General features: G+C 32.2%; 5 protein-coding genes and 1 long non-coding RNA gene across 9 annotated transcripts in view; 3 read left to right on the forward strand and 3 right to left on the reverse strand.

The window, feature by feature from the left end:
* The first annotated feature begins 12,076 nt into the window (after positions 1–12,076).
* On the forward strand, positions 12,077–14,320 carry LOC134715686 (uncharacterized). The gene is made up of 3 exons (XR_010106793.1): positions 12,077–12,194; positions 13,232–13,429; positions 14,018–14,320. It is a non-coding gene; the product is annotated as an uncharacterized LOC134715686 (long non-coding RNA).
* An 8,258-nt stretch (positions 14,321–22,578) lies between these two features.
* LOC134716716 (uncharacterized) lies at positions 22,579–23,772 on the forward strand. The gene has a single exon (XM_063579719.1). The coding sequence runs from the start codon at positions 22,579–22,581 to the stop codon at positions 23,770–23,772; it is 1,194 nt and encodes a 397-aa protein (XP_063435789.1).
* A 1,803-nt stretch (positions 23,773–25,575) lies between these two features.
* LOC134716717 (uncharacterized) lies at positions 25,576–27,198 on the forward strand. The gene has a single exon (XM_063579720.1). The coding sequence runs from the start codon at positions 25,576–25,578 to the stop codon at positions 27,196–27,198; it is 1,623 nt and encodes a 540-aa protein (XP_063435790.1).
* Positions 27,199–37,216: 10,018 nt separating this feature from the next.
* Positions 37,217–46,696, reverse strand: LOC134715687 (protein C1orf43 homolog). 4 transcript variants are annotated; one of them, XM_063578032.1, is made up of 6 exons: positions 46,631–46,696; positions 44,728–44,840; positions 44,082–44,183; positions 43,369–43,468; positions 39,349–39,402; positions 37,217–38,639 (listed from the first exon to the last, which is right to left on the reverse strand). In XM_063578032.1, exons 2-6 carry the CDS (start codon positions 44,791–44,793, stop codon positions 38,083–38,085), a joined length of 879 nt encoding a protein of 292 aa, XP_063434102.1. In that variant the 5' UTR covers positions 44,794–44,840; positions 46,631–46,696; the 3' UTR covers positions 37,217–38,082. The 4 variants fall into 4 exon arrangements, with proteins under 4 accessions (XP_063434102.1, XP_063434103.1, XP_063434101.1 ...); XM_063578033.1 differs by having other exon boundaries at positions 46,526–46,695; XM_063578031.1 differs by having other exon boundaries at positions 46,522–46,695.
* A 7,135-nt stretch (positions 46,697–53,831) lies between these two features.
* On the reverse strand, positions 53,832–55,741 carry LOC134714052 (keratin-associated protein 19-2-like). The gene is made up of 3 exons (XM_063575298.1): positions 55,699–55,741; positions 54,549–55,212; positions 53,832–53,945 (listed from the first exon to the last, which is right to left on the reverse strand). Exons 2-3 carry the CDS (start codon positions 55,198–55,200, stop codon positions 53,926–53,928), a joined length of 672 nt encoding a protein of 223 aa, XP_063431368.1. The 5' UTR covers positions 55,201–55,212; positions 55,699–55,741; the 3' UTR covers positions 53,832–53,925.
* A 10,341-nt stretch (positions 55,742–66,082) lies between these two features.
* Positions 66,083–72,089, reverse strand: part of LOC134714054 (keratin-associated protein 19-2-like) — a 6,194-nt gene continuing 187 nt past the window's right edge. Inside the window, exons 2-3 of the mRNA XM_063575299.1 lie at positions 71,232–71,916; positions 66,083–66,135 (exon numbers count right to left, since the gene is read on the reverse strand). Coding sequence (XP_063431369.1) covers positions 66,116–66,135; positions 71,232–71,904 — 693 coding nt within the window. The 5' untranslated portion in view covers positions 71,905–71,916 and the 3' untranslated portion in view covers positions 66,083–66,115. The remainder of the gene's footprint in view (positions 66,136–71,231; positions 71,917–72,089) is intronic.

The following is a 72,089-nucleotide window of genomic DNA, read 5'->3' on the forward strand; positions in this document are numbered from 1 at the left end:
AGCTGTAACTCAAATATAAAGCTGTCTTATATAATTAACACAGCAATCAAGGCGTGATATGTAAATAAAGAAATAATTTCGTAAGGTATCAAGACCTCCTTTTCTTCTTTTCTAGGTTTTCAGTAGTCTTTCATTGATCTGAAGATTATTTACTGTTTGAGCAGCTTGGCCTGTATGTATATTATGTATTTACAAAAACAAAAAAGAACAAATAAATGTTTAGGTGCGTAATTTTCAAAGGAGTAGAGGCAATAAGACCCTAATTAGGTCCAAAAATTAATGCAAATTTTATCATAAAGTTATCATACAGTCATATTCTTAAATTACTGAAAATTTGTCTAAGGTATAAGGTACAAAAAAAAAATGGCATCGAACAAGTTACCATGGCCACAAACCATAACCTTATTTGCATATTTTGTTACATTTCGTGATTTTTCTTCTTCTTTCATCAAATTTGAAGTATATTTTAGACTGAAAATGTATTTGCGCACCCAAGAAACAACTTTATATTTGGTGAGATAATGCCAATAGTTTATAATTAAGCTTTTGCTAAGCTATGTTGTTGTTTCTCGGCTGCGCAGGATGTTTCTACAACGGAAATAAAGTCAGAAAACTGCATAAATTCTGGGTTATTTTCATCGTTTTTGTAAAAACAGTACATATTATGACGTAATTGGGACGTCATCAGATAAATATCTTAATGTTTTTCTTTAATATTTCTTGACCCTATGCATTTCTAAACGTTATGTGCCAATTTGAAATAGTTATCAAACTTTTCATTTTCTTGGGCCAAAACTAGGGCTTGATTAGCTATATACATAGGCTAATAACAAGTAAAAAAATTTGTGAAGAACTGCTGATGTCAGCTGTTCTCTGAAAGTGTCAACTGTGGCTACTGCGACTTAATGCATTGGTAAGAAATTCCACCGAATTATAGTATATGGAAAAAATGAATATTTATATGTATTATTTTTGGTTGCAATGTGTCTAAAAGTGTAGTTATGGTTTTTGCAGGTTCTACTGTAAGAATTTATGAGAATGGCAGCTGGTGTAGCCACAATTGGATGTACTATTTTGTAGAACATTATTAATCTTGTGAGTAGTCTTATTTCTTGTAGAATGGGCCAGTTTAGTGAGTTTATCATATCTGTCGGACTACTGATGTTATGGTACCTAGGCCTGTTACAGACATATCTGGCAGCTCGCCTTTGGACCACCTTTTATAGGGGTTTGTTCAACAGTGTGAGGGTCCCATACGGAACATGAATATTCCAGTAAAGGACGGACTAGCGCCAGATATGCCCGAGTTTTGATGTTCTGACATGATATTTTTATGTTTCTTTTTAAAAAGGCAAAAGATGTTTTGCCATTAGATATGATGTTGTCTGTATGTTTTGACCACTTTAGCTTTGCTTGTATTGTATTACGCCCAGATATTTAGCTAAAAGGACCAGTACAAGTTTGTGATTGTGTGGAATCTAGTCATGTTTAAACGTTGTTTTTTTTTCTTTTGTGAGACTGTAAGGACAAATGTACAACAGAAAGACAGTGCATTTGTCTGGATGGAAAGCAATCAACCAGTTTTGCTAACACCTAGCAGCTGCATCTTAATCTAACTGTAATGCGTCACAGTCACTATGAGATCTGACGGTTTCGTGGATGATACTGTCATCGGCAAACAGTCAGAGATTCCTGGATGATAGGTATTCAGGTAGGTCATTAATGTATACCAAGAATAATACTGGGCTCAGAACTGTGCCTTGAGGGACACGTGAGGTGACTGGAGCCAGGTCAGATGAGTCTCCATCCAGGACATCTGTTTGTGTTTTGTCATTTAAGAAGGCTGAGACCCAGTTTAAAGTTTTATTTTGGATATCGTAATATTTAAATTTGTAGAGTAATCTTTTATGAGGGACTTTGTCAAAGGTTTGGCAAAGTTCATTATAATTAAGTCTGTTTGAGTGTTGTTGTTATTATTTGCCGCAAGTTTTCGGATGAACAATAATATGGAAAAAAAACTTTTGTACAAACTACTCCATTTTAAGGGTGCACTTTTGTCCTAATCCGGATATTTCATTTCCTTGAAGAACACCATTCGACAATTGAGTCGGATATCGTTAGTAACTTGAAACAAATATATTACTAAAAATTGATAAAATACTAAAAACAATTGAGTTTATGATGCAATCTAATAGTTTCGCGACCGTTAAATTACATAATATTACTTGAACAATTTAATGCATTGTAATTATTTATTCGATACTGTTAACTCCCAAAGACCATTATTAGTAAAATTAACGATAACTTTACACACGAAAAAAAATAAACTGTCTTGTGGCATTTGATCCAAATAATGGACACGATCTGCAGCACCTTAAAGACTTTGTCCGAATTCTGAAGTCAATAAACCCACGTCGTATCTAATACACATTTTTTCTTGTAAAGTATAATCCAGTTGCTGTCTGTTCATAGCCTTATGATAAAATGATAATTAAGTCTAGTCAGCAGAAACTGAATTACGTAAACCACCTAAGAGTTATCAGCTTAATATTATCCGTAGTAGAAAAAGTCTGGCGACGACAGCATCCATACATAACATACTTCCTTAAGAACAAGGTTGTCAAAACTGCAAAAGGGCTATGATGAAAAGTGACGACTTCTGTCAATGAACAGTCAGAAACCTAAATGCCACGAGGCAAATATTACAGAAACAGATAACTGTACATGGGCTATTGTGTCATATTTATCAGTAAAGTACGATATATATATAAAAAAAATCATAATTGATCCATTTAGTTAAAAGGTTTTTGACTTTAATTCAGTTTTATAACTTAAAAATTAGTTAGTAGTATGCCACTGCTGAATTCATATGACTTGTTTTATGACAAGAACCTGTTTTAATGCTGAACATTTCTCAATCGATTAAGTTTCATGATCAGAAAATGTACATGCTTGGGTAAGACACTGTTAATGCGTAAGATAAGACACAGATACCAATCAGCTTTTGAATGACGCCTTCAAACCAGGATTATAATTTAGAACGTCAGACGCGCGTTTCGTCTAAATAAGACTCATCAGTCACGCTCCTATCAAAATATGTATAAAGCCAAACAAGTATAAAGTTGAAGAGCATTGAGGATTCAAAATTCCAAAAAATTATGCCAAATACGGCTAAGGTAATCTATGTCTGAGATAAGAAAATTCTTAGTTTTTCGTAAAATTCAAAGTTCATAATATACGAGTTCACATCTGCAGCATAATCTGCAAACCTCCCCAGCACCTCATTTATATCCCGGTTTTTGATGAGGCTCGTCTTGCTCAGTTTTATTTTGCAATCTCGTTACGAATGTACTTTTGCTTTCTTCTAAAAAAAAAAAAAGCTGATGGTGTTATTCCCATAAATAGTGTATTCATATTACAACATAATTTATCAACGTCTTTGTCAGAAATATCTGCAATCCTATCTATTTCCTGATTAAAATTACTTTCGTGTTACGAGACACCTATTATTTTTGTTATATATGATATAGTATTAGTTCCAATGTATATCTCCATTCCTGAACTACATTATAGTACAAAAAGTACAAGGAAGTGGTCTTAACCAATTGTATTAACTTGACGTTAGTTTTATCAAACTCAAAACGGAAGTTGAGTTTATCAATGTCACTAACTCGAAATTGGCATTTATAAAAGGATTAAGTCTCAATTAAAAAATAGTGAAAAATGTTGATACCGTACGCGTTTGTTGAATTATCCAATCAAGTAATGGCCTAGAAGTAATCAAACATAAACTTAGCACATTTAAAATATACGATCAAGCCTGGAAACCTGCTCAACGAAGTTTTTTTATTTGAAATTTTACTGAGTATATAGAGTAGGATAACAAGGGTCATTCAAAAACTGTTAGAAGATGGAAGCAACGAATATGTGAGAGTAAACAAAGTATAATAGCTTGTTATCACCATTGACTGCTCCTTCGTATAGTCATTTAAAGAAGCATTAATTTTTCATTTTTTTTATTGCTCGACCAGTCAAAACTAAAGTACTTCCATATTTTAATTACACAACACCACCAATTATTCTTATACTTAAAAAAATAGCAGAAAATACTAGTAACTTTCATTTTTACAATAGTTAAATAAGACGTCAGTTTACAAACCGCTGCTACTTCAACATTAAATGTTGGACTCAAGTTAAGATATGATCCTTATGTGCATGTAATTACAGGGAACTCTAATAACATGCAAGTCCACTAATATCTTTGTGCAAAAGGACCAACATATCGGTATTAGTAGAAAGCAAATTGGAGGAAATACTGTCGGATTATTTAAGATGCTCCTTTATCCCATAGTACATGTACAAATTAGTGTAAATGCGAAATATCTGACAGACAGTCACTTGATACATGTTTGAAATACATGTCTGTGGTTGATGCTTGCATATCACATCTCGAAAATAGAAGGTTGTTACAATAATGTGTCAAGATCTAGAATTAAAATTTAAATTTAAGTACTCGTTTTTGTTCGTACTGAACGAACAGTGTGGTGTTGCCATGACATAAATACTACTCGGAGGTTCTTAAAACAAAATTATACATTCATCTGCATACAATGCAGCAGAGCGCTCAACAGATGGTCAAATAGTAAATAGTTATGTCACAAAAACAGCTCAGTTAACGGCACTACTGATTTTTCAGTATATTAGAAAAACTCTGTCCTTTAAATTCAATTCAGTTGACATTTATGATTTGTTTTATTCTTTACATTATTAATTCTTAGAATAGAGCCTCGTGTGATTAACCACGTACATATTTAAGTCTTGTTGTGTTGGTTTTGTTCTGAATTTGCAAAATCATTTAGTTTTTTCTAAACAACTTTAAATCAACTATTTAATTCCTTAAACAGATGGTCATCATGTTAAGGCAACCATATTCTACATAAAAAAAACTACGTAAGGATTACGACAGTTGTTTTCCGTTCGTTTGATGTGTTTGAGCTATTGATTCAGCCATTCAATAAGGGACTTTTCTGTTTGAATTTTTTTCTAGTGTTCGTTTTTTTTTGTTATTCAATTTTTGAACGATTTTCAATTCCAGTATTAATAAAATACAAATTCATGTACAGTAAAAACCTTAATATATCTACAGGTAAAAAACTTTGCAAAATGCTTTCTTTGAAACGTTTCTGTTTGTTAAATTCTTCTTATGAGTACCAAAAGAAAAATAATAATACTTCAAATTCTCTATGATTCGCCATATGTTACATATAAAAGTTATGACCATTTAGATTGAAATGAGGTTGAACATTTTATCCCCTTATACATTGATATTATTCTAACGAGTATACAACACGTATTGAGTATCACATAATAATTGTCATTATATCAACAGTAATTGAGGATGATGTTTTATGATCATATATATATAAGGAAATGAACGAAAATTAAAAGAGACAAACTATATGTAGGAAGATATTTTTTGAGTTAACGATAGTTAAACAACCGCCTGTCAGCAAAACGAGCGTCTATAACTTATAACACGGTCTTCAATAATTAGTCGTTACTGTAGCAGATGTCAAATAACAGAGTTAAAATCAGTCAGATGTGTTTCTTATTCTTTTTACAATTAACATAGACTGAACTATCAATTAATTTCGAAAATCAATAGATATGGTTATGGGCCAAAAGGAAGCTTGTAAGACGTGGTTACTTTTTTATAAATATGTTAGTTTTTATCTAGCGTTGTAACACAGTAAATGCTATATAAGGTATGAAGATGGAATACTACAGTTAAATTGCATTATCCATTGTAGAGGATCGATAAAAGAGGGATGCAGTAACATACATATTTATATAAGTACGACAGAACCAGTGATACCTATACGTCACTAATTCATCGGATCACCAGTGATAGAGATACAAGGCTGAAACATATTATTATTATATAATTCGTTTAAAAAACAGCCAACAATGTTACATCTGTAAATGTGCTTAAGCAAGTTTCTGTTTCCTTTAGCAGGGGTACTAGAATATATATGTTTATACTTGAAGATCTTCCTAGGTGTCAACTGGTCCTCGAAGAGAATCGCAACTGCTGTATGTGACTTAAATTAAAATTCAAGAAGGCATCTAGACATATTTATACAATAATGATATCTTCAATTCAATTCAATTAAACGCTCGTTTAGTTCTCATTCAAATTTGCATATTGTTTTGGAATATGTGGTGCTTGAACTGAATATTCTCTTTCGAGTCTATATAAATAGAAACGACATATACTGTTAATTGTGATATTTGGTCGGGTTTTCGTTTGGTATGAAATGTTTGTCCTTTTGATTTTACATTGATGGTATTGATTGTTTAAGTTGTTTCATTTTCATTGAGTGTATATGATAAATATTGTTTTGAAAGCTACAAATAGAGAAGAACATAATAGTAACCTCTATATTAGTTTCGATTACCTCGCTTTATATTATTTCTATTGCATGGTAACGTAACTATCGTTTCTTTTTCTATTGTTTCAACATAAGTTAATCACTCTTAAAAGCTGCTAGCTTCTGCTATATTCATTTCTAAGGAGGATTTTGTGAATACACAAACGTTAAGATCCTTTTTGGTCGGTAGAATTAATTGTAATAGTTCAAACAAAGATGAATTGAAATCCCGAAATTTTAAATGAGATAGAACATGTTGAAAACATACAATTGATGATGAAAACTTTTCCCTGTAAGAGAGTAGACATATTTGGAAAATTATAATCGTCGGTAATGTGTTATTAGTATATTACTACTAAAAAATATACGTTCTAATAATGCTTCTACAAACGGGTTAAGGTAACTAAAGAACTAAATTTCAGGTATCCATTTGAAAATATAAGTCTTGCGACACCAACAGAGAAATTTGCATCATTCAAAACAGGCGCGATATCAGCTGATGCGAAAGGTATGCTGTTCCAATAAGGTAGTTGCGCCAACGTGAAGCTCACTTTATTGAACAAGTTTGGATCAGTGGTAATGGATGTTGTTATCAATTAAGTTTGTTACTATGACATTTAAATAACATCCATGACACAGATATTTGATCTAGGTCATGACATGACGTCCTTAAAACTTTTGATATCAAAAACTAGGACTAGATCACTTGTTTAAAACTCTCCTTCCCTCAAAACTTAATTAGTAGGCAAATGATGATGGTAAACTTAAACCCTACATTATCGTATTAATTGTCATCTGACAAGTGGGGGTCATGATATAAAATATGTATAACCTTAAACAAAATCTTAGTAGTTAACAATGATAATACCTGAAGTAAAAATTGAATGTGTATCTACAGGCTAATCTATATATAGTATGAAGACATTGATCGTTAATCTTAAATAAAAAAAAAAAGGATGTATTATACAAACCGTCACGTTGATTTGAAAGTTTATTTACAACTCAAATACCATAGAAGAGAGGCGAAAGATACCAAAGGAATACTCAAACTCTTACGTAAAAATAATAAACTGACACAACAACATGTCTTCTAAGAAAGTAAAGACCAACAGATAAACAACAGTACACAAAACACAAAACACAACATAGAAAACTACAGACTGAGCAACAAATTCCAATTTCCAATCTACAAAGGGTGTGCTCTCAGATGCCCCGAAAGCGTAAGCAGAACATTCTCAACATGTGACACCGTCGTAAAATAATTTGGTTTTAAATTCTATACGGTTCCGTAAGTTTCATATCTTTAGTTATACTTAATTTACATTTTACAATGTTTTTTAACAGTTGAAAATCGATACTCAGGTGACATATTTTCTGACGCAATCAACAGAAAAAGTTAAGTCACAAAAATACCAAACTTCAAAATAAATTCACATCGGAAAATCCGAAACTAATAGAAAAATCAACAGTTCAAACACATCAAACGAATGAATATCGCCTGTCATATTCTTGACTTGGAATAGAAATGTTCCTACGTAGAAATAGTATTTTACCTTTTTTTATAGCTTGCTTAATCTCTCATTTGTATGAAATTACCCGGATAATGATCAGCAATTTGCTAGTCCGACTCAAAACTGATATCATGTATTGTTTACCAATTCCTAGTGAAATTTGAATAAAAATCTACTTGAGATGTTGTTGATGTTATTTAAACACGCACACATACGATTGTATCAAAAAGTTGAATTCGCAATTATGGGTCTTATGCAAACTAATTCAGTGGTGACCTTTTTATATTAATTTTATAATCAGAATCAATTATCTGACTTTAAGTACTGGTTCCATTTCTTTCTATTTTCCATTTATTGTATTGAAGCTTTTATAGCTCTTTCGTTTAATGTTAAAAAAAAAAAGTTACACCCATTCTATGTGGAAACACTTCTTTCTGATTACACTTGCTGGAAAAATAATCATACATGTAATTGCATAAACGTGTAAGACCGCTCTGATTTCAGGAAGTTCGAAAGTACAAAAACGGTTTCTTCAGATCTAAGAATCAGGCAAAAAATGCCTTCTGGTTCAATTTCTTCTTATAGTTGATGTGTTTTCAATGGTTTTAATTTGTTACCAGAATTTGCTTCCGATTTATGAACTTTCAACACCGGTACGCTACTGTTCCCTTTAAGCACACAACGTTCTAAATATTTAAAATACGTAATTTTCAGAGGTACAGCTATGCGTAAGATTTTTTTTGTTTGAAGTTTGTACTACATTCTTGTATGCTTTTTCAGACCGAGCCTTAGTACATAGAAATTGATTCAATATCCACCCATTTAGATGCATAGCGTATGTCTGATTCAAATGTCATAGTCTTTAGTCTAATATCCCACCATTTAGGTGCGAATCATATATCTGGCATTTCATTGATACTGTGCTAATGTTTCGGGTATTTTCGGAACTGTTAATTCCAGGAAAAACCTTCATAACAGACTACCTAATTTAATTTCCTTTTCATTCATTTAATTTAATTACTTATTTTTTTATTATATCATTATTCTTTTTTTTTAAATATTAATAACAGTTTTAATTTTTAATTCTTTAAATATTTTTTTTTTTTTTTAATCTTAATTATTTAATTTGTTAATTTCAATTCGCGTTATAATTTTTTACGATAACTTATGTCTTGTTTCATTTTCGTGGTATTACAAGTGAAATCAGAAAAGAATGTAATCTTTTGTAATTTTGGATAAACAAAATGCCACATTTCTTAATATTAATATCATCTGTTTCTTCGAGAAATGACTGCACGCAGTAAACTGCAAATATGTTGACTTTAACCTAAGGGTGTTATGAGCCGACTAATTTTCATTTAATGTATCGAAGAAATTCCGTCACCTCCCATAATTGCATCAGATACTTCTCTTCATTTAATCAAATTACATCTAAACGGCAGACTATACTAAATGATATATTTTCCACAAAAAAAGAGGTTTACGAAGGCCATTCGGAACAAATTAATCAAAACACAAGTTGAACGAGTCGTCCGAGCTGGCCATGGTGAATGACAGTTAATTAACTAGCATATTCTTTAATCTTGGTATCACCAACAACAATATTAAAAGAGGATATGAACTATTTTAATGGTTTTAAATTAGTTGATGTTATATTTTACACGACAATATCATTTGAAGGTTGCTGAATTTTCCAAAACACATATATAATACAACAAACAGAGTAAAATGTGATTTCAAACTGTTTCTATCTCTAAGTTAATCAAATTATTATAGAACATAATTAAGACAAAAAAGGTTTATTTTGAATTTATTTTATTTACTCATTACTATAAAATTTACTCGGACCGTCTATATTGCCAAATCTTATGTATTTCGTGTGAATGATGTAGTTGTTTTGATTTAGGGAACGTCAGGTGTTTTACTTATTGCTTAATCTTTTAATTCTAAGGTAAATGAGATACTTGCTGCTTGACTTGATTTTAAATGTCATCCATATCCTCAAAATTGTCGTCAAAACTTTAAAAGACTCTATTTTTCATTCAATCATTTTGTTCCTCAAAACCCTAATTTTATACTTATTCTGAGTAATCATTATAGAGTTGACTTTTTAGATTGTCCGAGGTCACTTTTTATATGGTGAGAGTTGACTTTGTGACCTTCCAAGTTGTTTTAAGGATGTAATCTATTGAGATTTTAGTCTTTTTCAGTCTCATTGAAATCTCGTTCTGGAATTATTTCCAAAACATGTGATATAAGTGGAAAAAAGCAATGAATTTGATAATAATCATAATCAAACTTAACTCTGTGAAAGCATTGTGTATTTCCAATAAGTAATTTTGAGAGGTGAAATATTCAAACTTTATTTACTAATCAAGTCAGTCTTAAAACTCGTTTTTAGTGAAATTATGAGAAAAATGGGCGAGGAATACACATTTTACCATAAACATCTCATATAAAAAAAAATTAAATTTCATACATATGTATTTTTTCGATCATTTATATCAAGGAAAATGAAAAAAAATGCACTTTGTACTTTAAACAGAGAAACACTTACCTATAGTTTTTTATTTGAATTTTATTCAGATTGGTCCCCTTCATATTTATTGAGAGTATGAAAAAAAGTTTTATTGTGGAACTTTTAAAAAAAAATTCACGATAATAGCCCAAAAATGGATGAAAAATGGAAAATCTTCAAAATTGGGTATTTTCAGAAGGCCGTATTAAAAAAAGAAGCGCAACACCATATGAATTTTTCTTCATCAATTATTTTTTACATACATATAAACCCAAAAATTAGGTTTAGAAAAAAGTTTAATTCTAGAAATATTTGGCACATCAGAGGTGTTCATACTTTTTAAAATAGACGGTTCGAGTTACTAGTATCTTTTTTTGTAGATGGTCCGAACAGTTTAAGTGCTTACTTGCTTAAAATTGTAGTACAAACTTCAGATATGCTTTCATCGCAATGTTTATATATTAACAGACACTGTATAATCTAAAAGAAAATATAAGAAAACAGTTGTGTTATATTACATTCAACATCATATAGGTGTTATAAATAAAAACAATTTGTCATAATTAATTTCATTTTGAACCAGTAGTCTACAGCTTCCACAATTAAGTATTTATATTTTAATGTAGTTATAACCGTGTCCTAAACTATAACCTGCAAATACAGTTTTTATTTGAAATAGTTTATTTTGAATGATGTCAAAAACGTTTGTTATATGCCCGACAGAAAATTACACTTTGAATTGCGCCTCGTAACTGTTCTAGATTTTTATTTAGGAATCGAATAGCAAATAAACTCATCAGAGATACCAGGACTAAATTTTATATCTACGCCAAACGCGCGTTTCGTCTACAAAAGACTCATCAGTGACGCTCGAATCCAAAAAAGTTTGAAAAGTCAAATAAAGTACGACGTTGAAGAGCATTGAAACCAAAATTCCTAAAAGTTTTGCCAAATACAGCTAAGGTTATCTATTCCTGAGGTAGAACAGCCTTGGTATTTCAAAGTTTAAAAATTTATTTTTAAATGAAAACAGTACTTTATTTAGTCAATCCAAATATACAATGATAGATATTTTTTAATAAAATTATATTAATTACATACCAGAAGCTATGCCTTTCTAGAAAGAGTATAACTAGCAAAAGTACAAGAACGTTTTATTTGTTAATTAATGTAAGTTTTTAAGGGTCTAACTTTGTTCTACGATACAATAACAAAATATAGATTGTACATACAATTGTAAATGTGATACGGTCACTTCGTGTGTATCAGTAGGACAACCGGATGCGCCTGAGTAAGGATTTCGGCGCTCAGTGATACGGTTCACTAGTCGACGTTGTCAACACGTAATGGCGGCCATTATTTGACGTTGGGTTTGGCATTCCACGCTGGAAAGTTGCATTTAAGACATTCTTGGATGCTTAAACTTTATGCCACACAACAGCAAAGGTAAAGGTTTATTATGAGATATATCAGTCATTTTTTTCTTTCAAAGAGGTCGTATCCCATCAAATGATTTAAACGGCAAAAAAGTGTAAAATCATATATGAACACATGAAAATTGAAATCCCACTTTTCATCATTTCCTTTTCATATATTTAATCCAATATAGGTGTATTACATTCGGATTTCGGTCATGGGTATCCGCCCTTGTCTCCGGAAATATTATACCAACAAAATTAGTCAACATCCGTTTTCAAAATGGTAAAGTGTTCTTCACGATCTCCCTAGAAATAGGTAACCTATCACTTTGTGCGAAGATAATAGAACATTGTTAACCCGTAACTGCAAATCAGGAACAAAATGGTTCAAATTTTAAAGCACGGATGAGCATGTTTTATGCCAAATGTATGTTCTCTGAAAAGGGGGGTGTTTGATACTGAGGCTACATGTATCTTGCTGAACGTCTCAAATTCAACCCAAATTCCTTGTTCTAAGACAAATTTACTTTAACTGTTGGCTATTTTATACCTGGTCTAAGTATTAAGTATGAAATCTTTTATGAACATAAATACAAACTAAAAGCCCACTTGTTTCTGACAATGCCAATGGGGTAGTTCAAATAATTATGACGTCTGACAAGGCTGTTTTTATTTTGTTCTGGAACACCTTCCTACTGCAAGGTGTCATAATTATTTGTACTAACAATGGGGGTTCTCTATCCAAGCTCTTCTTTCCCATGATATAAAATATATCTCTGAAATTTTAAAAGAAATTTACACATTGAAATTAACCAATCACCCATTTAAGAGGTTACACATGCATTCACATAACTGACCTAAAGGGGGCAGGGGACTCAAGTCATGCTTCTGAGATTCCCTATATCTGAACCATTTTTTTCAAATAAAACATGTCGATACAGTCATGACAATGGTGGTCCCAGGATTTAAATTGAGAAAAACTGGGTTGTGAATGCCCCCAAAATGTACATGTATAAAATTTTAGCTGGCATTGTAAATATTATGAAATTTATTTACACTATTATTATAATCAGATAATATAATTGAATATAAAAATGATAACCAAAAGTTAATTTAAAAATAAATTTGCTCCATGTTAAGATGTTTAACCTAAAAAAAAAAATCAAGACTTTGAAATATTTTCTTTACACTTTTATATGTATTGAGCAAAAATGCTGGAGGCATACATTTATTATCATTTGGTATATGTGCTGATAATAACAAAGCAAAGTTTAATAATTTTGCTTTGAATAATTTAATATTTAATTGATTTTACTAATAGTAATTGCATGTTCATTTGCTCTATATTTACAGGATGGAGAAAAATATTCACCATGCATCAAAAATTTAAAACAGACTGAGGACATTTTTCATGTAAATGTATGATATAAATACAAGAAGAAAACAGTAAACAAATGGAATGTCAACGACCAGTAATGTTGAAAGCAGAATGATTTTGAAAATAGAAAAAAATAAATAGGACTAGATTACATTAAAATGCCTTAACAAATTGTAAGTAATTCAAAAGTGTCTGTTTAGGGAAAAACAGTAGGTTATTTACAATGCACTATGATTTCAATCTCACAAATATGAAACAAAAACATAATAGACATGGTATGCAAACTATTACAGTCAAACATGAAAGTTGTATAAAGATATATAGGTCAAAGAATCACACACAGACTTTAAAGCCAAGTACTTTTAATACTTTAAAGATTTTTCATTCTGTTATCCAAGCTGTATAAATGTCAAGAATCTAAGATACATTTGTAGTTTCATTTTGATTTAAAACCTAATTTCAAGAATGAAGGGAACAGTCATTTAAATTTAATTTATGATAAAAGAACAATATAAGGGAATTAACTCTTACATGATGTGCATCATATCCATGCAAATTAAGTGTTTTAATAAATCCAAACATTGTTTTTAGATAAGAGAATGACTTGTCACATTGAATGTGCAGATGGTATTGGGGTCATAGATGGAAATAACACAATGAAATACAAATACACATGTATTATTATTATAATTACCATTCTTCATTAAGTTTTAACTGAATTAACAAACTTAATTTAATAACAAAATGTTTTCTCATTTCAGTACACAACACATCCTGTTAGAAGAATAATTTCTCTGGAGATAGAAATATTGATAACTAGAATCCGCAATTTATATGAAATTTGTTATGAGACATAGATTCATGACCAAAATGGTAATCCAGGTGGTTCAAGTGATTATTAGCAGACATTTTGAACTATTGCAGGATTGAATAAATGAAACTTAAAACAGATTATGGGCTCAAAGTGTAGTAACAAGAGGATTTTTAAATATTTGAAACTCATCAACATTAAAATTTGCATAAGTGAGATGTAACAATATTTATTAAAAAATTCAGATATTTGACTCATTGTTTCCATGAAATTTTTTTTACAAATCAAAACCACAGTTACATAATTGATATTTTATACTTCTTTAAGTTCTGACAACCAAATATATCTTCCCCATATGATCTGACCCCAAGCGTTTCCCACTTACAGACCTTATTTTGCATGAGTGTAATTTAAAGAAAGCCCACTTACATTTTAGCGAATTCAAGTTTTGCCATTCCAGAATAATTGGACATTTTCCCTGGTATATTCGATATTGACCCATATGTTGTAGAACTCAATTTTGCTGCTTTGATACTTTTTCAAGAAATTGTATTACAAGGCTAAATTATATAAAATTAGCTCACTTTTGGATATTTATCACAAATTAAATAATCTATAAAATTGAGAATGGAAATGGGGAAAATGTCAAAGAGACAACCCAACAGAAAACATAAGCAGAACCACTATTATGCTTATAAAATATTGATTTAACTCACTTTTGCCATGTTGTTCAGTTTCAGAGAAAGAATTTAATTAGTTAATTCCTTTCAATTTTGGGGTGGGGTCCAGTATAAACACTGTATACATTGTACCTACATGTATATCCTATCACCAGTTATGAAAAAGACAACCGTACAAAATAGCCTTGGTCACTGAAAGGAAAAAATACATGTATAACGTACGAAAAAAATATCCTTTATTGCTAGCTACATTGAAATTTGGAAATATTTCCTGGATTTTTTTTATATGGAATTGTTTTATTTTAAGTACATGTAGTTGTTTATTAGAGGTACTACAGTGTAGTGCAGTAGTGTTCCTTTTCAGTTTGCCTGCTTAAGGCTTGATTACAGTTCTATTATGAAAATAAGACGTTGGGATATCATTGCCATTGAATGACACAACTTTCCCCCAGATATCAAATGTCGAAAAAGGTTAATAAAGATCTCTGACAGCCTCCAACATTTATTAGAACCAAAAAACATTTTGTAAGCTACATGTATAAGAGACCCATAAAAACATGACACAAGACTGACAAAAATAAGAATATTCTGCATCTGTATGCAATACTCCAATAGTGAAAATATATTTATATTAAGATATAAAGGCATGTGAAGCATTGAATGAATGCAAATAAATAAGACAATCCAGAAAAAAAATCCTATTATCTCCAACATAATGGTGTATGCAGTTTATGCACAAAATAGTCAAACTTTTACATATGATACATGTACTTAATTCAAATAATTTACATTAAACAAGATAACAAATTAAAAAAGAACAAGACGAGCAAGTACTATTGTGAATGGGCAAGGATTCCCATCCATCACCTTCTTAGGCAGCAACCATTCGATTTATTCGGGGAGGGGGCTATGGATTCTTTTTTCTGGACAAACTTTCTTTTTCGCCTTTGGGGAAAGACCATCTATTTTTTTGGCGACAAGTCGAAAACATTTTTTTTCTTTCAAATTTAGCATTACATATAGTGGCAGCTGAGGGTGAAACAAACATTTTTTTCTCAGAGTCAAAAACAAATTATTTATCTCCAAAAACTGAAAACAAACCATGTTCCAAAAAAATCCATAGCCCCCTCCCCCCCCCCCCCCCGAAAATTAAATGGTTGCTGCTCAGAACAGCAAATGGTCACCCCTGGTCTCCTATGCATAGCCATAGATATAATACTTTTATAGTCATTATATAAATGCCTATAGAAAATGCACATTGAATTTAAATAAGTGTTAACGGTAATGTTGAGTTTGAACCTGAACTGCAACTGCAGAGATGGAGAACCACGAGTCCCTAAAAATGACACATGCCGTTGACAAAATTAAAAAAAAGAGCACACCCCTTGTCAACGCCCCCTCCCCCTTTTGTTAAGAAAAGGAAACCAAACAAAACACATAAAGATAAATATATTAACGAGAGAAATGTTAGCTTTTCTATGAAGTAATCAGATGGAATGTTCATTTAAAACTAGCGGTAACAATATTATCGAAATGAATGATGATCAACTTAGTTGTAAGTACGATGTCAACAAATCAGTTCCATGATGATGTAGACCTAAAACTCTAGTGTATTAAGTTTGGCCTGCTTTGGTAAAACGTTGGTAACATATTGCATGACTTCCTTGACATTAAGATGAACAAAATTGCTACTAAAAAGAAAAGAAGCGAACTTTTAATGACATTTCACGTTGACGTTTTCGGCGCCGGAAATTGACAACGTTCATCTAGACACTGATTCAACTTCGGTTGAGGTCGATTCCGGCAATTCTACATACAAAAATCACAATCAGATTAAATTTATTGATATTTTAAAATATATTTGTTATGTTTCAATAATATTTAGTGGATAATTATTTAAGAGAGATGATTTACGATCGTGTACTTCAGAAACAAGGTTGAGGGAGGACCACGCCCCCATAATGGGGTCATACATAATAAAGATGACCGTTCTCCATTTCTACTCGATAGAAGTGCATAATTTTTTCATAACACATGCATTTTGTACCAAAGATTATTATATGAAAGTATTACAAAAATTGAAGCGGAGGTTTTTTTAGAAACACCTCATGATTATAGCATTTCAATAGACGTAATAGAAAAATAGACGAAAACGGCGCCTTCTTCCAGTTCAAAAAAAATCTATTATTTTACAAATTAGGTGACACATATCATTATTTTTAAAGGGATTTCATACCTAACGATTCACCTCTTCATGACATTTGAATGAATATTTACTTTAAAAACAGAAAACTTTCCAATTTCCAAATCTAGCGACTATGCAAGGAGAAACCTATAAAAAATGAAGACCCCTACATTTAAATGGGAACAATTTTTTGCCCTGACTTGGACACCCGTGTTTCTTACGAATTTCGATGCCAAAAGCTCACGCGAATAGGATGTAAAAATTTCTAGCAAATCAAAGGATAGGTATTTTTTTGTTCCCATTTTTTACATAGCCATTTAATCATACAGTGCCGAAAATCAAAACCCGAAATTCTATGTTCAGATACAAAAAAATAAGATTTCCCTATATTTCAATGTTCAAAAATGAAAATAATACGTAAACTTATATATTTTCTCATAAAAATAGGCTTACAAACGACAGTATTTATCGTCGGTAAAAGTACCGCAAACGAATAAAACAAAATACACAAAAGCGCGCCATTTTCCAGTTGACGTCGGCCGACACAAAATAGTCCAATTTTCGGCGTAGGACTACTGAGCGCCGCCGAATCACATTTTGGCCTAAAAGGCACATCCGGTTGTCCTACTGTATAGTTCAATACAACCTACAAAAGTATGTTTGTAGACAAATGTATGAAACATCGAATACATCACAAGCAGATAATATAATATTAAACGCCAATACAATTGCAGTTCTTATTAAACATTATACGTGTAAATTCTTTAGAGTTTCTGATCACATTTTGTTGAACCTGAATGCCGTTGATACACTATATGTTTATTTGTAATGAATATATATACTCAATTTACCATTTTCTACATAAGAAAATGTCTGTACAAAGTCAGGAATATATCAGTTTTTATCAATTCGTTTGGTGTGTTTGAGCTTTTGATATTGCCATTTGATTAGGGACTCTCCGTTTTGTATTTTCCTTGGTGTTCAGTATTTTTGTGATTTTACTTTTTTTTATAATGTGTCGTTATACTGCGTCTGTCTGAACAAAATTTCGGATTTTTCTTTTATTGATACATTCCAGTGGAAGTTAAATCAATGCATTAAAAACTAAATAAAACAAAATAGAAAAACGTGTGAATAAATGAATATACGATAAAAAAAAAAAAACTATACCTAATAAAAATTAAGTTTACCTAATAATATAAAGCAGTAATGGAACTGTATCATGTATATATATATATGTATTTGCATTTTTTTATTTAAAAAATACCCTATAGCATAATCCGTTATTTACATATTTAGGTTTGCTCAAACTTATCTTAACAATAAAAAAAACATTCGAGTCAATGTTCTTCTGAAATTACAAGTACATATCTTTTATTTCATTATATTAGTCATAACGCCTGTTACGCGATATTGCATTTATAACCTTTCTCCAGAAAATGACTGTGAAAATGGCTATTACTGTGAATGTCCTTACGTCCTCACCATTCCCATGTTATTAGCTGCTAATGTTTGTCGTATGTATCCTAGAAATCTTGTCGGCTTTCATAATTGCATCAACCACTTATCTACATTTAATCTTTTCATATATAATTGGTAGAAATGAATAAATGATATGTTAACGAAAAATAACAAGTTAACAAAGTTCATTTGGCACAAGGTAATGAAGAAAAAAAATAAGTAAATGAGTCTTACGAGATTGTGAGTGGTAAAGAGGATTCTAAATTGACAAGAAATATAAAGGCAACAGTAGTATACCGCTGTTCAAAACTCACAAATCCTTGGACAAAAAACAAAATCGGGGTAACAAACTAAAACCGAGGGAAACGCATTAAATATAAGAGGAGACACAACACCGAAACACAACACACACAGAAACGGACCAAGCATCAGCCAAAACACCACGAGAATAACAAATATAACATGAAAACCAAATACATGAATTTGGGATAGACAAGTACCGTGCCACGTCTTATCTCAATATCTCAAAAATAAGAGAAAGCACAAACGACTCAACGTAAGAACGTTAGAACTCAACGTCAAGAAGTCGTGATTGATTATGACCACGATTTTTATATCAAGCTGTCAATAAATTTAGTTTTACCATCCTCGACTTATATAAATATGACCTTTTATACAAAGTTGTACTTGAGAGATTTGTATTTGTAGATCAGTAATCGGATCATATAATATTATTCTTGAAGTTTACAAGACCCAGGTGGAGTTCTATGTTTTACAAGCCGATACCGCTAGTAATAGTAACAAATAAAATGTTTCTGTGAATCCAAATACAATATTTTTTAAGACGGATTTATAAAATCATATATGAACAAGACTTTAAGTGACATAATTACACATAATTATCAGATCATTTTATGCCAACGTAATATAACTGAAAGTCGTGGGTGTATTATTTTACACCTGTCCGTCCGTCTTTACGATTGACCGTACTATAATCGGCATATAGCTTTTTCCAGATCACTTCCTACAGTTTGAATGCTAGGCATTTTTTCACACGTTTTTGCTCCCATGCTTTTAAAATAAACCTTGACATCTGCGGGGGCATCATGCGTGTGTCTCAGGTACAATATTATCTCAAAAAAAGTCTCACATTGACTTTCTCATAATTCAATTACATCAGTATGGAGTGCAGGAGCATCACTTTGTCCAGGACGTAAAAGACTGAACACTATTTGTGAAGTGGAATAAACAGTATGACAATGTGTCAACATAAATTATAAGATCACTTTATCATAATCATTTCTATTATACCAAGTTTATTTTTGTGAAAGCGAGTTAACCGTAGTGGTGAACGCAATTTAAGAGAACAAACAGCATCACAAGCATTAGCGAATGCGATTTATGACGGAAATGTTACTTGATGTGAGAAATAGGATGAGTGACGCTAGTACAGCAGAGTCTGCTTACCCTTTCGAAATACCTGAGTTTTCACCTAACCTGTGCGGGTTATGTTCTCTGGTCTCTTTTTTTGTGAAGTGTTTATATATTAATTTGTATTTTGATTAGTTTTTCTTTTGCCTAGCTAGATACGTTCTGCTTTTCTTCGACTAATGTTTTTTAAAGCAGCCGTAGTATATTTGAGTGTTTTTGTAGCGTTAGTATTGATCTGATATTCTAGTTCCTTTAAATAATGTTAGACTAGGTAGTGATGTTCAGTAATCTCATTCTTGCTTATATTTTCCGTTTCGTTATATATTTAAATGAATTCAGAAAAGTGTCGGATTTTAAAAAACAATTAGTTATTGCTTAAAACATTTGAAACACTTATAGAAATGTAAAAAGATCGTCAACAGATTTTTTAATTATAACATATACCAGTTGCAGCATGCAGGGGCAAACTAAAAAGTTGAGTTTCGCATCCAGTTGCTTTTCAATAAACACATATAGGCATTTGTTTTCCCGTTAAAATGGTTTTACACTAGTAATTTGTGGGGCTCTTTATAGCTTGTTGTTCGGTTTGAGCCAAGGCTCCATGTTGAAGGCCGTACCTTGACCTTGAAATGGTTTCCTTTTATAAGTTGAGACTTGGATGGAGAGTTGCTTCATTGACACTCATACCACATCTACCTATAACTATTATCTTTCAGATCTGTTTCCATACCCTTATTGACTAATGTATCAATATCAAAATTATGCTATTGCTGTGCAATCACTTAGCTTACTTGTGGTTTGAAGCAGTTCCAACAATTGTTTAAGAGATTTTTAATGCTGATGGTTTGAATTTACTGAATTTAAGACAAACATTTATTTTAAATAGAGTTCTGATAGCTAGTGACTAGTGAGTCGTTTATATCAACGGAATAAATCAACACTGTCTGACCATGATCTACTTTGTCAGATTTATCAACACTAAATTATTAAATGTTTTTTTTTATCATTATTGGATTTAACAATCTGTATTGTATCAGCATTTTAAAATTTACATGTAAACAGTACCTCGAAAAGTCCTTGAACATTGATGTTAATGATGTACACTGAGGTGACGTTTTATTACATCTAATTAAATTTTATAAAATGTTAAACCTTCAATGTTATCCCAATTCCCCCAAGCTAAGCCGCTACACTTTTTGTAATACTAGCTCTTCTGAGTATTGTATTACGTTAGAAACCAAAATCTGACACATAAGAAATTTTGTTAGAGATACTCATACCACACCAAAGACACGTCAGAGTGAAACTTCATCCCAGATATTAAATGTTGACTCTCAACCGTTCGTCTCAGCAAACCTCACAGAAAACTCATGCACGCAGTCGTCACAAAATCCGTTCTCTCAAGCTAGCAACACAGTGAGTACTAATTTAAAACCGTATACATCCGCAAGCAGTCAGAATCACTACTTACCCAAACTCTCACTTCCGATATTCACAGGGAATATATTAGAGTGGCAAACTTTCTGGGATTCGTATGAATGCGCCATACATTTAAACCCTTCATTGACCGATGTCCAGAAATTTAATTACCTCAAAGCGCAGTTACAAAATGAAGCTTTACGCACCATAGCTGGTTTTGCGCTCACCAATGCAAACTATGCAGACGCCATTATTTTATTGAAGGAAAGATTCGGACAAATACACAAAATCACGCAAGCATACATTCAAGCATTATTAGACATTCCATCACCACGAAACCATCTTGTCAGTTTGAGACAATTCTATTATCAAATGGAAACTTACGTCAGAGGGCTAGAATCTTTGGGCCAGTCACAAGACTCGTATGGAACATTACTTGTACCAATTATTTTGAAAAAATTACCGGGAGAAATTAAAAAAAACCTTGCCCGTGAACATGGAACAGAAAACTGGTCATTACGAGACCTCCGGAAAAGTATTTGCAATGAGATAAACATAATTGATGCGGGACAAGACACTGAAACTTCTGACAATTTACCAAGTACATCATCTTTCTTTACCGGAACTAAATCAACAAAACCCCGCCAAAATCAAGCTCTAAATACAAGAAATATACGACAGAATTTAGACACTAAACCGTGTGTATTCTGCCGCGATGTACACGCACCAGCGCATTGCGCGAACGTATCTGATCCAGCAGCACGCATGAACATTGTAAAACGGGAGAAATTGTGTTTCAACTGCCTTGGAACACATCGTATACATGAATGTAAGTCAAAACATTTATGCCGAAATTGCAACAAAAGACACCACACAAGTCTGTGTACTGTACGCCAATTTAACAACAAGAACTACGAAAATGACAGAAGTAGACAAAGCGTGCAAAATATAAATTACAGCCAACAGCATATGAATTTTCATGGTAATAATGAACAAGCTAATCAGACATTTGGTGAATGACACGAATCAGAAGGAAGAGGACACGTCAATTTTATACTCATCGTCAGTCGAGGTACGTACAAATGTTCTTTTAAAAACTGCAGTAGCACCCGTATGGTCAGACCACTCATGTAGAGATACCCATATACTTTTTGACGAGGGAGCACAGAGATCATTTGTGACTGAAGATTTAGCAAGAAAACTTAATTTACAGTCAGAGGGAACTGAAATTCTACAGTTATCATCATTTGGAGATAGAAACAAAAAAATAAGACATTTAGATAAATAGAAACAGATGCAGGACAGAAAATACCGATACACGTTCTAATTGTACCAATGATTGCCGTACCGTTGCAGAACAATATTCGCCACATCAACAGAGGACTGAATTATTTACGGGGACTTAAGTTAGCACATCCGGTAACACAGGAAGAATCTTTTGAAATATCGTTATTGATCGGAGCTGACTACTACTGGGACTTAGTCGAGCATGAAGTCATACGGGGAAATGGTCCAACCGCCGTGAGGTCAAAGTTAGGTTTTTTACTTTCCGGTCCAGTAAGCGACAAGAGGGATAACTCATTGATGGGTACTAGCATTTTTAATATTCTTATTTCTCATAAAACGGAAGAGCATGATATAGAAACATTTTGGAGATTGGAATCGATTGGTATTAACTCAAAGGAAACAGACGAAGACGATACAGACTTTTTGGAAACATATCAAGACACTTCGATTGACCTCAGAGGTAATAAATACTTTGCAAAGTTGCCATGGAAACAGGAACATGACGAACTACCATCAAACTATACAGTCACAAGAAGAAGAACAGAGAATTTTATTAAGAAACTTAGTCAAGATCCTAAACTACTAAAGAAGTATGGAGATATAATCGCCGAACAGGAACGCAGAGGATTTGTTGAGACAGTAGATGAAAATGAACAAAAAGGCGGGAAAATTCATTACATTCCACACCACCCTATACACAAGGAATCTAGCACAACTCCTATACGAATAGTATACGACTGCAGTTGTCGTCAATCACCAAGTCATCCAAGTCTAAATGATTGTCTTATGGACACACCACCAAAATTAAATGATTTGACAAAACTCCTAGTACAGTTTAGAGCCAACCAGTTTGCTACATGTACTGATATTGAGAAAGCTTTCTTACATGTTGGATTGAGCGAAGAAGATAGAGATTTTACCCAATTTTTATGGCTTAGTGACCCTACAAATCCAGGAAGTCAGCTGAAAACGTACAGGTTCAAAGCAGTGTTATTTGGAGCGACGTCTTCGCCCTTTATACTCAACGCCACAATACAGAAACATTTGAAACAATTCGGAAACAGTGAAACAGCTAAAATTCTAGAAAGAGATATTTACGTTGATAATATATTGTCTAGTATGAACAAAGAGGAAGATTTACTTACGTATTTTAAAGAAGCAAGAAGCTTGATGGCTGGAGCTGGATTCAACTTGAGATCATGGAGTTCAAACAGTGCTATTAAAATTGCTAGAATTAGCTAAAGAAGAAAACGTCCTAGATACGGATAAGTATACCAAAATACTTGGAATGTTGTGGAACAGTCGTAGCGACGAGATTTTTTACCCTAAGGCCACACCAATTTGATTCCTTGTTCGACGGACCCGCCCGCACCTACTTTTTTCAAAACAGAATTTTTTTATTTTTATTATTTTCCCGCTTCCGCATCCGGAAATGAAATCATGTCCATTTCCCGCACCGTTTTTTTTGTAAATATTATAAAAAGATCTCAACATTTGTTTATAAAATCACAGTCTAGGCTTTATATAACGATTTTAAACCAATCAGTACCCCACAACACTGTAAATATCTGCGAGAATATTTGTTTCAGCATGAAACCAATTTATTTCACCTTGGAGTACTCCGATAAAAATATATAACCGGAAATACCAGTACAGAACAAAACTTTGGTTTCTTTCCCCGTAACTTATATTCCCTATGACAAAATGTTCGTTGTTAAAAAGTACAAAGAACTTCTGAAGGATTTGCCTTCAACTGCAATTATAATGTATGGTGACGATCATACTCGCTGCAGGTTTTTCCACCTGTCCAGGTTTATTCAGGGACCTGTTGTTCAGCCGTTATCGTTTGTTGATGTGGTTCATTGGTATTTTCCCGTTTGGAAATATAAATTAGATCGTTGGTTTTCCTGTTCGAATTGTGTACAATACTAAGTTGTGGTCCCTTATAGGTTGCTGGTTGGTCTGGATCAAAGCTCTGTGTAAAAGCCGTACTTTGACCTATGTTTGTTATTATCAGGTTGGGAACAACCCTCCCTCAGACAAGGGACATGAAGGGGTCATTTTTCCATGTTTACTGATGTAGAAAAGAAAATAGAAATACTAAGGATTTTTATAGTGCTACTATACAAAACCTTTGACAGCTTGGAATTTTTTACTCAAAAGAGGATAAATACATCATATTTTAAACCATTTTTCTAAAAGAGGGATGGGTCCACCAAATATTATAGTTCTTTGGGAAAATATTAGCTCTTTTGTACTTGAAGTGTTTTTACAAAAAAAAAATATTATAACTTATATGACCCCTCATAAAAGGGATATTCATTACATTAAAAGGGTTGTTCTGAACCTAATTATGACTTGGATGCAAAATTGTCTCATTGTCAGTCACACATACATAGACCAGATTTAATTATTCAATTATTTCTTGTTGAACAGGGAAAAACATTTCATAAATTAAAGAAATGTCAAGGTACAAGTGATAAATCAAGTTTTAATATAGTCAAAACCTACTATTTTATATTAACAAAAAAAATTATAATCGCTCGCCTTTACTTTTTAAGCTTCGCCTCAAAAATTTGCAAATTAAATATTTTTTTATTAAAATTTTCAAATCGCTCGCTCGCCCCAATTTTTGAAGTCCAAAAATCCGTAGAACAAGAAATTAAATTGGTGTGGCCTAAGCGTGATATTCCTACACCGGAACTACTTCAACATGTAACTAAACGAGAAGTTTTGAAATATTCTTCAAAGATTTATGACCCACTAGGCTTACTTAGTCCGATTACAATTAGAGCGAAAATCATGATACAAGAGTTATGGAAATGTGGATTAGATTGGGACGAACTTATACCAGATAATTTAAAGACTACGTGGATAGATTTTACCAAAGATTTGGAAAAGCCAATACAATTCACTATTCCTCGATAATATTTTAGCAAGCCATCAACATCAACAGAATTAGTACTTCATGTATTTACAGACGCAAGTCCAAAGGCGTACGGCGCAGCAGCTTATTTGAGTAACGAAAACGAAACAACTTAAGTAATGGCGAAAACCAGAGTAGCACCAGTCAAATGCTTAACCCTCCCACAACTTGAACTTATGGCAGCAATCATCGGCGCACGACTAGCTGCACATCTTCATTCAACACTTAATTATCCAAAAATTGTATTTTGGTCAGATAGCAGCATTGTTCTTCATTGGCTAACATCTACGAAGACTTTGAAACGTTTTATAGCTAATCGAGTGAAGGAAATAACAGAATTGACGCATCCATACAAATGGCGGTATTGCCCTACTGATAACAACCCGGCAGATCTTCTAACAAGAGGACTTACAATTGAACAATTTGACCACAGTACACTTTGGCGGCAAGGACCACATTGGTTAACAGATAGTACAAAATGGCCGGAACTAAACAGCGCAAAAAACACCGTTTTGACGTCACTGGTAGATGACAGAGAAAATGAAGAGGAATTGGACAACTTGAATATGACGCACCAAAAGAGTCTAGAAAGTATAACAAACATATTGGATATTTCGAACTATGGATCTTACATGAAGTTATTACGTATTACCGCGTATGTCATCCGTTTTATCCGCAACTGTAGACGAGATAGGATTTCCAGAAATAGCGGACCACTGGAGGTCAATGAAATTCAAATAGCAGTAAATACTTGGATTCTAGATTGTCAAGAGTCTACGTATACAGATGAAATGTCATATCTGAGAGGAGCACAACACAGAAACACAAATAAAGTACCCAGAGTCCGACAATTGGGACTTTTCTTAGACGAAACCGGTCTTATTAGATGTAACGGGAGAATACACAACGCACCAATACCAGAATCAGCGAAATTTCCGTACCTTATACCGGCAAATCATCCGTTAACTAGACTAATTGTATTGGACGCACACGAAAAATTACTTCATAGTGGAATGAATGCTACAGTCACCTATATTAGACAAACGTTTTGGATACCAACTTTTCGACAGTATGCAAAGAAATTACTCCGCAAATGCGTTATTTGCCGCAAAGTGAATGGAAAATCGTACGTTGCACCAGACCCACCACCTTTACCAAAAATCAGATTACAGGAAGCACCCCCCTTTACAGTCACTGGAGTGGACTTTACAGGAGCATTACTTGTAAGAGACGAAAATAGAATTTTAACAAAAGCATATATATGCCTGTTTACCTGCGCTTCTACCAGAGCCGTTCATCTAGAGGTGGTACCGAACCTAACCGAACATTCGTTTGTTCAAGCTTTTAGGCGTTTCGTAAGCCGCAAATCAATACCTAAGACTACTTTCATCGCAGGAGCAGAGGAACTAAAAAGATTATGTGAATCGGCAACACTAAAAGAAACGTTGTCTACACGAGGAATAGAATGGAAATTCATACCAAAACGCGCACCGTGGTATGGTGGATTCTGGGAGAGACTTATTGCGCTAACAAAGACAAGCTTGAAAAAGACACTTGGACGAACTCAAGTTAGTATGGAAACTCTACAGACTGTCGTGGCAGAAATAGAAAGAATTTTAAATGACAGGCCACTTACATATTTTTCATCAGATATCAGAGATTGCGAGACGTTAACCCCAGCTCATCTTTTGTATGGTAGAAGAATATCAACACTGCCATATCCGCAAATAGACATAGTATAGAGGAATTCAACGATCAAACCTATATGAACCACAAAGAACTCAACAAATGTGCACAAAGACAAACTTTATTAATACAACACTTCTCGACCAGATGGAAGTCCGAATACTTAACTTCATTGCGCGAATTTCACAAAACTTTAGGAAAAAACGAACAATCTATTCAAATTGGAGACATAGTTCAAATACATAATGAATCGCCTAGAGTAAATTGGAAACTAGGTATAGTTATTGAACTAATCAGAGGCAATGATGGACATGTACGGGCAGCAAGGATACAGACAAGCAATGGTGAGACATCCCGACCGATCGTTAAACTTTTTCCGTTGGAAGTATCGGGGACACATTCGGATGCTACAAGCGATCACACTGACGAGCAACATGAAGACACAACGCAAAGAAGTACTAGACCGAAACGAAATGCGAGCATCAAGGCCCGGGAGAGGATACGAAAGTGGACAACCAATGTAGACGAAAATGATGAAGAAGATTAACAACTTTCAAAAGGACTTTCAAAGTTAATTCAAATTTTTCATTTATGCGAACAAGAACTTAGTTAATTCAATTTAGTTCATTCATGGAGATAGAGACTTTTTTTAATTTGATTTATTTACAAATATGGACAGTTAATGTGAAATTTAAGATAATTTGCACTTTTTGCGGCCCCCAGTATGTCGAGATTACCGCGGGATTACGACGTTCCTGAGTTTTGTACATTACCATTGGCGACGTTGGCGACTTCAGTGACGTCGCCGTGGGCTCTTTGAGTTGTTATTAAAAGTTATGGCTGAACAGACGTATTTGTTTATATTAGCGAAAATATCCTACTTTTAACCTCCACACCCTTTAATAATAAAGCGTCTATCGCATCGCCGTTTTATCATATCGCTTGGTTCTAAATTGTTTAGTATCAGCGTTCATGATGACGATAAAAGCACTTGCAAAGAAGTTTTTAAGGCATGTCTATTATGATACATATATAACATTTCAAAGACTATGGTGTTGTAGATTTCTTAATAAAACTAATATACGGTATGCGTAAATTGTCTGACAACGCGATAACTATTTTATAAAAATCTTTTACTTATATGTACTGCTCTACACTATATTAGAGACCATTGTCTTTGAGGCTCTAGCAATAAAATAGTCAGTTTTTTATTCTAATTACTAGATAGAAGGATGGAATGACAAATAAGAATTTAACGCCATTGTTAGCATTGTTTGCTATTTCAAGGCGGTCAGTTTTGACTTTAAATTATTATCTGAACAAAAGACTAACAAAGCAACCGCTGAAGATTACTGAAGAGTATTACCCTCTTGTTTATCAAATGTATATTACTTTTCTTTTGAGAATCATTATAAAAGAGAAATCTTGCTTGAATTTTTGTTTATAATTTCGTTGGAAATATGATTTTCTAATCATTTGATATACCTTACACACCTTTCACTTACATCAATTTCAATTTCATGTGAAATTCACGTGAAATACACCTCAAACTAGCTTATACGTGAGACTCATATTCAATAAGTTCATGTGAGTTTCATATGAATCTCATGTCGTCATGTGAATATAACTTGATCCAATTTCCTCTGAATCATATTTGTATGATTGCAAAATCCAATTTTAGTTTAATTTATTAATTTAGGCTGCAAGCTTTGTTCTTCTTAAACTCTACCTTTAACATGAAGTATCTCATTTACATACACAATTATATATTAATGATTTAAGATGAGGCTACGGCAAAGCATATTCATATATTGACGATCACATATTTTTGCTGTATAGTAGTAACATATTTTCTGGTTTGTTAGTTTGACAACCTTCATATCCTACCCATGGTTGAAGTAATTCAAAGTAGAAATGAGTTGGGTGTTTTAATTTGTTTTAAAACTGATGGATTTTAGTGTATCACGATTTATGATTAATATAAAAAGATCTAGTCCATATTTGTTAAATTTCAATTTTTAAAACAAAATTAATCTTACTGTTCTCTTTCCATTAATCTTTTAAACTTTATAATTTTAATGAATCCATCAAACCATCAATATCGTCCTTCCAATGTCATCTTCAAAGGAGTAGGTTCAGTAAGACCCCTTTTTGGCCCCAAAATAGAGCAGTTTTACAAAATTGTTAAAATGTAAACTTTTAGTTATTTATTGGAAAGAAAAATACTTCTGCTACATAAATATGGGCAGTTTTTGACAGTACAATGCACATATACTGGGTACTCACATCATTAAGTCATGCTAAAATACTGAAATCTTCACAATTGGAGCACAAACGGTTTCCGTCTAAAATGAAAGTGGCCACATTCGTGTTCATTCATAATACTGAAATGTAAGTTGTAATTGATGATACTATATAACATATATAAAGGTTGAGGATGAACACGGATGTGGCAACTTTCATTTTTGACAAAACCATCTGAAAAGTGACGTTTTTGGGCATATTTTATAGATTTTTCATATTTAAGCTTGGAACGGAGCGTTTTTAATGACTAGGTCAGTTAAAATATTTTACTTAAAATAATTGAATTAATCTAAATAGACACTCAAAAGTGTTTAAACCTTAAATTTGAGGCCAAAATCGGTCCTTACCGGACCTACTCCTTTTTCATTCATATATAATGTATTTCGCTGATATTTTTTTTTCTCTATGTGTTCGACATGAGGTCATCAAGCAATTATTAAACTCATTAGACAAGTTAAAACTGTCTATCAGTATTAAAAACTGAAGCTAAATATGTTATGTAGGGTTTAACCAGATTTGTTTACTGATATATACTTTCCCTAAACTAAAGAATTTCTCTATCAAGAACTGTCTTATTTGTTCCCGTCTTCTAGTCACATTCATTCAGTTATTAACGCGTGAAGAGTAAACACGTTTTATAGTAGGGTAAACATATGATACATTTCTTCTTACTATTTAATCACTTGCGAGGAATATAGGATTATTAGGTACTAAAAGTGTCATTACAACCATTACACGTAATTGTGCTTGATACAGGACGGCTATGTCAATGTTTGACTTTGGTAATATTTGAGTGTTTTGTTTTTGTTTGAAATTAATGTTCACTGTTTTGATGTTTTACACGCTATAACTAGACCAAGTGTGAGTAGGAAGCTGACAAATTATATAAAAACTTATCTGATGTTGAAGACAGTTTGTTGACCTCATAATGCCATCCTGGTCTATTTTGGGTGTTATGGATGATTATTCTATTAATTTCTCCTTTTATTCTTTCAAATCGATCGATAAAACGTGGTCCAGTGTTAAAGAAACAGTATAACATTTATATTAAGATATCTTAAATTATAAACGAACTAGTTATACATCCCTGAACATTGCAACAAGAAATATACCAAACGAACACATAAATAAAAACGAATACTTTATGAGGATAATTAATTCGTAGTCTTATTTTCGTACATATAAGTACATACGTGTTTCGTCGTTAATTTTCATTATTTCTTATTTTCGCAATTCAGCTTTTTAAAACGTCAAGATGGGAAATTCGTACATATTTACATCTTGTTCTTGAATAAACTCATCATAAATACCAGGATAAAAAATGTATACCTACGCCAGATGCGCGTTTTGTCTACAAAAGACTCGGCAGTGACGCTCCAATAAAAAAATGTTAAAAAGGCCAAATAAAGTACGAAAATTAATAGTATGAAAGACCAAAATTTCTAAAAAGTTTTACCAAAAACAGCGATTTTGTTATCTATTCATGAGGTAGAAAACCTCAGTATTTAAAAAGTTAAAAGTTTTGTTAACCGGCGCCATAAAACTATTTGAGTAAGATTGTTTTGCGCAGCCTGAGAATTTTCTCAATTCTCTTATTCTCAGCAAAATGCATCGCCATAAAAAAAATTCTCAGATATTTTCTTACTCAAAGTTAAGAATATCAAATGTTACTATTGAAGGTAATTTGATATATTTACAAATGTTGATAGCGTTTTCAATTAAATTTCCATTGAAGAACTTTACCTATCATCTCAAATAATATCTTTTTTCTTATTATATGAAATACTTTTCTTAATAAATATTGAAATAAAAAGGTTTGCCTTATATTTATTGCAAAGGTTTGCGTTATTTCGCAATGGTGTATGTTATCACCGTGTGTGTTATTACGCAATTAAAGGTTAGCGTAGGTGCACAACAAAGACATTCACGTTTGTTGGCACTCATGCTTTTTAATAGTTCATTACATTTTTTTATTAATGAACTGTATACATATTATTTTTGGTAAACATTTTCAGAATATAATGTTCATTTAAGATGGAAAATTTAAAATGCTTAGTCTAATATCTTCAATTTTTTTTAACAATGTTATCTTCAATACTAGTTAATATATAAGTAAACTCATCATAGATACCAGAACTAAATTTTCTTTAATACGCCAGACGCGCGTTTCGTCTACAAAAGACTCATCAGTGACGCTCGAAACCAAAAAAGTTAAAAGGGTCAAATAAAGTACGAAGTTGAAGAGCATTGAAAACCAAAATTCCTAAACGTTTTGCCAAATCCAGCCAAGGCAATCTATGCCTGAGGTAGAAAAGCCTTAGTATTTCAAAAATTCAAAATTTTCTTACAGTTAATTTATAAATATAACCATATCAATGATAATTCATGTCAGCACAAAAAGTGCGGACTACTGGGCTGGTGATACCCTCGGGGAAATAAATCTCCACCAGCAGTGCATCGACCCTGTGGTTGTAAATAAACTCATCATAGATATTGACCCACTAATGAATTCTGTCAACAAGGACATATTTTCAAATCCATCTTCATTTTAATGTGTTCTGGTAATTACTTGTCTCCTTTTGAGATGGTATCTGATTACCAAAAAAAATAGAAAGGACAAATTTAGAAACATGAACATCCCTATATCGTGGGTTGGTACATAAATCTTTAGTGAGAAATATTGGTAAAACATAAGCAAATGACTGACAATTATAATGTGTTAATTTCACGCATAATAAACTAGAGGCTCTAAAGAGCCTGTGTCGCTCACCTTGGTATATGTGAATATTAAACAAAGGAAGCAGATGAATTCATGACAAAATTGTGTTTTGTTGATGGTGATGTGTTTTTAAATCTTACTTTACTAAACAGTCTTGCTGCTTACAATTATCTCTATCTATAATGAAATTGGCCCAGTAATATCAGTGGAAATGTTAATTAAAAATTTACAAATTTTATGAAAATTGTTAAAAATTGACTATAAAGGACAATAACTCCTTAGGGGGTCAATTGACCATTTCGGTCATGTTGACTTATTTATAGATCCTACTTTGCTGAACATTATTGCTGTTTACAGTTTATCTTTATCTATAATAATATTCAAGATAAATACCAAAAACAGCAAAATTTCCTTAAAATTGCCGATTCACAGGCAGCAAACCATCAACAGGTTGTCAGATTCATCTTCCAATTACAGGGCAGATAGATATTGATCTGATAAACAAATTCACCCCAAGTCAGATTGCTCTAAATGCTTTGGTTTTGAGTTCTAAGCCAAAAACTGCATTTTACCCCTATGTTCTATTTTTAGCCTTTGTGGCCATCTTGGTTGGTTGACCTGGTCACGCCACACATTTTTTAAACTAGATACCCCAAAGATGATTGTTGCCAAGTTTGGATAAATTTGGCCCAGTAGTTTCAGAGGAGAAGATTTTTGTAAAGATAACTAAGATTTACGAAAAAATGGTTAAAAATTGACTATAAAGGGCAATAACTCCTAAACGGGTCAACTGACCATTTCGGTCATGTTGACTTATTTGTAGATAATACTTTGTTGAACATTATTGCTGCTTACAGTTTATCTCTATCTATAATAATATTCAAGATAAAAACCAAAAACAGCAAAATTTCCTTAAAATTACCAATTCAGGAGCAGCAACCCAACAACCAATTGACTGATTCATCTGAAAATTTCAGGGCAGATAGATCTTGACCTGATAATTTTATCTCTGTCAAGTTTCCTCAAAAGGTTTTGGTTTTTGAGTTATAAGCCAAAAACTGCATTTTACCCCTATGTTCAATTTTTAGCCGTGGCGGCCATCTTGGTTGGTTGACCAGGTCACGCCACACATTTTTGAAACTAGATACCCCAAAGATGATTGTGGCCAAGTTTGGATTAACTTGGCCCAGTAGTTTCAGAGGAGAAGATTTTTGTAAAAGATTACTTTAATTTACGAAAAATGGTTAAAAATTTACTATAAAGGGCAATAACTCCTAAACGGGTCAACTGACCATTTTGGTCATGGTGACTTATTTGTAGATCTTACTTTGCTGAACATTATTGATGTTTACAGTTTATCTCTATCTATAATAATATTCAAGATAAAAACCAAAAACAGCAAAATTTCCTTAAAATTACCACTTCAGGGGCAGCAACCCAACAACCGATTGACCGATTCATCTGAAAATTTCAGGGCAGATAGATCTTGACCTGATAAACATATTTACCCCCATGTCAGATTTGCTCTAAATGCTTTGGTTTTTGAGATATAAGCCAAAATCTACATTTTACCCCTATGTTTTATTTTTAGCCCTGGCGGCCATCTTGGTTGGTTGACCGGGTCACGCCACACATTTTTTGAACTAGATGCCCCAATGATGATTGTAGCCAAGATTGGTTAAATTTGGCCCAGTAGTTTCAGAGGAGAAGATTTTTGTAAAAGTTAACGACTACGGACAACGACGGACGCCGGACGCTAAGTGATGAGAAAAGCTCACTTGGCACTTTGGGACAGGTGTATTAAGAATAAAGATGTCATTGAGGAACATAATTTTAGAACGGTTTTGCCAAATATAGTAAACAAGATAAACCCACCAAATGTCTGTTTGATGTCACGTCAGAATTCAAAAACAGAAGAAAAAAACAATATTCATGATGGTGTCATAAGAAATCTAATCAATGGGGCTTGATATTTCTATAGGATCTCATGTTTGCATATCTTACATATTTGTTTTATTCAATTTATTCTGGACATGTATGTAAATGATATGTGTTTCCATTTGAAAACATAAAAACAACCATAAACTAATGGCAAACAAGGGACAAGTGCATAACTTGGTCAAGGCATTTGCTGAAGAACTATTTACTTAAATTTCATATGACCCTGTATACTTTTTACTATTGCTGCGGAAAAACTATTTTGACAGCAGAGGTTCAGTATATCTTGCAATACATGGTCTTTAAACGTTTTTCCTAATGTGAAAATATTTTGAAAACCCTTATGCCTTTCCTAAGGTAAAATATCAGATGGGTTGGGAGTCATTTGTAAACTTCCCTATCCTCAATGTGATCAACAATAATCTAGCTAGTAACTCATGACGGATACGCAAGGTGGGATTTTGTTTAAAATTTGGCACATATGTGACCCGCCATGACATTTGCAGGCTTATGGAGGTAGAACGTCATTGTTAGAAAAATTATAAACATGATAAATATCGAGATTCAATGAAATAAGTATGTGTGAAGAAAAGATAAACACTTTCGTTGGCTTCTTTTTTGCGGACGCCGAACTATTATCATATATAAGTTTTGAAGAAGTTTTACTTTATCGTGTGAAGTGAAAAATATTTGAATCTACATTTTAAATTGATACAAAAAAAATCAAATTTCTGCTTTATAGATTTCCTTTCATAAATGAAGTCTGAAATATATCCATAATAAATGCACCGTATCAAATGCGTATAAGAGAACACCTACTTATAAACTGTTACGCGTCGCTTACTATGTATAGAGACATGCATAATAAATCTAAATTAAAAAAAGGAATTCTTAAAGCTTACTTTGATAAATTTTAAACTAACTTCATTTCAACAAGTTTAAATTAAATGTTCTAAAATAGAGCTACAAACAAACAAATACTGCTCTGCTCTAAAGTGTTTCTTTCATAAATGAAGTCTGAAATATATCCATAATAAATGCACCGTATCAAATTAATATATGAGAATACCTACTTATAAACTGTTACGCGTCGCTCACTATGTATAGAGACATGCATAATAAATCTAAATTAAAAAAAAGGAATTCTTAAAGCTTACTTTGACAAATTTCAAACTAACTTCATTTCAACAAGTTTAAATTACATGTTCTAAAATAGAGCTAAGAATTGTTTGCATTGCAGTAAATTTAAGTCTTTGAAATTTTATTCAAATACGCTATTCAACATCACTAAAAGCCGATAAATACAATAATTTTGTGTTTTATAAATTAGTGGCTTCAATAAATAAAAGTCGTCATAGAACACTCTCATTTTCATACCGGTATTCGAAATGACTCGTTTCATTGCTATTACAACAAATATGTCATAATAACATGACAGAGAGTTTTGTTTCGGAATATTTTAGATAAATATACAAAAATCCAAATTTAGACAATGTACCCAACTAAGCCTGGAAATGGCTAGTCACATATAGTTAACGGCGATTTTCTCACAATGACGTTTTACCTCCATAAGCCTGGATATGTCGTGGCTGGTCACATATAATGAATTTGCCAGCACAGTTTGGATGATGATTCACAGAAAAAAGATTTCATTAAAACAATTGTAATAATCTCAATTTTCTGTTAATTTCGGTCCTAAACAAACTATTATTATCAATTATTTATAATGTTAATAACTTTAATTATATCAATATAAATCAATCTAAAAATAAGTTCAAGTTCAACTAAAATCTAGATCAGAGTAAAACCAAAACTGAAATAAGTAAGGTAATCAGAACGCAACTTTTAAAATGCGGAAAAGGCATCAATGTTTGATAACTCTATATATTGACAGATCAATTAACCACCCACCTCTGATTTTCAGGTCATATATCAAAGGTGAAGATCAGGACAGCAGTTTGAAAAAATAAATAATGAATTTATGGAAATCATTCCATGATTGTATTGATACATCAAAAGAGAACCTGAACTTGGGTCCAGCAGTTGCTGATTCAAAGGGGGAATCCAAGGTGTGTGGTCACCTCTTTTGAAAAAAAAAAAATATAATATTTGGTATGAAATTGTTTCCGCATCGTAGTGCTCAGCAGTTAACATAATATATGTTCACTTTTATCGAATAAAAATCACTTTTAAGAATCCTTGATCCGCCCCTGGAAATCCGGATGATAAACCTGGAGTAAAAACAAACTTACAAATTACATCTAGCAGTATGATTACATTTTCTCCCAAGACTGGGTGTTTATGATAACATATCAGTGTGCCAACCAGATAAAACACTGAGGAAACAGAACTATAAAAACCATCCTTCTATAGGATAGCAGCTGCGTCACAACTCTTTAAATACAAAAATAATCTAAAGTGTCATGCCACATCACCTTATTTTTATATCAGTAATGCTTGAATTGCTTTTGTTGCATTTATCATGCTTAATCAAAGGGTTAAATTCCTTCAAGATTTCTGTTTAAATCTTTAAAACTTGATTTGAGCCTCATATCACTGATGAGTCTTTTGTAGCGAAAAGAGCATCTGGCGCACAAAATTAGAAGCCTTGAATCTTTGGTGAGGTTATTGGATACAATTTTTGGTCATGTCAGTTATTGGTGAAATTGAAGTCCAATCAACTTGAAACCTAGTACACACAATTCCAATGATATGATCTTTCTAATTTAATGCCAAATAAATAAGAGTTTTTACTCCATATTCACGGTCCACTGAACATAGAAAACTATAGTGCAGATGGAGCATCCCTATACTCTGGACACATTTTTGTTTTGTAAATGTTAAGAGATAACAACTGATGGATGTAACAGTAGAAGAGGTCAGATATCAGAATGAGAGTTCTTTTTATTGTACTTATCATGATTATCATCAAGTTGCATTATTTACATTCATAAAATAAAAAACATTGCAATAATTTCTTAATTTAGAGTTAATGTATATTGTGGTGCATTCCAACAAAACAGATTACCAATTATGTAGCAATAACAATTGTTTTTTTTTTAGTTTATAGAGTTCATACAGTCAAACAATGGACTACAAATTACCAGTAGAACAATATCAAAGCTTTAATTGACAAAAAGTCTTAATGACTACTATGAAAGTACTTTTATTCGTGGGGTACCAATTTTCGTGGTTTTCGTGGATGACTTTATCCACAAATTTAAGTGTCCAACAAAATAAAAACGACCATTGTCCAAATCAATACATCATGACATGGAAAGGTTCCCAATCGGTAGGTTTGACTACTGATATGAAGTCTTTTATGAAAGCATGAATATATTGATTAATTCCAAATCTGAGAATACTTGATAAGCAGTCACTGAACTACAACCAAATGCAGGATTATACCCATTTAATCTTTAATAACCTAAACTGTACAACTTTTGATCTTTTAATTCTCTTAAAAAATATTTTTAATCGATGAAAGTCAGATTTCCAGTATTGATATGCTAGTATGATAAAGACTTATTCATTTTATATCTTCATAGTTCTCGTACATATGGGATATTATAATTTCATGCTGGGCTTAATTTTGATAAGAATTATTTGACAATTCAAAATCGGTTTATAGCATTTTCTTATGTTACTGTTTTCTGTAGGTGACATGTTTATGGCCTAATTAACACCTGTAATGGTCTTAAATCTGTTGATCACTTTATCATTGGTTAATAAGTGTTATCTCTATGATTTACACCAGTCAATGTTTACTTTATAATTTCCTCAATCCAGACTATTTGTAACCTTTGTTTCTAAAGGCTTTAATTTTAAATTATTTCATTTTTTGGGAAACTAAAATCCACGAATTTAAAAACCCACAAACATTTTAATTTTGCTCAAAACCAGGAAAATTAATACCCATGAATCAAAGTACTTTCACAGTATTACATTATTTATGAAAGTCATCTCATGAGTATAATATTCAACAAGAAGTATCAGTCTTGTTCAGAGATTCTTTATTATCTCTTTCAGTGCTACCACCTCGTGTACTTGTAGTTAACTCAATACTAGCACTACTTTGACTAGAATGACCACTGTCCAGTAAACTAGAATGGACACTACTATCTGTTCTGGACCTGTATCTTATTTCTCCAGGTCTTGTTCCACTTTTTCCTTTAGTCTCTGCTTTGTCAGGATGAACATTTGTCTTAGTTTTCACAATACCCTTCCTTTCCGAGTCAAATATAACCTCAGTTTCAAGCTTAGATGCTTTATCTAAGGGCATACCACGCTTTTTTCTCAGGCCCACTCTTAAACATGTTATAAGTTCTTCTAAAAGTACCATGTAATTATTATACTGATCTTCACCAAAGTCGTTAGGATCATGTCTAGCATGTTCATATGAATCACAGAATTTATGTATAAGATCTTCAGATGACGTACTCAGATATGCAGTATAAAGACCAAACAGATATCCTCTTACATTCTTTGATGGATGTCTGCCTATAGAATCTGGTTCTTCTTCTTTCAGAACTTCATCTGTGAAAAAAAACCAGTAAATAATAAATACAAAATTAGTTTTTCTGAAATTATATTTTTTATGCCCCATCTACTAAAGTAGAGGGGGCATTATGTTTTCTGGTCTTCACCTCTGTCCGTCCATCCATTCGTCCTGCTTCAGGTTAAAGTTTTTTCAATCAAGGTAGTTTTTGATGAGGCTGAAGTCCAATCAACTTCAAACTTAGTACACATGTTCCTTATGATATGATCTTTCTAATTTTAAAGCCAAATTAGACTTTTGACCCCAAGTTCACAGTCCACTGAACATAGAAAATGAAAGTGTGAGTTTCAGGTTAAAGGTTTTGGACACATTCTTGTTCTAAAATTATATTTTGTGACTGAACTTTTTACATTTATAAAAACAAATGTATGGCATATATATGAACTGCATCAAAATGATACCAAGAGATATTTCGGCACCAAATTGTATATATATATATTATAATTAGGCGCTGATCCAGGTTTTGATGTTGGGGATCATAATTTAAACCAATGTTTAATACATTGTGTGAAAAATCTAATTTTTTGTCAGACTAGAACAATCAAAGTAAATAAACATCTTTTTTGATTGGCATTCAAATTAACATGTCATAAATTATGATTGCATGGAGTGTTTTTACCACTCAGCTGATTTAGTATTGCTATCTCATGCTCATCTGATTTTTTTTAATATGTATAAAGTACTCACCAAATTTTGAAAAGGCATCAACTGCTTTCATTCTGTAGTAATAATGATTCGGGACTGAAATCATAAATAAAATTCAACCAATAGATTACAGATATCGCACATTATTTTCTTAGACAAAAATATATACAGTACGCCCAAGGAGTTTGTAATCCCAAACTCCATACTCCGATATTTTTGCTGGTGTAACACCAGGAAACTCCGACATCCCTCCCAAAATTCTCGGAGAAATTTGGGAGTATTCCCTCCGACTTCCGCGTAAATCCGCTACCTTTTGTACCTATTGTATTAGCGACATCTCTCCCAGTCTGGTGTGACGCGGTGTGACACCAGGTAATTAATTGCCCTAATCCGTCTGATCTATGCCGGCACGTGACAGTCAAGGTATGTGAGATTTCTAATGTAATTAAACAATTGTATTTCCTGTCTATTGATTATCAGGTTATATCTGATTGCTTGAAACAAATGAAAGATTAAAATAAAAAGCAAAACGTTGTTGTTAATTCTTTCAATTACACTGTACATTTTAATCAAGTTTTTAAACAACTACATATATTTGATTTTGACTTCCGTTTTTTTAATCAGTAAATAAATATTTAATTTACTAAAAGAGATATAATTGTGCAACAATAAACGGAGACTAACGCTGAATAAATGAGGGCAGTTTAAAGAAAAATTAAACGTCTCAAAATTTTTATACTACAAGTAAAAAAGAAAATATTATTCACTATATGTTATGCTAATAATTCTACGCCATTTCCATTTTACGATTACAAAATAAAAGTTTTAAAATCCAAAACGTTGTTGTTAATGCTTTCAATTGTATTAAGTTTTATAAAAAAAAATATCTATACTTGATTATGACCTCGTTTTTTATTTATCTGTAATTGATATAACTTACGAAAAGAGACATACTTGCGTGAAAATAAACGGAAACTAACGCTGAAGGTATAAAATGTGAGCAGTGAGTTTAAAGAAAATTACGTGTCTTAAAACTTGTAAATGCAAGTAAAAAAGAAAATACTATTCACCATTCGTTATGCTTAATAAGTCTACGGCATTTTCTCTTCACGATTAGCATTACTTTAGGATATATATAATACATTTCGGCTACAACAGGAATACATCTATAGCTGCATCAACTCGTCGTTGCATAATATTCATTTACGCACAATGAATGTAAACTTTTGTGTTGTATTTAGAACAGTGATCTTTAATTCTAATGCAATTTGGATGTAACAATTTTTTTCATTGGCTAAAAGTGGCCGTCAAATTCACAGTTGACCAGGCGTAACTAAGGAGGGACCCGCCATTTTGAATTGATGAATCAACAAATGTTCGATTACTACTATATAATCGAAAATAAAACAACACCTACCTCAAATTCGCCGTTTTAATGTAATTTTATCCGAACTTGAAGCGTACAAGTAACGTCATAACCTCCAGCTTGTAAGTTTTAATTTGTATGACGTCATGTTTAGCCATGATGTCTTTGTGCCAAAATCATTCATGAAGATTCGCGGATTTTCTTTTATCTGACAAATTTAGACATTTTTTCAAGTTTTATCGTATTTTTTCTTTTTGTAGTGCATTAGAATCGGAATAACAGTACTGTAGTTGAAGAGTTGCCACCGTCAATTTTTATTTGACGGTCGCAAATCTCCGTTTTACTGTCTCCGCTACGCGTCGCCAGTAAAACTGCATTTGCGACCGTCAAATCTACAATTGACGGTGGCAACTCTTCAACTACAGTACTGTTATTCCTTAAATATTTTTAAAACAATTAATTGCCGTGGGAAGACGACACGCATCTCAGTGATCAACAGTGCGTGGTTGAACTTGAACTTGACCTCGCTCACAATATTGAATGCTAAAAATAGTGACATTAATTTTGTCCACGAGATTTTTATTTGGCGGGAAATAGTATCATGTAACAGTAAACTCAGGTGACCTTTCTGGATAACCGTGGGAAAATTCATTGAAGGTTTAAACTTGCTTTGTAATGATTGACATTTGTGTGCGTTAATATTGAGGCTCTAGAAGGTCATTTTGCAATTGATTAACCGGATTCTAAATTTTATTCCTTTTCTGAATAAACGAACATCAGCCTTTTATTTATACGTTTCTCAGTCAACAGAGGACATAAACCTGGACATTATTTATACTTCCATAGTCAACACTATACATTAATGGTAGATGAAAACAGGATGCATGTCGTTCAGTTCCTGATGGACGTTGGTAGAGATCCTCTGTGAAAATGTGTCGATCGTAAAAATCCGATCCACATTTTTTTTTACATATTTCTTTCTTGTACGATATAATTTCATTTTAATATTCTATAGTATAAATTGTTGAAATACTTCTTTTTATATTTCGCCGAGGACTTTTAACGAGCAGTAAAATACGGATTGCGCCAATCCAATTTTATTTTAAATAATAAAAGATCAATAACAGATCATAACAAATAAAAAACACGTGATTTTATTTCTTCATATAATTAAATAAGGTTGTGATTATTGTGTTGTGTCTGGGCGGGGAATTATCTCAGTATTATGAATATAGGGCTGCCACATTGCATACAAAACTATTTGTCACTTTACAGTTTCTTTTTCAAATTCAAATATTTCAAGTCGGTAATCTACCGAGGTAGTGGAACATAATATTTTACATTTCAAAATAAATTGAAAGTAACAGAGTTCACTTGTTGGTCCGATAAATTAACTCTAGGGTTTGATTTAGATTGGACAAATTACCGTAAAAACATCATTTTGTTTTAAGCCAGTTGATATTAATTATATAATATTGAACTATTAATGAACCGGATATTGCTCACTGAGTAGGCCATAAAAGGTTCTAATTGTGGTAAAATCATCTTTGATGAAACTTTGTTGAAAATTATGAACTGATCGGACTATAATGAAAATACTAAATAAGTATTTTATTCGTATTTTTATACGTTTTTACGTTTTATTTCATATGACAATGACATGGGCATATGCATACAAGAATAATTATCTTATTTTAAATAAAAATGTCACACTTTTATCTGACAATGAATGGACATTTAAATAACGTATTTTAAAGCACACAGGTGCAATCAAGATCGATTAAATGTACAAAGGTAATAAATCTGGCTAATCCGATTATGTTGTCACGCGTCATTAATTTTCAGTTCATCCGATGGGCAATAAACCAATTAACAGCCACGCGGTGTTGGGAGAGAATCTTTGGAGGAAATTGGGAGTAGAATCCGTGATTCGCGGTGTCACACCGCCACACTCGGAAATCGGTGATAAAAGTTCGCGATTACAAACTCTCTGGGCGTACTGTATTCCAGGGAAAAAAACTTTTCTGCCACCTTTTCTGAAGCAAACTGTTGTTATAAACTGAACATCTAAATGAATAACAGATTTTAATCAAATTTAACATGCAACTAGAGCATGAGAAACTGTAGGATATAAAATACACATGATATACAGTGTGTCACTTTTATATTTTTTTCAAGGTAGAGTAAATAAAACATCAGGAAAATAAGAGTAAAGAATACACAAATTTAAGTTACATGTAAATGTTCCGTTCTTGTCTTTTTGTTTTGAGGGATAGGTTATATTAAATCAAAGACATATATACAAAATAGATGTGTTTATATATCTCTGGTAATACTGTCTGTTCTTTTCATTAAAGGGACTAATATACAAAAAGGCATTTCTACAATATACTTAGAGTTGTCTTTCTTTCTATATTTTGAAATCTGTTAAATTGCCTTAAATTAAAATTGTTATGAGACAAGTAAATTTATTGAAAATGTGCTCAGAAATTTTGGTATACATTTTTAGTCACATTAAAAAGTATATATTAACCTCTCTTAAATAATAACTCCCTTAACATATTTCCACTCTACAATTAGACAATGATAAAACATTATCAATTATACATATCATCTATTTTTAATGTGCATATTTTTGTAGATGTATCATTGTTAGAGGATTCGAAATAACAAACAAACAATATTGTAGTGTTTACCTGTTTTAGCTGTTTCTGAAACCTTGGGGTTCAGTAATAATGGTTCATGTCTAATAAGGGCTGTCCTTTCCAGCTGGCTTAAAATCTTTTCTTTTAGATCCTACAAATGAACATGATGAATGATAAAAATAACATAGATCTTGATTGTAAATTAGAAAATCACACTTCTAAATTTGAGATCAATCTAGATATATTTTTTTTTTAAATGTTCATTTCCTTCGCATTCTTCTTTTTCACACATCAAAAGTTAAATGTTTATAGATACACATTTTGATGTATTGGTTGATTCATCTCTTGATTGTTCCGAAACAGATTTGAGGAATAAAATAACCGGGAATTATATTTTGATTTTAGCTTTTTTAATTACATTAAAGTAATCAGTATATATATGTCATCTTATTAGGTATTGTTGAGAACATCCTCATATTTTTTCAAACTATATATTTATATAAATATACATGTTTCTTCAGTAAAAACTCACTTATCGAAAAACTGGTTCAAAATTTTGTATGCACTGATGGGTCAAGGATAATTTTTACATTATTTTTTTGGTGGAATACAATGTTGATCTCGTTTTGTTAAAAAAAAAAGTCACAATATAAAAGCATCTATGTCATAAATTTTATAGAATGAACAACATGGAATCATACCTGATTTGTTTAATTTAAGTACACTGCAAAGAGTGAGTTTATATATCAGAACAGAAAACATACCTTTGGTGCATCAAGCCCAATGGATACATGTGGTGGTCTTGTTGCCTTCCATGCAAATCTAATAATTTGTCTCTTGGCTAGTATAAACAGAAGGAAAAATACCTGAAAAGAGAAAAATCTGATAATACATGTATATACCTTATTAGGTCACTAGCACACTATGTAACAAATTTATCTTACCGCCTATCTTAACATGTGAAATTTAGACTAGTGACCTATCAAAATGAGCAAGTCTGCAATACTTTAGCATTAATTAAGAAACTAGCTACTTCCATTGATCCTACAAAACAGATGCCAACAATATCACTTGCTTTTTTTTAATGTGTTTTATGAATTTATTTCCATCTTAATCATCAATTTCTTCGTCTGTTGAAACCTTGTAGATTTTTTCTCAGTACCCTTTTTTTTATAGAGGGAAGTAACACCACTACTTACCCTGTATGAAATAAGTCTGGCATCCCTTTTGTCTAATATGGAATATAAAGGGATGTAATGCCACTACTAACCATGTATGAATTTACTATGAAATAAGCCCTGCCTCCCTATATATCTACTAACCTAATATCAAATATACACGGTCTCCATGAGGACGCTTTTAACCAATCATATTCCTTGAAATGTATAGGAGGTAGATAAAAATACATACCAATGCACCTGCTCCTATAAACAATACTACACTAATAACAGAGATGTCTTTTGATAATTCACCCATTTTATCTGCATTCTACGTACATTTGTATACATGCATACAATCTTCGTCTGAAAAAAACATGCAGAAATCTTTAATATTGATTAATACAAAATTTAATGTAACAGTGTTTTAGTTCATCACTTAAAGTCTTAAACTACTAAATAAAGTCATCATACAGTGTAGATACCAGGACTAAATTTAGTTTAACGATGGCGCCACCCCATCGTTCAAATGTCTTGCGCCATCATCAAATGACTCACGCCATCGTTCAATTGTCTTCCACCATCGTTCAAAAACTTTGATCATTTTTATAGCCTGACGCCATTTTTTTAGCAATTATAATCAAATGCATGTACATTGTAATTGCATAACCCTCAGGCTTTTTATAGTATAATTAAATACAGTTCTAATGCCTGAGGGATATCCGGATTAAGAACGCTTTTCACTTGTACCTGAGATTGTATAGGTACATTTTTGTAGATCTACAATGTACATTTTGTACAAACCAGACAGGAGATAGAAGATTCATTTGTTGAATCATTTAACAAAGTTTCCGCAAATGCTTATGATAATTCAGATTAAAAAAATAAATTAATAATCCGGTTACAAAGTTTAACAAGTCGAACACGTGCATTTATTTTGACTTACGAAATCAGCATCCCCCTTTTTGATAAGATGTAAAACAGTAATTATTATTTCATCGCAAATAACTCGAGTACTGCTGTATAGTAAGCCTTGTAACGATAATATAGAATTACTTTAAAAGTTAAAAGGTAAAAGCTTTTAATATTTCTCGTAAAGAAATATCACATTGTAATTCCGAATTCATTTCGTAGTTTACAATCAAATTGATACATCCACGTTTCCGGTTTCTTTTCAGACTCGAAAGATGCATGTTGCATAGCATCAATTTGCTAGATAAATTCATTAAAAACCTTTTCATTTGGCAACGTTTGATTAACAAATCTTTTTAACCTAAAAACATGTAACGACTTGTTTTGTCGTTGCTGCAAACCAGCCATACTGGTAATGGGTTCATGACAGTTTGACAGTATCCGTGAAAAATAAGCTCCACATGATTTTTAACCCCTATAACAATTACTATAAATAGCAAGAAAACTACATTGGGACCTTCGTGATAGCTATTGGTAATTCTCGACTAAGGTAAAGGGAGGGGGCATGAGGGCTTGGCCTGTGAAGGGTTACAAACGGCAATTATTGAAAAAATATATACTTCACGATATGTTCCACTATCCTTATGTGGAGGGATGAAATACTTTCGATCGCGCTACACTGTACAGGGTAGTTACGGTTTATGATGGTGAAAGTTCCTCCATCGTTCAATTTTCATCCATGGAGATCCCTGAGGAATACAAATGTTTTTATATTCGAGTCAGATTTTTTTCACTGACATGACTGAAGCCCTTCAGTGCTAACAATTAAAATTATTAAGTCAAAATTTAACACTAGTATTAAGGTTTATCATAACAAATTGGCAAATACGACCTTCTTATCACCTAAAGAAACTACTGTGTACATATTACATGTGCAATTTGGGAAGTTTTTATGTTTTTAAATATATAAAACTAAAATATATGAACATGCATGAAATACTTGCCACTGGACGTTAAACACTTAGTATAAAGCTGGCATTAAGGTAGCGCCTTCCTCATATTAATCATAAATAACTGAGTTTTCTGACAGCGTAACACTAACAGGTGCTAGACAAAACTAACTTACAAAATGTACATACTCAATCTACTTTGTTCGAAAGACAGAATTGCGCTAGTTTATTTTTCTTCACATAGTAGTCCACCTTTATAGTTATTTACGATGTCCACATAATTATTTCAAATACCTGTCACAGCATTACTTAACAGCATAGCATACAAATTAAAAACAACAACAAACTATTATTTTAAAACCGGAAATGTAAGACTATAATTAAGCTACTAAACCGAACCGGATTCGACATGAACAAGATCCGTATAAAAGTTAAATATTATGATAGGCCTACTTCAAATTAAAAAAAGAAAGAAATTTGTGTATATGTCGTGTACAAGACCATATTTCAAAGTGGAAAGAAAGTATAAAATAAAAGCACCAGTAGTATACCGCTATTCAATAGTCATACTTCGATTAAGCAAAATCACATTCTGGTAATAAACGAAAACCGAAGAAAAGACATCAACTATAGGTGGAAAATAGTGGAACAACAGATACACTGAACTGCAACAAAAGACAACACCAACAAACATAGAGACAGTAGATAAAAGACATGCCGGACAAAGTACTTAAATCTTTCACATTCAACGAATGTTGTTTTAATAGACATTTTTGCAATACAATATACCACTGTTTTAACTTCTGCATACTCAGTAAGTGATATGACAGTTTTTTATCGGTCTTTCTATTTGTTGATTTTGTGGTTAAACGTATATATCTTGTTTCAATATTCCCCATGGATTTTGAATTGCATAAAAAGTTGAACAAAAATATTTGTACGAAATCAGAAACAATAGAGTATAAATATGAGAAAACAAGCTATTCAAGCTAAATGTTAACATTGTTTTTCCTTTCGTTTCGTTTCGTTTGCGCTTTCACGGTCGTTTGGAATGGAACTGGTTTGCGAAATAAGATCATATTCTTCTTTATTTATTTTCTCTCTTAATAGAGTAATGCAAGTTTCTACTTATATTACTCCTACTTTTCTTAATTTACATTGGACTTTGGTATCTTGTAAATCCTTTTTGTTGTGTATAAAATGAAAGAAAAGTATAAGGTTTCAACAAGAATTTTTATATTCAATTCTTAACATATTTGCATCAACAGTACAACATATCGTCTTTCTAGTCTTCAGAGTCACAATTATGACATATAAATATTTTGTCTCCTTTGGTGCATTTTTCATGTGCCCATTCTTTGCAACTTGTGCACTGAATCCAAGATTCTCTTGATTTACTGTTGGAATATGGTTCTAGACATAATAAGCAAAAACATTCATCTTCGTCGTCTGAATTGTTTGATTTCCTCGTCTGTTTCTGTTTGTTGGTTCTTCTATGGTTTTTTGGAGGGGCAACTTTCGTTTAACAGTCTTTTGTTGTTTCTGACATTTTCTTTTTTCTTCCTCTTCAAGTGCGTTTTTTTTTCTGGTGTATCGGTGAGAATAGCAGTCTTCCTCTTTCTACTTGAAGTTTTTCTAGGATTTTTCAATGGAGGAGCTTTTGGGAATGGTCGTACTTCGCTTGGGTCATATGATGTTGCTTTTTTCATTTTGGCGATCCTGATGACCTGCTGCTGTCTCTCGGACTGTAGCACTGCAATGTGCTGCTGCATCTTGTCCTGTCAAAACCAGATAGATGTTTCGTTCTCTGTCAGCCGTGGACGTAGTTGGTAACTGTTAGCTGAGATATGTTGTTGTTCTCAACCATTATTATATTGGCGCAGACTTGATACGCGTTGCAAAACAGCACCAGGATTAAATCCCCAGTTCCAGACATATAATTGTTTTCGTCAATGTAACTGTTAACCTCGGTAATTAAATCTTGGTCATCAGTTATGAAATCTTTGTAGAAGTTTTAATTTCTATTAGCTTCATGTATCAGGTTTTGAAATATCTCTTCAGTCCCGATTTTTTCATTTAACTCTGCTTCCATGCAAATCTGAAATGCATAAACAAGGCAGTGTCCGTCACCTCTGTCACCTCTGACGTTTACAAGAACTCGTTGTCGTTCCTGGAGATATTTTTGCAAATCAGATTCTTTGTTAGGGTCACTTCTCTGTTCTTGATTATCTGTTTTGTCTTGTTCTTTGTTTGATTTTTCTCCCTCGCGTTGCTCATCTGCTTCTTCTGGTTGATTATCATTTGAATCTTTTTCATTTGTACTACTATTTGGCACAGCGGGTGGAGATTCGTCGCTCATTTGTTCTCTTTGAATCAAGTCATTAGTAAATTAGCAAATTTAATAATACTTTTAGATATTTGGATGACATTTTGGCTCTCAATAATGACGACTTCAGTATGTATACTAAAGAAATTTATCCTGTTGAACTTACTTTAAATAAAGCTAATATTAACAATGACCACTGCCCTTTCTTCGATCTTGATATCTATATCACTAACGGAAAGCTTAATACTAAAGTTTATGATAAAAGAGATGATTTTTCATTTCCTATCGTCAATTATCCATTTTTAGATGGTGACGTTCCTTTGTCACATCTTACGGTGTTTATATATCTCAACTTGTGCGATTCGCTCGTGTTTGTAACAATGTTTTAATATAGATTTTAACGAGAGAAATTTGTGTATTACTGAAAAATTATTACAACAGGGTTTTCGATATCACAAACTAGTCAAAACATTTACTAAATTTTATCATCGGTATAAGGACATCATTCGTAAATATAGCTCAACATGCAGACTTCTTATACGTTTAGGTATTTCACATCCGATTTTTTATGGAAATAAGCACAAAAATGTCAGTAATCACCGCAGAAACTAACAAAACCTTTAAATAGACTTATTAAGAAGGGATATAGATACGATACTGTTGTCAGGTCATTAAAGATTGCGTATTTTGGCGTTAATATTGATTCACTTATAGGGTCTTTGCATAGGAACTAAACACATTTATTCAAAAAACAGTTGTTGGCATGACACGGGTTATGTTCTTCTCATATATGTTATGATGGTAGGATACTAAACCCCTAACGGGAAGGATTGTGCCTGATATTCATATGGTGAATTATAATATTTCAATCAGTTTAATTGAAGTCTGGAGCTGGCATGTCAGTTAACTGCTAGTAGTCTGTTGTTATTTATGTATAATTGTCATTTTGTTTATTTTCTTTGGTTACATCTTCTGACATCAGAATTGGACTTCTCTTGAATTGAATTTTAAATGTACGTATTGTTATGCGTTTACTTTTCTACATTGACTAGAGATTTAGGGGGAGGGTTGAGATCTGATAAACATGTTTAACCCCGCCACATTTTTGCGCTTGTCCCAAGTCAGGAGCCTCTGGTCTTTGTTAGTCTTGTATTATTTTAATTTTTGTGTACAATTTGGAAATTAGCATGACGTTCATTATCACTAGTATATATTTGTTGATTGGCCAGCTGAAGGACACCTCCAGGTGCGGCAATTTCTCGTTACATTGAAGACCTGTTGGTGACCTTCCGCTGTTGTTTTTTCTATGGTCGGGTTGTTGTCTTTTTGATACATTCCCCATTTCCATTTTCAATTTTATTAGAACTGGTTTGAATTGTTCTGTCTGTTACATATGAAAGTGCGAAGTCAGTATCTTCAAAAACATCAGGATTCATTGGAAATATTCCACTTACTCTGAACCCACTTATGATATTTCTTGGTGTAGCAGCATTCGGCCAAGACTCTCTCAAGATCCCAGGTAGGTCATATATAGTCATAAGCTTTCCATGGTTATTTCTCAGCCAATAATCCTGTGCTGTTGCAACGTATCTTTTCAATGGACCAACGGTTGAAGCTTTTGGAACAGTGTGGAGGGAATGAAAGCATAACAATTCCATTGAGTTTTGCAAAGGCAAGTATTGTTACAGCAAGATGAGAATTTTGGTTATCTAACAAAAGTAAAACAGGGTGTGATGTACTGGGTTTGGTGTGCTTTACAAAGTGTTGTAGAAAAATGAGAAAATTTTCAGCTGTCATCCAACCTGATGGAGAACCTTACAGCAATTGTTGTAACATTATAAACAATATATGAAAATGAAAAAAGGTAAATCGTTTAATCAAATAAAATTGCTGTTATTTACCTGACAATGTAGGTACTTTTAATAAATGAGTTATTATCACCATTACTGTTGCTTGTCACTTTTTCGACATGCGGTTACACAAAAAATGTCAAATTGATTGCTGATATGACGTTATACATGACTTTTATAGGAAACATAGATTATCTAATAAAATATTAACATCCTACCTTTTTCATTATTTAAATATCAATAATATATCGAGAGGCATTTTTTTTTTAAAGATATTTATCAAATTAATCTTACGCCTAAGAAAACGTGCATTCATGATTTTCTTTCTGTCAACATGTGAGTGTATTTTGTGTAATATGAATGATTAAATTACCAATTTTAATTATTGCAATGGTTATTTTGGGCAATTCATAGCATACTGTTCTGTGTGAGCCAAAGCTCTTTGATAAAGGCAGTAATTTGACTATTAGTTTAATTGGACATTGTGACATGGATGGATAGTTTTTCTTATTTGTACTCATACAACATATTCTTATTTATATATATCATATTGAAAATGTCCATGAAGTGTTCATATCTACATTTGACGGCTCCTTGTATATAATTGTTACATACAATTTTTGATAGCTGTCCGTTATTTTTAAAAGTTTCGGAATGTGATACTACACAATCGTCATTTATTTTCGCTAATTTCAAAAAGGAAGTGAAACGATGCAAACAAAACTTTGATAACTTGTTTCATATAACCTTTTTCTTCACAAAGTTTGAACTCGCAATATTAAACATATGCACAGTATGTTGAAAACAAATCGTTGATTATGTTATCTATCCAAGGTCATCCCATGGATGAACAACTAACATATCCATTTGAAATATATGTCATCTAGGTAGTAAAAACAATGCATAGAAAAATCAAACTTGTCTTATTAATCTTAAATTTGAAATAAAAGCAATATTGGTATATATACCCCTGTTCAGTAGTCAAAACCCGATTTATCTAAAACAAATCCCAGTCACAAACCAAAACCGCAGAAAACACATCAACCAAAAAATGGAAATCGACGCAACAATAAAATCAATTAACTGCAAATGCCAACATAGGCACTAACGATTTGATGACAATGTAAATAGAGGCAACAACAGTATCCCGATGTAAATGATTCAACGATATTCAAGAAAATGCATTGTGTGGGAGGAAGAAATTAACCATCATAGTGTCTTTATGCATCCATCACTATATTATTTAATAAACCATAATAATATTTTTCTGCAATGATGTCTTAAATATTAAAAGTTTCGTATTTAATAAAATTTGAGGAAGTCATCTTCCATGACGATTGTTCTCGAACGAATTTATTGTCTCCTCAAAGATATTACGTAAAACAACTTACAACCAAAATGAATCATATAAATTCTTACTCGTCACTTTGTAGGAGAATTCTTTTACTAGGAGCAACATCACTTGAACGAGGTTAATATACTGCGAACAGCACAGGTGTTACGTTTAAACCGAGCCACATGAACAACATACGAAAGAGTAGATAATGATAATAGATGGCTGTTAAACTTCTAGTAGCAACTTTTATATGCATATTTAGCGCGAGCGTGGGAGCATGATAAAATAATATGAATATGAACCCTGGTATGCACTAAACCAACACACTAAGACAAAGTTTAAACGTGCTAGTAAACCAGGTAACAGTCATCAGGAAGACAAATCACCTAGCCCGGACACTGTTTATTACTTTCGAGTCGACCACTCTGTGTTCTTACTCATTAATGCCGCCTACGTAGCGAAGAAGCATCAAATACCAATTTCCAAAACCATGGTTCTAATCTATGACCTCCCATACTCGATGCTTAAATGTTATCAACTGACGAACCAATCGTTCGACAAAGACGAGGAAATGCTCCTACTAAAAAATGGGGTATTGACCATTGGAAAGTATAAATTATAAGGTTTGTCATAGATTCTAGTTAGAAGACCTCCATCTATGTCATTATTGTGAAAAAGACCAGGATATGCAGCAGAATATTAATGTTAAGTGGTATCTTTTATATATAATCCACTTGTATATCAGAGATGTACATGTAAGCATGAACATTTGAATGGTTAAGTGACACATTAGTATCAATATATCCGATGTAAAACTAATGAGCTTTGAACACATTTTTTTCTTATAAGATTCATAATTATGTTTGTTTCCTATTAGTACAAACACAGATCAGTCCATAACGGTGCCCTCTTAGTACCTATCGGATCACCAACTGTTTGCTGTAATATCAACAAAATTTGTCAAATAAGTTTAACTTGTCTGTTCGTCATAAAGGTAAATCCGAAAATTCATTAGCTGTATAATGTGTTATTACGATTAACTAAAAAATTTACTGAAATATAATGTAAGGGCCAGGTCAATATATAGAGAACAAATGAAAAGAAATCCTCATTTCAAAATGCCTTATAATGCCGCGAAAACATATTAACTATATAATACAAGATGTCTATACAGTTTAAGTATTGATACAATAATGTTACCAGTGATTATAGTGTGCGGATTCCATAGTTCATTTGACTTTGAACAGACAAAATGAAATTTTCAATTTAAGACGTGGTAAAACATTAATTAGTTTAGACACAAACATCTTATAAATCAGCCAATTAGTGATGGTGGCCATATATAACATTTCTGAAGTGTCATTTTTAACTCTGTTGAAGTGGTTTCTGTGTGATAAGCAGAATATTGTATATGCATTCAGAATAGTGTAAAAATGCACAATCATAATGTATCAGTTGTCATATGTAGACACCATACGAAGAAGCAGGGGATATGTTACTGCTCAGAAATAGGAAATTGATAGTTATTGAAGTTTAAAGCATCCCGTTTGTCTTTGATTTTAGTGTGAAGTGGTCTAAATGTGTCACTATTTAGAAAAATATCAAGGTATGTAGCAGTTATCGTGTATCAGTAGTATCCTTAATTTCATGTTCACTCGAATATAGTAGATGCAAGTCCTGAGTGAAAATGGGTTATTTAGTGTAAGAACATCATTAATATATCTGAAAGTAAAATTGAAAAATTTAACAAGGTGCTTTCTGCATTTAGTTTTTTAGAAGGTTATGAATGACTTTAGCTTATACGAATAAACAAAAAGAAGGGATGCAAAATATAAACCCATTTGAATAACTTTATATTGGGTTTTTTTTCCTGTGGTGTGGAATGCTCTTCTTTGACCTAACATTTTCCATTGTCTCTTTAGAGTAAGTTACAACTACATAAGTCATAATATCAAACGTTAAACCAGACTAAACAACACAAAATATTATATATTCAGTTTAATTAGTATAAATCATAATAAAACATATAAAAAATGTGAATAAAACCATCGACTTCTCCTCAATGACACATGGATTTCTAATATGTTCCTTTTTTACCTGCAAAACAAATGTTGTTCAATTATTTTATAAAAATGTCAGAGAAGTTTGTTTATCTTTTTGCCAAAGTATTCCATACCATACGAATTTCATATTGTTAAAAGCTCAATTTTAAAGTACTTTTAAAATGTTCACTCTTGGTTGGAACTCTTTGTTATTATTTCGTCATTACATGTATTATTATTTTTTGTGTTTTTTAGGTTTTTTTGCACATTTCCTTTATTGGTAGAAAAACAAATAAACAAAGCAGATATCACAACAGCTATATAGAAATAATGTGTAATTGCAAAACACGACGCACACAAAAAGCCAGTTCTTTCATTTTATGTTCAATTGACAGATGAGTATTTATACAGCTGATCACCTAAAATCATTTTTTTATTTAATGTGTAATTTATTTGACAGTTTTTCTCCATTCCTTTGACGTGTTTGAGATTTGGATTTTTGATTATAAACTTTCGGTTTTGAATTTTTCTCAGAATTCAGTATTTTGTGATTTTACTTTTAAATATCAAGAATTTAATATTTAACATAAAAAAAAAAAAAAATTAGAAAGAAAAAAATCAAACTTATCTTTCCATTAAATGATTTAAAATAACTTACCTCCAAATTTACCAACACCACTGTATCCGTATTTTCGGTTTCTGAATCCACCAATTCTGTGTGATCCATAACCATTCAAACCGCCAAAACCATAAGCTCCATAACCAGTTAAACCACCAATTCCACCCAAACCACCCATACCATATGCTCCGTAACCATTGATGCCACCAATACCATATGATCCATACCCATTTACACGACCAATGCCAAATGCTCCAGAACCAATTAAATTGTTATATCCTCCGTATCCACCAAGTCTTTGACCGAATCCATATCTATTGAATGGCATAACTCCATTACCATAAACACCGTAATTCCCATAACCACCTAATACATTCAAACTTCTTCCATTCATGAATCCGTATCCAGGAAATCCACCTTGGGAACCATAGTTATATCCGACATGGCTACCATAATGTAATGGTGAACCTAAACCATAAAAGTTGTTTGCATTGATACCATGTCCATATCCAGATAGGCCATTCAAAGGATATCCAGCACCGTTATTTCCTTGAAACCTATTCCCACCCAAGAGTGGTCCCAACGGATTGCCATATGTTTTCAAGTTATACTTTGGACTGTATCCCTTTTTTCCAGCCTCTGCTGCTACTAGTCCAACGATCGACAAACAAAGGAAAGCTTTAAGTGACATGGTGGGTTGGTTCTAAAAGTATAATCAATAACGTTTCAATAAAAAGATGTGCTGAACACACCACATCTTCCTATATCTTTATGTGAAGAGCATCAAAATTTATGGCGAAATAAGAAATTAAAAAACAGCAATGTAGATATACAATACTACAAAAAATTATCACAGTAAAAAGTGTAACATGATCTGCTTTCCCTGTCCGAGTACCTGAGATCAACCCCAATTTTATGTGGGGTTCGTGTTGCTTAGCTGTAATATTTCTTTTTCTTTTTTGACCATGGCGTTGTCAGTTTATTTTCGATATATTAGTTGGACTGTCCCTCTGGTATCTTTCATCCCTCTTTTAAAGATGAACATCTGGCTCATGCAAACAGAATTCACTCAATTTTTTACGTTGTTTTCTTATCTGTTTTATAACATTTATCGTAGCCTTAATATGTATAGGATTCCCAATATGGGCTTATGTGAATCTGAAATACGCATTTGAGTTCTTAAACTTACCGTGGTATGATGGCTTTCTCAGAATGCTGATTTATAAATTGATGTCCTATATATACCATAGTCATTGACCACACAATTCATTATAATAAGTTATAAAATAGACATTTTACCAAAAAAGAAACGTTTTAATAGAAGATGTATATAAAAAAAAAGGTTAACCACAGTGATAGGAAGTACTGTTATCAGTTATTTATTGGCAAATTTATAGTAGCATTTTTGTTTGAACCCATGTTGTGTTCTTGTTGTATAAGATATTGTCATCCATTTGTAATATGTGGTATTCCTATCTATGGTTTCACTGAGTACAGGGGGATTTCCCCGTATGTCTAACACAATGTTATATGCGGTGTTTTTCTCTCGAGTTAAAATTTTTAAGGTTTTTTTTCTTCAGATTCTTCTCTTACCTCCCCGCTTTTGAAAATGTTACGTTTTTTTCATATACTAATATTTGTTGTAATATATGAATTAATGCTTCACCCGAAAATATAATCGCTGCATGATGGATATTAAACGAATTTCAATGTGTGTAAAGTAGGTTTTGCATTGTTCAAAACTTATTGTAAATAGAGTACCGTCGAATGTACCAGTGATGTCAAATATGGTAGTTCGGACATGTAATTGACATTGAAATGACCAGATTATTACTACCTGTTCAGATATTTATTTTACACTTGTTGCTATCATAAATTGATTAAGCATGTACTTATTTGTTTTAATTGAGATGATACAATATTGATGACACTCAGGTCAGCATGTAGAACTGAATAGGACAGGAGTCTAATAAATCAATACAACAAGCTCTAATTCACGGGTGTCATTCGGTTTATCGAGAGAAATGGGCGTGAAAGAATATCTAACGGCGGTCAAGTATTGAGAGACGATCGTGAAAGTTCTGGTAACGGATCGTGAAAGACATTTAATCGAGAAGACATATGAAAGATCAGTAAATATTTTAATTTAATTAATTACACAGACACATTTACGACAAAATAAAACTGTCTGTCAAAATGGTTCAACATTACGATCAGTATGTCAGAATATCCAGTTTCAAAAGTACATAGTTATTACAAAACGACAAAAGGCAGATTGCTTCTCGACATTTCAATGACATAAAAAATGTAAACAAACACGATTTTTTCACAAATTTGACTAAATAAACTACGTTTATCAAAAGAAGGGTTGTATTTGAATTAAATAAACGGTTCTCATAGTTATTTTGTATAAATATAATCTGAAACTTGGTAAATAAAGAACTATTCACACAAAATTGATTTTTTGGATCGTGAAAGATCACGTACCGCATTTTTGAAGATCGTGAAAAGGATCGTGAAAGATCTGATGCTACGAAGACGTTCATGTTGCTGCCAGTGCGTGTTTCAGAATGAAGCGCGAAATATAAATCAAACGTTTAATATTTTTTTATGGCTATGATTATTCCATACAATAGTTTATTTTCTTATATAAAGACCATCAGAATTGGCTCAATTTTATATTTTGAAATGATAGAGTTATCAAAATAAATCTTACCTGTAATGTTGATTAGGTGCCACGCAACTTCCGATGTCACTGTAGGATGTAGTGCAGTCGCCAAAAAAGTAAATTTTATATTATCCACCAATATATGTTAGTGTATACTGCAAGTTGTTACACCCGGCACTTGAAACTCTTGTGTAGATCTCAAAGAGGAGCTAAAATGAACTGCTGCGCATAACAGGTAACAGCGGGGTAACAGGAAATTTTTATTTGTACAAGTACAAATAGTTATCAAAGGTACCACATTATTGATATTCTTGTCATCACCGAAGTGTTGAATACGGGGCTGGTGATACCCTCGGGGACGAAACGTCCACCAGCAATGGTATCGACCCAGTGGTGTATAAAATAGTTATTAAAGGTACTAGAATTATAATTTAGTACGCAAGACGCGCAAATACATTAAAATTATTATTTGGGCATTCGTGAACATGTTGTTTGTAAAGTAGTTGGATGATTGTAGGATGAAGTTTTTTTTTATCGTCATGTGAAGTACTCACTTATCATGAGTTATAGGATACCCATATTTTGTATATTGGATCCTATAAACTAAATGTCCGTCAAACAAGATTCACCTGACTCTGAATTTGCCTCATTTCATGGATGAAGATTCATTTTAGTGGTCAAGTCCGTATCGAGTATTCATTAAGCTTTATGATAACTGTCTGTTGTTAAGATTGTAAGGTGTATATTTTCAACTTGTGCAAGGTTTCAACTAACATTGAACTCATTATCATGCATCATTCAGCAATGTTTGTTTTATGTTGTTTGGCCTTTTGAATATATACATATATGCAATAACGACAAGGTGTTTCGTGTATGGTGTATATGTCTGTCTGCATGTTTCTTATATGACCATGATGACTTCAATTGTGTTTGATTTATTAAATGATAGAAAGATGTCTATGTCTGGTTGTCGGTCAGGGTTCATATACTTTTGACCTTATGTTTCGAATTAATTGGCCAAGCATAACTTTTACATTTGTCAGTTTCTTAGGCACTGTAAGGATCGGAACACATTTATTTGGTGTACGGGATATTTGTAGAGATCTGTATGACATGGTTCATCTGACCATGGCCTTTTTTTTTTATGAAACATTGATAATCTTAAGCGCATTTGACACTTCTAGTAAAACCCTTGATATTATAGACGTTCAACACATATACTATCATAAGTAAAGCAAACAAGACATTACAGCATTTGCGATTTCGTATTCTATAATATGTACTATATAGTTAAATCAATCCTTATCTGCGTTGTTTATAAAGAACTTAAAAAGTTCTGTTGCACACACTGTTGGTTATCGTTCAATCCAGAACTACACTTGAAATGTGCTGTTTTTGCTATGATTTTTTGTTTGATGGATAACATTTTGGTTTGAACGTTGCATACTATCCATATTATTGGCTAACTAGTGTCGGTGTGCCTGAAGTGCACTAGACTGATTCACAGAGCTGAATCTTTCACAATTATTTAGACACGTTATTAGTTTTTTTTTTTAAACTTTTGAGGTAAAGTGTTGAATATAAAAAAAAGATAATAGCTTTAATGTTCATCCTTATCAAAATAGTTACAGGCTTCCACCACTTGCAGATTTATCAAATGGTAATAGAAAAACTGATTTCTGATTACTAGTATCAAATCTGGTCAAGCATTTTCTTTCACGATCGAAAAAATACGTTGCCTGATCTTTCACGATCAAGTTTGATGGAAATTCAACAAATTCAAGGTTTTCATAAGCAAATTAACGCTTTTAATGGAAGAACATACTTTAATTTTACTGTACTATCAGATACACCAAAGATTAAATTTCAAATATATCATGATATTCTGAAATATGACCATTATAGGTACACAAAGCGTGTTATTTTTAATAAATTTCATAGACATGCATTGCGCCTTTTGTGTTTTTTCAAAAAGTACTTCATATTTTCTTTATCTTCTTTCACAGTTATGTTGAGGAAGTTAAACCATTTTGACAGACATATTTTTTTGTTCGGATTTGTTCCGCGTTTTGAAAATTAAGCGATTTTTTCAAAGATTCTGAACTAGAATGTACATTAAATGCCTTTCATGATCCGTTACCAGAACTTTCACGATCGTCTCTCAATACTTGACCAGCGTTATATATTCTTTCACGCCCATTTCTCTCGATAAACCGAATGACACCCGTGTAATTAGTCAGTAAATGTATTAGGCGTATAATTTGATACGCCAGACGCGCATTTCGTCTACAAAAGACTCATCACTGACGCTCCAATCAAAAAAGTTAGAAAGTCGAAGGATTCAAGATGACGAGCATGAAGGACGGCACTTGTAATCTAAACTCTGGTGTGAATAGATAAAAAAAAAATGGTTTCCCTGTCTTAAATAATGCAATCCGTCTTTTTTTTAAATGTTTTACTTTCACTGTTGCGAGTTATATTATTGTATCAGTCTTATACAGTACCTCCATCCATTTATAGATACCTTTTTACGAAATATTTATGTATGATCATGTATGAAAAATCCGGCGACAAAGTCGAGTGATAATATTTTTGCATCAATAATACCATATGATTTCTAGACAACTCGGTGCAATATATAACAGTACAAGGTCGAGTCAATATTAACTTAACTAAAAAATTAGAATATAAAAAAGGGTAAAATAAAATAAATTGAAGGTAAACTATTTGTGTTTTTCCATTGCGGCAAAATATAAGTTAGATTCTCTTATAGCGTTGATTTTTGTATATAAATTAAAAATGTTAAGAAAGCAATACATATGACTTTTTAACATAACACAAATATGGTCCAAATAGAAAATGAAAAAAATCTAAAGAATTCTATAAGTGTTCGGTTCATTCAAACTATACTAACATTTTGAAATTTAGGTATAACAATACTAGTGAATGGATAGATTTCGGCATAGGTTGAAAATTTTTAATAAATCAATTTACCACTACATTTAATGTAGTTTAAACTTACAGCTTTAGTGTACTATTTATTTTTTATTTCTGTTACATTTTCTTGTTAAAATGTAGATAGTTGGATGTATAAATCCTGTTCAATAGGAATATATATTTATCACAAAACAGTTGAAAAAAGGATTTTTATCAAAGGGATGTTCATATATCATATCAAATATTCATCAGTGTCAATCTCATGAAAAAAATATAACAATAATCAGAACATTTAATGATAACTTCAGTTAAATTCCTTCAAAAACATTGATATATTTCGCAGAGATACGTGTAAGAATTGGTGCAATTTCATATGATAGTTCTTTTAAACATTTTGGGTTAAACTGTAAATCTGCTGCAAGGTTTGGATTTAAATTTTGTAAAAGTTTGTACACCTTCTGTTTCTATTTCTATGATTAAGTTTCATATTGTTGGTAAAAGGGTATTATTTGGCATGTTGCACTGTTTGAGAAATTCTGTATGAGGGATATGAGTTGTTGGTGTGATTACAGACTGTAATAGTGCGTGTTAAACTTCTTTGTATTCCTTGAAGTGAATGTTGGATTCCTGGATTTTCTAAAATGCCTTTTTGTTTCATTGTGATCCATGGGTGTCCCGCCCCTTCATTTGTTTTGCCGTTTTATAAGGAATATGTGTCGGGAAATGAAATTTGATATGACTCAGAACTAGTACATTCTTTCCTTACAGCTTTATTAACTCCATCCCTTCTATGTAAAATTGTTATGAGATATTTCTACATCTCTTATTTTGGAGTGTTTTAGTAACCATGGTTGTGTAGAAATGAAAAACATGTCATTGTACAATGCGAACTTTATGATGACTTACGACGTTATAATCTATTTTCTGAATGTTCTTAATATGTTTATAACTTTAACAGACTCAGTGCGCACCACAGAGAGTCAAATCGTTAACAAGCATACCACTGCCACTGCCCAGCTTAAAGCATCTCCCGAACATTTGAAAGTCCCTACCATGTACTGGTTACCGAAATTACAAAAAAAAACATTTAAATTCCGTTTCATCTCCGCTTCGAGTAAGTGTTCTACTACTAATCTATCAGTGCTTCTAACCACCTCCCTTACTACTATCAAAGAAATGGTAATTAACTTTTGTAATAAAGTTATAAAAATAATGGTATTAATTATTTTTGGAGTGTTAAAAATTCTTCAGAGGTTTTAGATAAAATACATGCTTTCAATTGTCCTTACAATTCTGTTGACAGTTATGATTTTTCTACTCTGTACACTACACTTCCAAACAATCTTATAAAGAAAAAGTTTTTGTATTTGATAAAATGGTCTTTCGAAAAATTTCATTGTAATTTTATTTGCTGTAACTCGGTTTAGGCCTTTTTCTGTAACGAAAAAGGAAAGTATGCTAGATACACTTACTGGAAATGTGAGGATATGATTGAAGCTTTAAACTTTCTGCTTGATAACATTTATGTACGTTTCAGCGATAAAGTGTATCGTCAGGTAGTAGGTATTCCTATGGGCACCAACTGTGCCCCTTTAATAGCAGATTTATTTCTATATTGCTATGAATCTCAGTTTATGACCAAACTCAGTAAAGACCCATCATTGTTACATTTGGTTGATACATTCAAAAATACCTACCGTTATCTGGATGATATTTTTTCGTTGAATAATCCAGAGTTCTCTTAATATACTTCAGAAATTTACCCACACGAACTTACTTTAATTAAATCTAACATAAACAGCACCAGTTGTCCTTTTCTAGATTTAGACATTTCAATTTCAAACGGGAAACTTCACACTAAAATTTACGACAAAAGAGACGATTTTTCATTTCCTATTGTTAATTTTCCTTTTGTAGACGGCGATGTGCCTTTGGCTCCATCATACGGTGTTTATATATCGCAACTCGTTCGGTTTGCCCGTGTGTGTTCTGATGTCATAGATTTTAACGAACGTAATCAATGCATCACTGGTAAATTGTTGTGTCAGGGATTTCGTAACCATAAATTACTTAAAACTTTTACTTTTAAGTAAATTTGGCTATACCTGTAGAAAGCTTATTAAAAATGATATTTCACATCCTAATTTTTATGGTAATATTGTACTTAAAGCGAGGAAATCACTATATGATCCTGGTAAACTCATCGAATCTTTAAACAAACTTATAAGTAAGGGTTATCGTACCAATATTGTAATTAGATCTCTGAATATAGTTCACATTGGCACTTATATTGATTTTGTCATTAGCTAATTAAAACATAACTAAATTTCATTATCTTTTGAGGCGAGATGTATAGAGACACAGACACGTTAACTTTTATTTCTATAGAAGTCGCTCTTCACTATACTACTACCTGTCGATACATTTATTTTTGGCATTGCACAAGTCATGTCTTCTTTGACTATTAATGACGTTTAAATACTAAATCCCTGTGATGTGTTTTAGTCGATTTTAGTCTCTGATGCATGATTTTTTACTATTAATTGGTTTTGGCTTTTAACTAGCTGTCAGTAACTGCGAGTACTCTCAAATCGTATTTTCTTGTTAATTCGACCTGTTGATACTGTTTATAATGCTATTTTGTTATTTTTTATTTATATGGATCTATTCTGTACACCAGCTTTGATTATTTGTAATATCTTCAATTTTTCACTTATTCTTACAACATTTGTATAAACTTCAAGATTATAAAAAAACGTTTTTTTTCTAAAGTGAACATTGATTGGTTAAATATTTCTCAGTGTGTTTGAATTTGTTTGTTAGCTTTTTGGTCATGAATGTTTGTCTCTAATATTTTATTAACTGTGCATTTGTATTCAGATATCGAAGATCAAATTTATTCGTTCATTGTGTAATCATACGTTTTTTGATTGAGTTAAGTCTGCCAATTGATATTTTATCGTATGTTTTTCTATGTTGTGATGTTATGCTATTGTTTCAGGAAAAAGGGAGAAGGTTTGGATCCATTAAAACGTTTAATCCCGCTGCAAATGTTTGCACCTGTCCTAAGTCAGGAATCTGATGTACAGTAGTTGTCGTTTGTTAATGTTATATATACGTGTTTCTCGTTTCTCGTTTTGTTTATATAGATTAGACCGTTGGTTTTCCCGTTTGAATGGTTTTACACTAGTAATTTTTGGGCCTTTATAGCTTGTTGTTCGGTGTGAGCCAAGGCTCCGTGTTGAAGGCCGTACTTTAACCTATAATGGTTTACTTTTTAAATTGTTATTTGGATGGAGAGTTGTCTCATTGGCACTCACACCACATCTTCCTATATCTATCAATATTTTATGATAAATTTATATAAAATATGAACTGCTCAAATATCCAATACTGTTTGTGTTAAGTATTACATAAGTTTTTTATCGAAGAAAGTTATTATTTAACTTTATATTTTCATAGTGTACACTAATCAGAATATATATCTGTTCTTTAACTCAAATACGTATCAGTTGAAAATATTAATTAAAAGCAACACATTTTATAGATGATTTATGGGGGAAAATATAATTAATATGTTACATTTTAAAAACAAAAAGTATCATTATTATTATTACTATTATTTTCTATGATTTATGCTTATATATCATAGTAATCAATAAAAATCATCATAAACATCACAAAATTAGAACAACATGTTTTATTCTACTTCAGATAAAATAAAGAATGAAAATGGGGAATGTACCAAAGAGACAACAACCCGACTAAGTTATGTAAAAATGATAAATATGTTCGGCTAAAGATTTTAAACGCTATCCGTATTAATTACCAGAAAAAGATAGGGTATATCAGGGTAGCGACTGACGTTAATATGATCTAACCATTCGGTCACGGTACTTAGGGTCATCAATCGTTTATAGGTGAATTTACCACACATAGATAAAATTCAATAATAAGAAAGCAATTAACTGTATTGTTAAATTTGATATATGCCTTTTTGTACTTCTTTGTTAAATATTGGTTTGTTTTATTGTGATTAAGATACTTTAGGTACTTGTAAATCCTACCATTGTTGTTTATGATATTCTTGTATTCTTGCCTTTAATAGTTGGTAATGTGCCTATATGCCGTTTGGCGTTACTTCGAAAACTTGTATGTTGCTTGTCTTTCATTTTTGCATATGCTCTTTCTTTTTGCCTTTTTATATTTCTTTGTTACATATATGACATGGCTCTGTACTTATACATCCCGGCATTGTGTTGATGTACTTTGGTAAATTTGAGTATTCTTGTCATTTATGTTTGCTAATATGCTTGGTCTCTTTGCCATTTTGTACTTCTTTGATACATATTTGAATGTTTTTTTAATGATTGAGATTATAACACAATGTTATCTGCTGTATTTTTGACATTTTACCTATAACAGTATTTCTGTTTGTTTTGTTTACGCATCGTTGTCAATATAATGGAGTTTAATGCGACAGTCATAAACGTGAGAGAATCATCTTGCTACGAAACCAGGTTCAATCCACCATTTTCGACATGAGAACATGCCTGTGCCAAGTCAGATATATGACAGTTGCTATCCATTCGTTTGATGTGTTTGGGCTTTAGATTTTGCCATTTGATTAGGCACTAACCGTTTTGAATTTTCCTCGGATTTCAGTATTATTTTTTATTATTATTTCACTTTTTGTGTTAGAAACAAACACTTTTCAAGTTACAATAACTTCAACAGTGAAATTTAACAACTGTTTCAACTTTGACATATATGTTTAGTCGAAGAACGATTGTTACTGGCAGAGTGTTGTTTTTTTTCGTTTAGTAGTGTATTTGGGATTATACTTAGAGTAGACATTAATGTTCAGTTGAGGATATAATTCTATGTAAAATGATATCTTATTCTTGCACCATTATTGAAACATTTTCAAAAGTGATCCCCATTCAAAATCAAAGGAAAATTAAGAAAATTGGTCCTGCTTTTTTTTTTTTAAAACAAGACGTTGACAGACTTCAACAAGATACTTCTTATGAAGAATGAAAAGAAGCACGTATTATCTTTTTCTTCACCTAAAAGGCTTTCGCTGTATAGATGATGTTATCTGACACAATAATTATAATATTTGGGACTATGTACCATCAACCTGGAAATAAAGGATACGACACACACAATTGAGTCTGCCTTTATATCTTGACTAGATAAAAAGAAACATTCACAATTTTACTGACGCCATCACCATTGTTGACCGTACTTGAATATATGCTTCCCATGCTTCCAAAATGTCAATCAATAGGTTCCATTGTGGAGACTACAATTCTGTCCTCTATTCACTGTTTGTGCCTCACCCAATTAGACTTATCATCAGGTTTGTACTTATATGTGCTACAGGACGGGTGTCACTTGGGGAGCAGAATCTGCTATTTCGGATCGCATGCGATAACATCAACCTCAAAACCCTAATTTTCTTGGGGCTTGTGTTTACCAGTTTTCAGTTGTCAATATTTTGTTATGTGAACCGGTGTCAGTCTTTTTTCGTAATTGGAAGTGACTAGTGAGTTGGAATGTCTATTCGGTATCTTTCGCCTATCTTTGGACGTTTCCTATTTTGAGTGTTTTTCATTTATTATAGCACTAAACAAGAATAAGCTGCAGATCATATTTTTCAGAGATAAAACAATATATCAGAGTGTTCTTTCATGTCATTATACCTTTTCAGATTTTAAGTTGTCATTTGCAGCACAATTGTCATCAATTTCCAACCAGTAAATTAAGCTTTACGTTATATTTTCGATATTTTTTATCTTGTGGTCTTCTTTGACCTTACATTATCCATGCTCTTTCTTGAGTATGTTACAAATAAATTGCTCATAATATCAAAAAGTAAAACAGACAAAAATAACAATGAAAAATTTTATATTCAGTTTAATAAATATAAATCATAATAAAACATATAATAAACTTGTGTAAAACCGTTAACGTCTACTCAATGAATCATGGATTTCTAATATGTTCCTTTTTTACCTGCAAAATAAATAAATAAGATGTTATTTTATAGAAAGTTCACATATTTTTTTTAATATTTATTAGCATACGGTTATGATTGTATTTCATATTATTTAGAGCTCAAGTACTGAGTATTTGATGAGCAGAAAATATATTTTTAAATTCTCTTGTATTAGTTTTTTATTACTTTTGTTATGTTGGATGGTTTTTTTTACTTAACTTTCCCTTACTTGTAGAAAAACAAAGAAAACAAGCAGATATCCCAACAGCCAATAGATAAACCTGTCTAATTGCAAAAGATGCACACAGAAATTCAATCATTTTAATATCATATTCTTGATCGATGAGTATGTATACAGGTAATTACTTTAAACAATTTTTTTTGTTTTTAATGTTATTATGATGTAATTTAAATATTTTAAACTTAATATTAAACAAAGATTACTTTTTGCATAGTTTGATTTAAAAATAATGTGGTAATAACTTTACGTGATATACTGTGTATTCTGTTAATTATTGTTCCGTTTTACTTATTCAATGCTGTATGTTACGGAAGCCGATAAGGGCCATTCAAAAAAATATTTTATGTCGTAATTACGACATAGCATGTCGTAATTTCGACATATCATGTCGTTATTACGACATCGCTATGTCGTAATTTCGACATAACATGTCGTTTAAACGACATCGCTATGTCGTAATTTCGACATAACATGTCGTTATAACGACATAGCTATGTCGTTATAACGACATAGCTATGTCGTAATTTCGACATATCATGTCGTAATAACGACATCGCTATATATAAAAGAATATGTATTATGATTGACAAGAGACTAAATGACACAGAAATTAACAACTATAGGGCATCATAATGCCCCAAAGAGTTAGAATTGCCCCCGCATAGTCGGCTATAAACGAGGGAGGAAAGATACCGAAGGGAGAGTCCTCGAAGTGCTGTGTGGCGGACAGTGTTATTATTTAATTATTAGCTCCCTTGGTTGAACTCCAAATTTCTTTTTTAATAGATATAGGAAGATGTGGTGTGAGTGCCAATGAGACAACTCTTCATCCAAATAACAATTTAAAAATTAAACCATTATAGGTTAAAGTACGGCCTTCAACACGGAGCCTTGGCTCACAGTGAACAACAAGCTATAAAGGGCCCCAAAATTACTAGTGTAAAACCATTCAAACGGGAAAACCAACGGTCTAATCTATATAAACAAAACGAGAAACGAGAAACACGTACAAAAATTTACATGAAGCTTAATAAGTATATATTTGTTAATCAAATAGCTTTTGCTTTTTTAATTCATTGGTTAAAGATTTTTATTTATATTGTAAAGTTTGATATTTGCATCGTCACAAAATTTTTGATTACCCTCTCTGGATACCTTCAGTGAGAAACTGATATATTTTATAGATTCCGTAGAAATTGAAACATGAATTGAAAAAAAGGGCTATACAGCTAGGCAAGGCTTTAATTTACCACTAGGTTATAGTAAACCTCTACTGCAAGCTAAGCATTTTATCTTCCTTTTAATAAGCGCAAACTACATGGCTTTTTGTAATTAGGGTAAATTGAAGTAATGATTGTTCTAATTTACTTTCAAACGTTGGGCACCATGTTCCTACAACACGTTACACTTAAAATGCGGTGTCGAAGAGGGTTTTACATTGTTGGTTAATTCTGGTTCTGTTCGTTTTGTGATGTCATTTTATCAAAAATTACCTCGACTTTTGGAAATCGATTTGATAATGTTTACGCTTTAAGTTTTTTGAACTAAAAATGCAGTACTGTCGCAATTAATGCAGGAAGGAAAGATGGGACGGAAGTACATGTATACGGTTTTCCATATTTATTTATTTTATCATATGATGTTTAACTTTCAAGGTGCATAGCATCCAGTGTGATATCATCTGTCATTGTAAATTTTCTATATCTTAATTCAACCTTAATACAAATATATCTGATACTGCAAGTAAATCGAACATGTTTACCCTTGGTTAAATTTGAATAGAATTGTATTTCCCTGGCACATATGTTGTCGAAATACACCCCTTCAATTACTTGAACGGTAGCTTGAGGTTTATTTCCCAAGTTAGTCATCTTGACTTCAGATATATACATTTTAAAATATAGTAATCAACTCCTGGATCGTCCGCTAAAACGGCAAATATAATCCTGGGTTTTTATTAATTCGATGAAACGGTTTTCGTCGCTGTTTGGGATTTGTCTTTCAATTACCTCCATTTCATGCACAAGTTTATATTCGGACGAAAAGTTCCGGCTAGCGCTAGTACAGGAATTGCTTTCATCACGACAGTTATACCATGAATAGCAGGACAAATCGCGAAGTATAACATTCCGTTAACTGGTATTAAGTCTTTTAATTCTGGTGATTGCACCTTACTGAAGTGACGAATTTAAATGATCTATTTCGGAGTACTTCCGTAACATAAATTTCCTTTCGCTTTTTACATTTAGAGGACTGTCTTGGTGTCTCAAATTTGTCTTTGCAAAAGTTGGACGAAGTTCATGTAATGGGATTTTTTCCCAATTACATGTAACGTCAGAAATTAGCGTCTTTAGGATCTTAGACGTTTTTAGATGTTTGGACAAATTGGCTACCGTTTAGTAATGTATAGAAGCATTTTATTCCTTTAAGACCCAAATATGTAGTTGATAACTTGGCATTTTTTACTCCTCGTGTATCAAACTTTTGTTTTGATCAATTATAAAAAAAATACGCGTTATTTGCTTTGAAAAATGAAATATCAACTTGGACAAAATGACTACCGTTTGAAAAACGACTGTGTAGAGAAGATTTTATTGAATCAGCAATATTTGAACTCACATGAGGCAAATATTTGTACTTTTGTTAGTTATTATTATTGTCTGACTCTTTTTTCATTTTCTGCTATATCTACTTTTAGTCGTTGAGTTAACGAAAAACGTCGGACATTTTTTTTATTCCAGCTTAATATGCAGTCAGCGAGTCAAATGAAATTAGGTAAAATAACGGCTTTAACGCCAAAAAGAATCGACACATGTCGTTGATCCTGACAAGAATCAAAAAGATCGGAGAATAAGAAATAGGATCACAATACATGAGAGTTAAAACGGTTTTTCATAAATGTACCGTTGGACATCCGGTTTTTTTCACAATTGCTTTCTTATTTTAATCCTCAAATATACTAGATATTACTTAGAATATGATCAAGAGCTGTAAAAATATAATTCAAAACATATATTTGTTTTAATAATGGTTCGTGTTTTCTAACATTTTTATTTTGTTTTTGCGGACGAAATTGCAAAGATTCTGTTTTAAAACCTAGGGGTTGTAGAATGATCGTGCCCTACGTTTGAGAGTAGAAAGAGAGCAAACAATACTTCATTTCACCCTTATTACAAGAAGCCATGTAGTTAACGATTATTTATAAGGAGATAAAAAGAATGGCTTGCCTTGGAAGGACAAGTCCACTTCTCTAATAAAATTTCAATTTGGAAAACTTGGCAATCATGTTTGTATCTATTTTTTTTTATTTTTTTTTATCTATATTCAATGCTTCAACATATATCTACAACAGATGTAATACACAGTAATTTCACAATTGCTTTCTTATTTTAATCCTCAAATATACTAGATATTACTTAGAATATGATCAAGAGCTGTAAAAATATAATTCAAAACATATATTTGTTTTAATAATGGTTCGTGTTTTCTAACATTTTTATTTTGTTTTTGCGGACGAAATTGCAAAGATTCTGTTTTAAAACCTAGGGGTTGTAGAATGATCGTGCCCTACGTTTGAGAGTAGAAAGAGAGCAAACAATACTTCATTTCACCCTTATTACAAGAAGCCATGTAGTTAACGATTATTTATAAGGAGATAAAAAGAATGGCTTGCCTTGGAAGGACAAGTCCACTTCTCTAATAAAATTTCAATTTGGAAAACTTGGCAATCATGTTTGTATCTATTTTTTTTTTTTTTTTTTTATCTATATTCAATGCTTCAACATATATCTACAACAGATGTAATACACAGTAATTTCACAAGGCAATGTTTCAAGTAAATTCACACTATTATCTATTATGTCTTGCAGTAAAAGATTTCACGACCGATGTTGGGATCTATAAAATATATATACTTCTCACTGAAGGTATCCAAAGAAAGTACCCAAAGATTTTGCAACGATGCAAATATCAAACTTTAGAATATAAATAGAAATATTTAACCAATTAATTCAAATAGCAAAAGCTATGCAATTAACAAATATTTACTTATAAAGCTTCATGTAAATCATTTAACAATAAAATACATTAAATATGAAATTTGGAGTTTTACCAAGGGAGCTAATAATTAAAAAAATAACACTGTCTGCCACACAGCATTTCGGGGACTCTCCCTCTGGTATCTTTCCTCCCTCTTTTATAGCTGACAATGCGGGGGCTTTTCTAATTATTGGGGGCATTATGATGACCTGTATGTTAATCTTTGTGTCATTTAGTTTTTTGCCAATCATAATACATATTCTTTTATATATAGCGATGTCGTTATTACGACATAATATGTCGAAATTACGACATAGCGATGTCGTAATAACGACATGTTATGTCGAAATTACGACATGCTATGTCGTTATTACGACATAAATTTTTTTTTTTGAATGGCCCTTATCGGCTTCCGTAGTATATTTTATTGAAAACCTGATTTTCTGATTATCTGTCGCACAAGCCCAACGATGTGATAATTACATATTTTATCACTGCAACCAGTTCGTACGATAATTTTCCATTCGAGATAGTTAAATTTTGATATTTGTAGACCAAGGCTTGATGAGCTATTTTGTTAAATTGAAACTTAACCGTTGAAATTGAGAATTGTCATAATATATCATAGTAATGTTATCTGTTTATCTAGTGATTTCTACCCGTTCTACACAAAAACTAGAGAACTTAGCCCCACAAAATTTTTTCACATATATAAAAGGAATCAACTGAAGACAAAAATCTGAAGCTGGTAATTTTCTTTGTTATTTTTTGCTTTTTAAAAAATCAATAAATATTTTTATTTATCTTTTCACTAAATGATTTGAAATTACTTACCTGCAAATTTACCAACACCACTATATCCGTATCTTTGGTTTCTGAATCCACCAATACTGTGTGATCCATAACCATTTAAACCACCAATTCCACCAATTCCACCAAAACCACCCATACCATATGCTCCGTAACCATTGATGCCACCAAAACCACTCATACCATATGCTCCATAACCATTCATGCCACCGATACCATATGATCCATACCCATTTACACGACCAATGCCAAATGCCCCGGAACCAATTAAATTGTTATTCCCCCCGTATCCGCCAAGTCCTTGACCAAATCCATATCCCTTGAATGGCATAACTTCATTATTATAAACACCGTAATTCCTATAACCGCCTAATACATTCAAACCCCTTCCGTTCATTAATCCGTTTCCAAGAAATCCACGTTGTGTGCCATAGTTGTTGTACCCGACATGGCCGCCATAGCGTAATGGTGAACCTAATCCATAAAAGTTGTTTGCATAACTACCATATCCATATCCAGTTAAACCATTCAAAGGATATCCAGCGCCGTTATTTCCTTGAAATCCATTGCCACCAAGAAAAGGTCCTAACGGATTCCCATATGTTTTCAGGTTATACTTTGGACTGTATCCCTTTTTTCCAGCCTCTGCTGCTACTAGCCCGAAGAGCGCCAAACACAGGAAAGCTTTAAGTGACATGGTGGGTTGGTTCTGAAAGTACAATCCCCGACATTTCAATAAACTTGTGTTGTTATATGAAGAAAATAAAAATTATGTCGAAAACAGAAAGTTAAAAACAGCAATATACATATTCAAAACTACAAAACAATAAGCACAGTAAAACGCGTAGCTTAAAAATGAAAGTTTTACTAAAACAAATGTTA

Source organism: Mytilus trossulus, chromosome 4, assembly GCF_036588685.1.
Source record: "Mytilus trossulus isolate FHL-02 chromosome 4, PNRI_Mtr1.1.1.hap1, whole genome shotgun sequence".
In the NCBI taxonomy this organism is placed as follows: domain Eukaryota; kingdom Metazoa; phylum Mollusca; class Bivalvia; order Mytilida; family Mytilidae; genus Mytilus; species Mytilus trossulus.

What these genes read in the sequence shown, in the direction of transcription:
- LOC134715687 (XM_063578032.1), bottom strand. Translation starts at nt 44,793, where the DNA reads ATGGGTGAATTATCAAAAGACATCTCTGTTATTAGTGTAGTATTGTTT. An exon ending in TTATAGGAGCAGGTGCATTG is followed by an intron (nt 44,184 to 44,727) that starts GTATGTATTTTT and finishes TTCTCTTTTCAG; the next exon opens with GTATTTTTCCTTCTGTTTAT. An exon ending in TTGGGCTTGATGCACCAAAG is followed by an intron (nt 43,469 to 44,081) that starts GTATGTTTTCTG and finishes GTTCATTTGTAG; the next exon opens with GATCTAAAAGAAAAGATTTT.
- LOC134716717 (XM_063579720.1), top strand. Translation starts at nt 25,576, where the DNA reads ATGGCGAAAACCAGAGTAGCACCAGTCAAATGCTTAACCCTCCCACAA.
- LOC134714052 (XM_063575298.1), bottom strand. Translation starts at nt 55,200, where the DNA reads ATGTCACTTAAAGCTTTCCTTTGTTTGTCGATCGTTGGACTAGTAGCA. An exon ending in TGGTGTTGGTAAATTTGGAG is followed by an intron (nt 53,946 to 54,548) that starts GTAAGTTATTTT and finishes TTTGTTTTGCAG; the next exon opens with GTAAAAAAGGAACATATTAG.
- LOC134716716 (XM_063579719.1), top strand. Translation starts at nt 22,579, where the DNA reads ATGATTGCCGTACCGTTGCAGAACAATATTCGCCACATCAACAGAGGA.